General features: G+C 44.4%; 1 long non-coding RNA gene across 1 annotated transcript; it reads right to left on the bottom strand.

Moving 5' to 3' along the window:
• Positions 1-36551: 36551 nt before the first annotated feature.
• Positions 36552-71166, bottom strand: LOC137531690 (uncharacterized). Its single transcript, XR_011023709.1, has 3 exons — positions 70747-71166; positions 48950-49022; positions 36552-36860 (listed from the first exon to the last, which is right to left on the bottom strand). It is a non-coding gene; the product is annotated as an uncharacterized lncRNA (long non-coding RNA).
• Positions 71167-72089: the final 923 nt, after the last annotated feature.

Raw genomic sequence — 72089 nt, 5'->3', positions numbered from 1 at the left:
GATTTCATTCTTCGTGTGTCACTAATCTATTTATCTGGCTCTGTTGTCATCCATCTCCTGCTCATTTCATAACAACCTTGCCCTTTCCCATATCTCTTCTATCCTCGGCCCAAACTGTAATGTTTTTACTTGTGCACGTAACAAACAAGAAGGTCATGATCTGGATGTATGTACTCAACTCTCCTAATAAAAAATGTACATTGAGACCATGATCACGTATTACTGTTACAAGATCTACACTTTTCACAGACTTTTGGGATTTTTCTAATAGAGTGTAATGAATCATTAATAGCTAATTGGTTTTAGACGATGGACTGAATGTTAACAGCAAGAGCGTTCTGACTAAATTCTGACAGCATATTCTAATTCGTCTCTATAATCTGTTTGTAGCACCTAACTGCTTTGTAAGATGTATGAGATATGCAAATTATGGTCAGAGAGGGCAAGGGGAGACATTGGAATTGGAAGCTATACCTGCTATTGAATGCTTTGCATAGGAACGGAGTATACGTGAAAGACGAAGCAGGTAATTTGGGTGCTACACCCTACAGCATGCATATATTCATGAGAAATGGCATTGCTTGAAGTAATATTGAGCCTATCAGGAAAAAGAGAGTGCATTGATCATATCAACAATAAGCTTATATGATCAAATAACAATATAACCAATGTTCAAGAATCCAGGAAAAATCCCGCTGCACCAGATGGTGGGATATTGTCAAAAAACCTTTATTAGTAATCCATCATCAAAGTAGCATACAAAAGCTCACGCGTATCGGAGCAACTATCTTAATCATAGCAATATAACCAATGTCTCTGAAACCTGATGTGGCAGCTTCTGAGGTAGAGTGTTATACATGATTGAACTTCCCTTTCACTTACCACTTTGGGACCAGAAGACTCTGGTCCCTTTAAGACCAGAGACATCTGTGCCCTTTCAAAGAGCAACTTTAGCTAAGGATTGAACTCCAATCAGAAGCTTTCCTACAAGAAATCATTACCTTTTTTCTAATAGATCATCAGGGATGTCTGTGTTGCTAATATTGTGGTGAAACCTCTCCCACAGTGTGATGTTATGACCATGGTCCTGACAGTTTGCTATCTGTGAACCTCATTGCATTGTGGGAAATAACTGCTTTTTCCAACTGCCAAGCAAGCAATATCTCCCTCTGTGCATAGAACTTTTAATAACAAACAATCCGTACAGATCACCTGGCAGAACTAAAGATGTCACCACCAGTGAGAAATTTCAGAATGTAAATCAGTGAGAGGAAATAATTAACAATGAGAAGACGCTGACTAAATAATCGATGCATTAATATTAAAAACAATAATCAATTTTATTCAATGGGCCTGATTCACAAAGCGGTGCAAACACTTTGCACGCCTGTGAAAAGCCCTTGATCACGCCTAAACTTAGTTTAGGCGTGATCACAAGTAACTCGCGTGAATCGCGCAGGCACGCGCGAAGGATAGCGCGGTGTGCGCGCAGCGCCCATTAAGCCCTATGAGACTTTGCGCGCGCGCCTGCGCGTTTGCGTGCGCAGACACTTGCGCATGGGAGCTTCACGCGATCAGCAGCACAAAGCGGTGATAACTCTGCTAGTGCAAAGGTTATCATGCCTAATGGGCTTGATTCACAAAGTGGTGCTAACTGTTTAGCACGGGTGTGCTAAACAGTTAGCACGTGAAGTGCCGTTCGCGGACTTTTGCGCACGCAATTTGTCGCGATTTGTGCGGACTTTTGCGCGCACAATTTGCAGGCAAATTTTGCACGCAAAAGTCCGCGATTGCGCGAATCGCGGAAAATTGCGCTCGCAAAAGTCCGCGAACGGCACTTCATGTGCTAACTGTTTAGCACACCCGTGCTAAACAGTTAGCACCGCTTTGTGAATCGAGCCCAAAGTCTTTTAGGCGTGATAACTGAGTTATCACCGCTTTGTGAAACAGGCCCAATATGTTATTTTCAATACAGTTACTCTTTAAAATGTGATTACTGTGATTGGCTCACAGCAATCACAGGGTCAGGAGTCAATAAAATTTGCTCCTGCCAGATATACAGAAGCTCTGCTGTCAGCGGGACAGCAGAGTGAGCGAGTGTAGCCACACGGACATCGGTGAGATCGGCGAGGGGGAGCGGATGGCATAGCGGCGGTGAGGAAACAGCGGCTACAAACAGGGCGTAGATTTCAATCACCGTCATCCGGAAGCGGTAAAAATGCTTTGTGTGACTTTGAAATTAATTTAAAAGGATGATGCTTATTAAATTAAAAACAAATTTGCACCATTGTTATACATCACAAACAGTTGGGGGCAGTGGCTCTATATGACGAAGAAGCATTTGATAGGCTTTCAGGGGGCTTTGTCAAGTGTGGCCTTGGAGAGAGTAGGGAAACACTGCATTAACAGAATCGTTATTTATTATTTGCTAATGTTCCTCAACAGCTTTACAGCATGTACCCCTTTATATAAGATGATGTTTGATGAGTACCACCTATTATGAATAATAAAATCTCAAGTACCCCTTGCCGCCTATGTACTTGTTAAGTGGACTCAATATTTTTGTATACATTATTTTCACTCATGCCCGTATGCTTTCAATTTGACTGAAAATGCTTATTAATGCTTATGTATATACGATTAATTATATTTTAAACCAAAAACTCACTGTAATATTTTGACTATAACAGGTTCAAATACCCCCAACTACTCCTTGAGATACATGTACCCAGGGCAGTATTTAGGGTTCAGGCCGCCTTAGGCACCTCAGACCTATGTTGTACCCCCCCTATTACGTGAGAGGACGTTGGCGACGCACGCCACAGCAAAAATGGGTGTGGCCACACAATGCAGTGGGCGTGCGCATAACATTCGGTGGGCGTGGCCAATGAAAATTCCTAGTACGAGTGCAACCCATAGGCAGTAGATCCGCGTTTCCTCCCCAGATATGAGCAAAGTGACCCCTAAATAAGTAGGAAATATTCCCAAAAATAAAAACACATTAGTCAGTGTTCTCTACCACAAAATGGTGGTAGGCATTAGATTGTGAGCTCCTCTGACGACAGTCAGTGACATGACCATGTACTCTGTAATGTGCTGCAGAAGATGTCAGTGCTATATAAATACATAATCATAATAATAATATGGTTGGACATTAGACTATGACTATGGAAGGATTAGAGTGTGAGCTCCTCTGAGGACAGTCAATGACATTACTATGTACTCTGTAATGTGCTGCAGAAGATGTCAGTGCTATATAAATACATAATAATAATATGGTAGGACATTAGACTATGACTATGATAGGATTAGACTGTGAGCTCCTCTGAGGACAGTCAGTGACATACCTATGTACGCTGTGAAGTGCTGCAGAAGATGTCAGTGCTGTATAAATACATAATAATAATAATGATATGGAAGGACATTAGACCAGGGTTGTGGAGTCGGAGTTGGAGTCTGAGTCGGGGCAATTTTGGGTACCTGGAGTCGGAGTTGGAGTCATTGGTTTCATAAACTGAGGACTCGGATTCGAGAGTCATTTTTGTTTCCTGGAGTTGGAGTCAGTGGTTTCATGAATGGAGGAGTCAGAGTCGGATGGTTTTTGTACCGACTCCACAGCCCTGCATTAGACTATTACTATAGTAGGACTAGATTGTAAGCTCCTATGAGGACAGTCAGTGACATGACTATGTACTCTGCAAAATGCTGCAGAGAATGTCGGGGGTAAGGGGGGGAGGACTAAAGGCGGCCACTAAAGGTCCGATTTCCTGAACAAATGGCCAAAAATCATCAGGAAACATTAATGGGAAATGAAAATCTGTTGGATCCAATACAATCACAGGAATTGATCCCATAGATTGGATTGGGCAAGTTTTCACTTCCCATTAGTGTTCCTGATCAATGATTATTGTTAAGGAAATAGAACCATTAGTGGCCACTTTAAAGTAAATGTTACCAGTTACTTTCCTGGGGCCTCTTCCAGCCTCCTGAAGTCTTTCTGGTCCTCTCCCTTGCTGTCATTCTGCGCTTCTCAATTTAGCCACTCTGCCCCTCTGAAATCTGCCTGCACAGCCCTGTGCATCCTCCCATCGCACTCCCATGGCTGGGACCATTATGTGCATACACAGTAAGCAAATATTGCAACTGCGCAGAACACTTCCAGCCACGCGAGCGTGATCAGAGAGGCGCGGGGCAGGGCATGTGTAGTGTCCTACGACTGGTGGACTTTGACAGCTTTTTAAGGTGGACAGTGGCTGAACGGAGTAGTACGGAATGACAGTGAAGGCACAAAAGGAAGGTGCTGGAAGAAGCCCCAGGTAAGATAAACTAGCCAGATTTATTTCACCTAATGCCTGCTACACACCTTGCAATTTTCTGTCAGATAGACAGTCGAATAGTTAATTTCCAACAGATCCGATCGTTTTTCTGATCGATTTTGTATAGTAGTAATCGGAAAATCGATCAGAAAATGAAATGATCTACAGTATTTAACTGTCTATCTGACCGGAAATTGCATGTTGTGTACCAGGCATAAAAGAGATGGTCAATAAAGAGAAGAGAAGCAGAGAGAGGGGAGAGTGAGATGGGGAGGTGGATGAAAGTGGAATGTGTGGAAAAGCAGAGGGTGGACACAAAGTGGGCAAAAAAAAAAAAAAGTGAGAGAGGGTAAAATAAAAACACAGGAGAGAGAAGGAAAGGGGTAGAAGAACAGGAGGGACAGACTAGCTGGAAATGGAGAAATCTCACCAGGACTGTCTTCACTGGCCAGGACATGGCAGGGATCACACACCACCAACATGCTGCACACTGTGCCTGACAAAGAGGGCAGAGACAGGAGCACATGCTGGGAGGGAGAGGACAGAACAGCAGGAAAGGCAAGATCATCTAAATTGTCTGGAGCTGCTTCGCACATCAGCATAGTCAGCCTTACCACAGCTGTTCTCCTCTCCTGCCTCTGTCTCCTGCAGTTGGGACTCAGAGATGACGATCTTCCATTGCAGCAGGCCAGGTGTTGCTCCTCTCTCTGCTCCTGTATGATGGTGGGAAGGCTGATAGGCAGGAGCTAGCTGTGTGTCAGACACAGATTTGAATACAGCGCGCTCTGCTAGGAGAGGGGGTGGGACAGTACAGCTAGTCATACTGAGGACAATTGCACAAGCTGTATGCGCTTAAAGAGGAACTCCAGTGAAAATAATGTAATTTAAAAAAAGTGCTCCATTTTTACAATAATTATGTATAAATGATTTAGTCAGTGTTTGCCCATTGTAAAATCTTTTAAATCCCTGATTTATATTCTGACATTTATTACATGGTGACATTTTTACTGTTGGCAGGTGATGTAGCTGCTGCATGGCTTTTTGGCAGTTGGAAACAGCTGTAAACAGCTATTTCCCACAATCAGCAAGCTTCCCAGACAGGAAACTGCCAGGAGTATGTACTCAAGAGTTTCTTGTGGGAGGGGTTTCACTACAATATCAGTCATACAGAGCCCCCTGATGGTCTGTTTTTGAAAAGGAATAGATTTCTCATGTAAAAGGGGGTATCAGCTACTGATTGGGATAAAGTTCAATTCTTGGTCAGAGTTTCTCTTTAAGGAAGGAGGGGCGCTCTTTCCTGGTCAGTCGGCCAACTGTAGCCTAGCAACAGAATGCTACAGCTCAGCGGCACATGGTGCTCCCCTCTCACAAGGGCTGAACCATTTACTAAAGGGGGGAGGGGGCAAAACCTTTGCATTAAGCAAACTAAAAGCCTCTGTTCTCTGACTCTACCCCCCCCCCCCCCCCTCCCAGACGCAGACAGCAGCTCCCCCATGCCCAGCCATGGAGGCTGATTAACAACAACAACAAAAATTAAAAAATTAAAATGCTGACAGGCTAGCTGGCCGCCCCCTCTGAAGAGCCGCTAGGTGGCGGTGCCCACAAGTGCCTCTTAATAGATACGGGCCTGCATGTACCTACTATCCACCTATTTAGAGGTCAAGCCATAATCAAACTACCTGTGTTAAAGAGAACCTCCGGACTAAAAATCTACTCAGCAGAACTGAAAAGGCTTGGTGTTTCTTTAACGGTTTCACAGCATCAGAACTTTGTTTTTCTTACTAAAGCATCATTTTTAGCTGCATTTTAAGCTAACCTCCACCCATTAAAGAAAACTGCCCATGCTTTTTTTCCCCTGATGCTGTGCAAAGCATGATGGGATTTCCTATGTTGTTATTCACTTTGCCAAGCAACTGGGAGGAGTGATCAGCACACAGGACAGTTGGAACTGTGTCTTATGCTCCCTGTTACCTCCTTTCAACCAAAAAGATGGCTGCCCCCATGAGATCACAAACATTTGCCTGTGCTGAGGTTCTTAGGGTGAGTAAGAGATTATATTACCTATTTATTTTAATTACCATAACTAATGTAACTTAATGACAGTATGTTTGTTTAGGCTGAAATTCCTCTTTAAAGACACACTTGCAGGCCCGGATAAACATCACAAGAGCCTATAGGCACAGATGATCTGGCACCCTAGACTTTGCCCTCCTGCGAACCCACAAACCACACCAAACCGCACTGCAAGTGTACTGGCGGGCCCAGCTTTCACCTCCCCCCTACTTCCCCTGCCCGACATAGGTAACCAAAAGTGCCTCTTAGAATTAGGTAACAAGAAGCACCTTCAATACTAAGTAGCTTGAGGTGCCCCCAAGTATTAGGTAGGTAGCTAGATATGACCCCGACTGAAGGAAGATCTTGTTAGTGGAATGCAGAGAGCTGGTTCAGCAACCTCTCATTTCGCTCTGCTCGAGACTCTGTATAGGGAGGAAGGGAGGGAGGCACTGAGGGAGAGGAGGGAGTCATCTTTCCCTCATCAGGTAGCTGTAGACATGTACCTACACTTCCTGTACCTATATATTGCTGTCTCCCAGTGATGCTTAGGCTAGACTGTTTATCTGTAAAAAAAATTATCCTAAAATAACCCTACTGGGTTTAGAACTCTCAGTAAATGAACATTCTGCAGAGATCACCTTACATACTTACCTTTCTGCCAGTTGTTGTCAGTTATGTATCAGTTGCTGTCAGTTTTAACTGAAAGGAAGACTGAAGTGCAAGATAATGTCCATGTTTCCCTATGGCTCCAGTGAGCGATATTACAGTTAAACAGTGTGCTGACTCGGATGCTGTAAAATGCTCAGAAGCTGTAAAATGGAAAACTGAGAATTCCATCGATCACAGTGGACACAGGAGAGGAGAAAAGGATTGATGAGTAGGCTACATGGGAGGTAAGTATAACCTGTGTATGTTTATTTTGACTTTTCATTTTCAGTTCAGTTTTGCTTTAAGAGAGACAGAATTGAAGTTGGTGGCATATGTATACTATAGAATGTTGACTCAGAGCCTGAAACTTTAATTAAGAAGGCATTTGATTTAGTTCAAGAGTGTGCGTGTTACTGCTGCTATACATAGTGATAAATCCCCCATTCTCAATTGAGGCATTAGGACAGATACAATTACCAGAATTAATGTCTTTTCAGATTTTAAATGGTGAAACACAGACCGTATATGTTTAGGAATCAAGATCTGTAGCAAATCCAAAAATCCGAAAGGAATTATATTAGGACATTAGATGTGTGTAAAACATTGCTTAAGCCTTGGTTCTGCCTTTAGTTCCACAGTATAAAGGTGGCCACACAGCATACTATTTTTTAAATATCTGTTCAGTTTAAAGAGGAACTCCAGTGAAAATAATGTAGTAAAAAAAGTGCTTCATTTTTTACCATAATTATGTATAAATGATTTAGTCAGTGTTTGCTCATTGTAAAATCTTTCCTCTCCCAGATTCACATTCTGACATGTATTACATGGTGACATTGTTACTGTGGGCATGTTATGTAGCTGTTTGTAGCTGTTCTGGCTGTTAGACAGCTCTAAACAGCCATTTCCTGTCTGTGAACATTGTTACATTGTGGCAGTTTGCCAGGAGTACCGCGGTATTCAGAGCCTCTAGTGGGAGTGGTTTCAGCACAAAATCAGTCATACAGCGCCCCCTGATGGTCTGTTTGTGAAAATCATTCTATTTCTCATGTAAAAGGGAGTATCAGCTACTGATTGGGATAAAGTTCAATTCTTGGTTGGAGTTTCTCTTTAAGAATTGCAATAAATTTTTCTGACTGATTGTAACATTTCAAAAATATGACCAATGTACCACACACCTATGTTCAATTTTTCCCCAATTATGATAAAAATGATTGGAAACTCTGAGAAAATTGCATGGGTGTGTATATTAATAAATTAACAATCTAACACACACCATACAATCTTTAGAGAAATTGAAGAAAAATATCTGGCATTCCGGATAGATAAAAATCGAAAAAACGGAAAATCCGATCGGATTTTTCAGTCGAATGAAAAAAGAGCTTTCGATTTTTTCGGGAGATCCGATCGTTTTTATTAGGGGGGGGACGACGAATCCTGCGAATCCACAAATCCCTCGAATATAGGGAAATATTCGAGATTCGTGGATTCGAATACCGACGCCATTTTCCACTACACGAATCCGCCGAATCCCGACGCTGCATCGCCGCGCATCCGCCGCTCGCACTCGTCCTCCTCCGACCCCCCCGCGCCTCCTCCGCCCGCATACTGTAACAACTCACCTATCCATAGCGGAGTGCAGAGCGGCAGACCTCTCGCTGACTTCCTGGTTCCCCCTAGTGACCGGCTCTTACAATGACGTCATCAGTAAGAGCCGGTCCGGCCACTAGAGGGAACAGGGAAGTAACAAAGAGGTCTGCTGCTCTGCGCTCCACGGGAAAGGTGAGTAGATTCTTATGCAGGGGTGAGCGGAGGAGGCACGGGGGACGGAGGGGGCCGTGGGGGGTTGGCGGTAAGCGGAAGAGGCACGGGGGGGGTTCTACCTACCAGACACTATCCTTACCTACCTACCTACAGGCCGCTATACCTACCTACCTACAGGCCGCTATACCTACCTACCTACAGGCCCCTATACCTACCTAAAGGCCCCCTATACTTACCTAAAGGCCCCCTATACGTACCTACCTACCTACCTAAAGGCCCCTATACCTACCTACCTACCTAAAGGCCCCTATACCTACCTACCTAAAAGCCCCTATACATACCTACCTACCTACCTACAGGCCACTATACCTACCTACAGGCCTCAATACCTACCTACAGGCCCCCTATACGTACCTACCTACCTAAAGGCACCTATACCTACCGGACACTATACCTACCTACCTACAGGCAACTATCCTTACCTACCTACCTACAGGCCGCTATACCTACCTACCTACAGGCCCCTATACCTACCTAAAGGCCCCTATACCTACCTAAAGGCCCCCTATACGTACCTACCTACCTACCTAAAGGCCTCTATACCTACCTAAAGGCCCCTATACCTACCTACCTAAAGGCCCCTATACCTACCTACAGGCCACTATACCTACCTACAGGCCTCAATACCTACCTACCTACCCACCTACCTACAGGCCCCCTATACATACCTACCTACCTAAAGGCACCTATACCTGCCTACCTACATACCTACCTATACTTAAGGCCCTATACCCTGCTACCTATACTGAATGTCCCTTTACCTACCTACCTAAAGGCCCCTATACCTACCTACATACCTACCTATAATTAAGGCCCTATACCCTGCTACCTATACTGAAGGTCCCTTTACCTACCTACCTACATAAAGGCCCCTATACCTACCACCTACCTATACTTAAAGCCCTATACCCTGCTACCTATACTGAAGGTCCCTTTACCTACCTACCTACCTATACTGAAGGCACATGTACCTTACTACCTATACTGAAGGCCCCTATACCTAGCTACCTACCTATACTGAAGGCACATATACCCTGCTACCTATACTGAAGGCACATATACCCTGCTACCTATACTGAAGGCCCCTATACCTAGTTACCTACCAATACTGAAAGCACATGTACTGTGCTACCTATACTGAAGGCCCCTATACCTTGCTACAGATACTGAAGGCACATGTACCTTGCTACCGATACTGAAGGCCTCTATACCCTGCTACCTACCTATACTGAAGGCACATATACCCTGCTACCTATACTGAAGGCCCATATACCCTGCTACCTATACTAAAGGCCAATATACCTTGCTACCTATACTGAAGGCCCATATACCCTGCTACCTATACTGCAGGCCCCTATACCTTGCTACCTATACTGAAAGCTACCAATATTGAAGGCACCCATACCTAGCTAGCTATACTGAAGGCACCTTTACCTCGCTACCTATGCCTGGGTACCTATACTGCGGGCAACTATACCACGGATCGCACAATTCTTATGTACAGGATTCGTTAGATTCGGGATTCGAAAGGTTCGAGATATTCGAGAACCTTTTCGGATTCGAAAAAATTGTGGATTCGTCCCATCCCTAGTTTTTATCGAATTGCATTGCAATTGTATCGTGTGTGGCCACCTTTAGTAGGTGAAGAATTATCAAAACAATTCTCTTCCCAAAAATACTGAACAGTATTTTGCACACAATGTTAAGATACCAACAGCATGGTTTATAGAGATGCATTAGGTAACCCAAAGTTTTGTATGAAACAAGCAAGGAAGCCTTAGTAGCTCCAGGTTTAGATTATATACAATGATACCACAAGAGTGCAAGAAGTCTTGGGTAGATTTAACTTAGTTTTCGCTTGGAATAGCCTAAGTGTCAAAAACTCTTGCTAACTTGTTAAACTTTTTGGATACATTAAACAATGATACCTCACCAACTGTAATGAGCAAAAGTGCCAGTATTCTTCTCGCAATCATTTTCATGAAAATACCTTATTTTTTTGGGCTATAAGACGCTCCTGACCATAAGACCCACCTAGGTTTAGACTTTAGAGGACCAAAACCAGGGGAAATATATATATATATATATATATATATATATATATATATATATATATATATATATATATATATATATATATATATATATATATATATATATACTAAACCTGGTGCATCCATGGTGAAGGGGCATCTTGTGCATCCATGGTGAAGGGGCCCCCTTTGTACCTCATGCCCCCTTGTACATCTTGTGTCTCCCTGTGTCCTCCTCTGTCCCCCTTGTGTTCTCCTGTGTCCCCCATGTATCTTCCCCTGTCCTCCTTGTGTCCTCCTCTATGCCCCTTTGGGTCCCCCTGTGTCCTCCATTTGGCCCCCTGTGTCTTCCTCTGCATGGGCACAGTACAGGGAGTCCCCGACATTGCGGCAGGTTGGAGGTTTGTATTGTCAGGTGTTCACCAGTCAGGAACGACCTGCATTTGGACTATAAGATGCAGTGACTTTTTTCTCTCACTTTTGGGGAAGAAAAAGGGAGTCTTATAGTCAAAAAATACAGTAATGCAAAATTCAATTTATGAGTAAAAATGCCATCGAACATCATTTTGTAATACATTTGTGATTTTGCACATTTCACACTAAATTTAAGGATTTTTGCGCTTTTCATGATATAATGACTTATTTTTTGCTAATTTTCACATTGGAAAGAAGAATTTGTTTCCCTTGACTTTATTGCACATATACAATGTATTTTCACAAATATTATCTCAAAATATTCAAAAATGTGTAAGCAACACTGTTCACCAAGAATCACTCTGAGGGAAAATCAAGATTTCACCTCAGCTCTAACCTCTCTCCATACAAGAACTTTTTTTTATGTTGTTGCTCTCCTGATACTTAACCCTGTTCACCCCTAATTGGAAATCCCTTCATAATAGCTAACATTAACCCCCCTACTAACATTCAGTGCTTTCTAAACACCTAACCTCCTTACTCTAAGGGCCATATTCTATTGCTGAACTCGCCAGCGCTAAGCACTCAGGCGGGGAGGAGCATCCTATTTAATGTTACACCCCTCTGGGCGGCAAAGAACTTGCTTGGGCAATATAATCGCCCAACACATTCTTTACATGCTATTCAGTTGCTGTTTTCATGCCTCTGGGAAGCGATGCTTCCTGGCAGACACGAGCGTTAGCTTAGACCTGAAAAAAGCAGGTCTAAACCAGCTAATGCACGTCGTCACTGCTGCATCTGGGGATCTACTTTAAACCTCCTGGTGGTAACCCTCAGCGTAAGCCGCGCAGGAGGATTTCTCAGGCCCTGCTGGGCCGATTTGCATATATTTTTTTTTGGTACACGCAGCTAGCACTTTGCTAGCTGCGTGTGCACACTGATCGCCGCCGCTCCGTGCCGATTCGCCGCTTCCCGACGTGCCACCCCCCCAGACCCCATGCGCTGCCTGGCCAACGGTGACGTCATCCCGCCAGTCGCCATGGCGATGGGGGAAGCCCTAATGGAAATCCCGTTCAGAACGGGATTTCTGGACGGGCTTGATTGCCGGAGGAGATTGAAGAGGGTGAGGGGCTGTCATGTAGCTAGCGCTAGGCTAGCTACATGATTTGAAAAAAAACCAAACTGCTGCGCTGCCCCCTGGTGGTTTTTAATAGACCGCCAGGAGGGTTAATAAGCATGGCAAGGTGATAAGTAGCTCGCATCTGCAAACTACTTATCCCCTAGAATAGAATATGGCCCTAAGTGTTAAATCTAGCTTCCCTTTCTCTGTCCTCTAAGAGTAACCTTCCTAAAATAATGCTTAACCCTAGCCAATACTGTTATTTTTATTCTCTAGTGTGTGATTTGTATACTCAGCTTTTTGTTTTTAGAGATTGGATTGGGTGCCTAACTCAATCAGTAAATCCCATACATGATGTTATACAATAGTCAAGCTCAGGTGCCCAACCCAGCACCCAAGACCACCGAGTCTCCGTTTTAATTTGTGTGATGCCTAGTTTAAACTGAAGAGTGCGTACCAAAATCACCTGTTTTGTCCCTAGTGCCCTCTATTCAGATCAGAGCATATGTTGGAAGCATTCAGTGGTGCATAGTGTCCATAGGAAGAAAGTAATTAGTGTATACTTTCTTCTTAGGTTGTTGGAACCAGTCCTTGCATCTGCACTGCACTGTGTGATTCCTCTTGGGAGCATTGTGGAATCTAAACTTATTGCTTGGGAGCTTTTGTTTGCAAGACCAGGAGAGGTAGATATAAATTGTAGAACACGCTTTAAAGCTTTAACCGCCTTCCCCCTCCACACACCTGCATTTACATGCTTCCAATGTATGCTCTGTACGGTAGGCCGAGAGAAACAGTGGAGTAACTAGAAATCATGGGAGCCCACAGTAAACATTTGAAAGGGCCCACAGACCCTGCAAAACATGAGTAAGGGGAACTACCTTCCCACCTGAATATGCAGGCACGTGCAGAGGGGGGTGCTCTGGGTGCCCAGGCACCCCCCCCTTTTAAAACCTTCAAAAAAAGGCCCCTCTCGGCACGCAAAATAAGCCACGCCCCCGACCGCGATAAGCCCCGCCCACCCGCGGGAAGCTCCGCCCCCGCCTGGGACACTTTGCAGTGAAGAGGCCCAAACAGGAATCCTAGTGTGGCATACTGACCTCTCCCTCCACCTAGGACCCATACTGACCTCTACCTCCCCCAGCACCCATAGTGACCTCTCCCTCCACCTAGTACCCACAGTGACCACTCCCTCCCCTAGCACCCACAGTGACCTCTCCATCCACCTAGCACCCACAGTGACTTCTCCCTCCACCTATGACCCATACTGACCTCTCCCTCCCCAGTACCCACAGGGATATCTCCCATCACCTAGCATCCACAGTGACCTCTCCCTTACTCAGCACCCACAGTGACCTTTCCCTCCATCTAGGACCCACAGTGACCTCTCCCTCCACCAAGCACCCACAGTAACCTCTCCCTCCCCCAGCACCCACAGTGACCTCTCCATCCACCTAGCACCCACGGTGACTTCTCCCTCCCCCTAGGACCCATACTGACCTCTCCCTCCCCAGTACCCACAGTGATATCTCCCATCACCTAGCACCCAAAGTGACCTCTCCCTCCACCTAGCATCCAGTGACCTCTCCCTCCACCTAGCACCCACAGTGACCTTTCCCTCCACCTAGCACCCACAGTGACCTCTCGCTCCACCTAGCATCCACAGTGACCTCTCCCTCCCTCAGCACCCACAGTGACCTTTCCCTCCACCTAGTACCCACAGTGACCTCTCCCTCCACCTAGCACCCACAGTTACCTCTCCCTCCACCTAGCACCCACAGTTACCTCTCCCTCCACCTAGCACCCACAGTGACCTCTCCCTCCCCAGCTCTAGCAGTGATCCTGCCTACCCCAGCACCCACACTGACCTATCTCTCCCACAGCACTCACAGTGATCTTTCCCTCCCCCAGTGGCTACCTTCCTGTCTCCTGCAGCACCCACAGGGACCTCCCAACCCAAAAACAGCACCTCTCCCATTGCCAGCACCCACAGCGACCTCTCCCAACACCCAGCATCCACTCCCTCCTCCAGTAACTACACTGACTATCCCAGCACCCACAGTCACCTCCCCTTCCTCCAGCACCCATACTGATCTCTTCCTTCCACAGAACCCACAGTGAATTACCCTTCCCCCAGCACCCATACTGACCTCTACCTCCCTTAGCAGCAACTATGCCATTCACAGCAGCACCCATAGTGACCTCCCCTTCCTCCAGCACCCACAATGACCTCTACCTCTCCCAAGACACACAGTGACCTCCCCCAAAGGACCCACGGTGACCTCCCTTTCCTCCAGCACTCATATTGACCTCTACCTTCCACAGCACCCACAGTTACTTCCCCCCAGCACCCACAGTGACCTACCCTTCCCCCAGCACCCACACTGAGCTCTACCTCCCCCAGCAACCATACTAACCTCTACCTCCCCTAGCAGCAACTATGCCATTCATAGCAGTACCCACAGTGATCTCCCACCCCCTGCACCCACAACAATCCCACCAATATTCAGCACCCACATTACACTCAACCAGTAACTCCCACTATAGCAAGCACCCAGTATTTGCACCCTGCACCCAATACTCACATCCGGCCACAATATGGCACTTAGTACTTGCATCAAATAGCCACATGACACCCAGTACCTGCACCCTTTCACCCTATAACGGACACCCAGTACTCACACCCACACCACATGGCACAGTACTTGCACCCAGTCCCAACATGGCACTCACTACTCACACCTGCACACCGCCTTCACATGGCACCCACTATCTGCACTCACATGACACCCAGTACCTGCACCCTTTCACCCTATAGCGGACACCCAGTACTCACACCCACACCACATGGCACAGTACTTGCACCCAGTCCCAACATGGCACTCACTACTCACACCTGCACACCGCCTTCACATGGCACCCACTATCTGCACTCACATAACTAGTACTAGCACCCAAAGTACCTGCACACAGAACCCACATAACACACAATGCCCACCCATAGCTAGCACCCAGTGCAGGCATGGCACCAAGTATTCGCACCTATGTGATACCCAGTACCTGCACACAACACCCACATGCTTCATCTGCAGTAGTTTCAGTTGCACTAAGTGCCCAGTACAAACACCAAGCACTCACCTATCACATCCAGTACTTGCACCCAGAACTCACAAGGGACTGAGTACCTGCAATCAACACCTTCATGATAGTTGATACACACCCATAAAGCCAGAATCCACATGACACCCTGTGTCAGCACCCAGAATCCACATGGCACCCAGAATCTGCCTTTAGCACCCACATGACAACAAATACCCTACTATCCAGCATCCATCACCCATATGTCACCATGTACTCACTCCCAGTACCCACTTGGCACTCAGTATTTGTATCTAAGACCCAAATACCCCCATAATCAACACCCACATGGCACAGTACTCGCACGTCACCAAGTTCCAAAGCCATTATATGCACCCAGTACCCGTCCATGGCCAGGACCCAAATAGCACCCAGTACCCATCCTTGGTCTGAACCCATATGGGAGAGTACTCTACCATGGCACACATCCAGACCACACATGACACTCCCTACTCACTCATGTCCAACACTCACATGTCTCCCTGTACCAATTAACACTCACATGGCACCCACTATTGTTTATCAACATCTGCTACTCATTCAACACCCAATACTGCATAGCACCCACTGCAAATAAACACACAATACAAACTGGACCTTGGTACCCACAGCAGCTTGACACAGACTGTACTTTGGCATCTCATCACCCACTGCAACTTAGCACAAAGTGAACCTTTGCATCTTACCACCCGCTGCACCTTGGCACTTACTGCAGTTTTGCATCTACTAATGCTTAGCAACCACTGCATATTGGTAACCACTTCTTCTTTGCCTGAAAAGAAGCTTGGGTGCTGATCAAGAGGGACAGAGGTCCCAGTAATGAAAGGTGAGTCTGTGCCTCCACTGTGGGCTCCACTGTGCCCACTCTAACCCACTAACAGTGGGCACCTATCACTGCTGATTTGAGGGTGGTGGCGCCAAAAGAGTTGGTTGGAAGGAGACACAAAGTCTGCTTGATACTGCTATAAAGGTATAAGTATCTGCACCCATGCCTAAAATTGCACCCAGTACTCACACCTGCACAGAGCCTCCACATGGCTCCCACTATCTGCACCAAGCACCCACTTAACCCGTACCCGCACATAAAGTACCAGCACCCATGTCACATCCAGTACCTGCACCCATAGCCAGAACCCACATGAGACTCTGTACTCACACCCAGAACCCACATGGCACCCAGCATCTGCATTCAGCACTGTTGACAACCAATACCCCCTAGCCAGAAACGAGGAGGGGGGCATGCGGGGGAAGATGTTGCCAGGCCCCTTTTTTAAATTTGAGCACCCCCCACTTAAGGACCCTCTGCACGGCCCTGTGAATATGAGTGAATATGGCATACCCTCACATGTAATATACAGTGAATACAGCACATGGACACACTGTAAAGGCAAGTTAAAAGGATAGTGAACATTTTAAAGGGTACCTAAACCAAGATGTAAAAACAAAAAATAATTCAATCCAGGAATAGAGAAGGCTCTGGATCACACAAAGCCTTACTGGTGCTCTCTGTGTCCCCTTGTTCCATTGCCGCACCCCCGTTGAAGTTATTTGCTTGCACATGCGCAGTATGGCTGTGCCCAGCCTTCCAAGGACTACTAAATTTGAACGGGGGATAGCAGTAGAATGAGGAGACACAAAGAGGACTGGAGGGCCTTTATAGAATCCAGAACCTGTCTTCTCCGTAGGTGAGTATCTAAGTCTCTTTTTAATTTCGATTCAGGTTTGCTTCAAAGGATATCCGATATGAGTTGCTAAAACTTTCTTTACTTACCTGGGGTTTCTTCCAGCCCCTTCAAGTCATTTGGGTCCCTCACCTTAGCTCTGCTCCCCTCCTGATCCCGCTAGCTGTTTCAGAAGTATTCTTAACCCCCGATGGTTTGGCATCTGCTGCGCATGCACGGACCCGCATCATTGGGAGTGTACTGCGCATGCGCAGGAGACGCCGATCGATCGGGGGTCGGTGATACTTCAGAGGTGGCCAACAGGATCGGGTGAAGACTGGAGTTGCAGCAAGGGACCCAAATGACTTCTAGGGGCTGGAAGAAGCCCCAAGTAAGTAAAGATAGATTTAAAAACTTGCCTCCGATATTCTTTAACCATTTAAGGACCAGCGGTCTCTGGGCATTTAAAGACCAATCCCGATGGAATCCCGACGAATCGCTGCACATACCCGCCGCAACCGCCGTCATCGCCGCTCGCCGAGACCCCAAGGACATAGACTCTGCCGTCTCTATAACAGCAGAGTCATGTGAGCTGGTCAGAAGCCGCTTTCATTGGCTCCTGACCCTGTTTTTCAATGTAAGGCAATGGGAACGACTTACATTGAAAGTCAGGGCCAGGAGCCAATGAAATCGGCTCCTGACCCGCTCACATGACTCTGCCGTCATAGAGACAGGCAGAGCCTGTGAGATGCGGCGAGAATCGTCGGGTTTGAGCGGCGCGATCAGCGTGGAGCAGCGGAAAAGGCGGATGCGCGCTGTGGACAGTGATTGAGATCTACACCCTGCAAGCCAGGAGCCCACCAATACAGGGCGTAGATCCCAATCACTGCGGTCCTTATCTAGTTAAGGACTATTTATTGTCTGATGAAAAACCTTCAAAAGCTCCCAAAGAAATCTTTTTATTCAGATTTCATTTGGAAACCACAATTAGCCTATTTTTGCATAGAAGTTTCTTGATTAGCTGCTAATCTTTTAACTGCTTTACCAGCCACTTACTGAAGCATAGCCTTCCGGAGCTACAAACTGCAGTTATCCAAGGTCATTCTGTGACCCACAATCTTGTTGTCTGAATATAAAGGTTGTATATTATGGTTTTCATGGTCTGCTGTCAACTTTTTTAGATGGTCTTCTTTAGGTCTTGTGCCCAGAATACATTTGAAGGTGATATAGCCTCATTCGGCACAGAAAGTTTACATCTGGGCATGATGATTACAGAAGATGGAATGATATTGTAAATTTAAATGACATTTGCACTTATCTGAGTAGTTTCTAAATATTCTGGTCTCTCCTGAAACAAATATCAGAAGTGTATAAGAATAAAAATAAACCGCATATGTAGAGAAAACCAGATTCTGTGCTTGATTTCCTCCAGGATTACAGTATCATTGCCTGTTTGCTCTGTATTTCCTAATCCTCTTCTGTATATAAAGTTGACAGTCACAGATTAAAGATAATCTCCAGGCAGATGCATTCTCTGGTTATACAGTTATATTCAGAGTTAAGAAGGTTGAAAAAATTACATCTGTTAAGGTTATCCTCTTATAAACCCTGGCAGCTTTGATTCAGAGGAAGGCAAAAGACAAACCTTCTGTGGCAACAGTGGTGCTCGGATAATTTCTGTGATCACGGAATAGCCGTAATTCACTAGCATTTTTCCACTGTTCAACTGTGAAATCCAAATTCGTGATTGATTCTGGATCACGGAAACTGGCCACGGAAATTCCGTGATTGCAAGAATTCAGAATTTGGTTACTGCTTTGATCGCGGTGGAAATCCGAGATTAGGTCGTGATTGGCGGAAATGGGCAGATTTGACCTCTTTGGGGCAATCAGAGGCCCCCAGCCAGGCCCTAGCAACCAATCATAGGAGGGGAGGCTCTGCCCTCCCCTCCTGTATATAAAGGCCATATTGTACGTCAGCAAGAGCGTTTTCTGTCCTTACATTGCCCTTATACTGTATCAGATACTTGTATTCAGCTAGCTAGTCAGTGAGTGATTACTTAAGTCAGCCCCACGCTTGCTGTGACATCCACCCACCAGGTGCCATTGGGACTCAACTTCACCTCTGTGATTGCTTAAAGTGTATTTCCCTGTTTAAAACCACATATTACCAATTAATAGCCGCATGTAAAGTGTTGATTTAACTTTAAAATCCATTTTTCAAAAACTAAAAGTTATTTTTGAAACATTTTTTAAAGTGGACCCAAATTAAAAATACAAGATTTCAGAAATAAAATCTATTTTCTAAATTATAATAATAAATAGCAGCCTTTTTTGAGCTGCATGATGACAAATATAAAATATTTTACATTTATTGGAGGAACTCCTCCCTTCCTTTCATATTGCCGGGACAGAATCCGGCAAACTGGTGGAGTAGATGGTGTCCGGCAATGGAGGAATTGCTAATGGCTGCCCCCTGTATAACCCTAGTTATGAAAAGAGAAGGTGAAAAGCATGCACTCAAATGCTCATAGGCCTGAAGGAGTGTTTATTTATCTTTGTATGTGTAAGAGTGGTGCAACTAAATATTTTGAATTAAAAAAAAATCTTTGGTTTGGGTCCGCTTTAAGTTGTAGCCCCTTATCACTTTTATAATCCACTAGTAGACCCAAGGCCATTTAAAAACGGACTCTAGACCTATTTTTTTTAACTTTGCACGCCGCAACCGTGGAGGTGCACCCGCTGCTCGTGCGCGCACACACTTGTCCGCCCGGCTCACTGGCCCCATCCTCAAGTCCCAACTGCTGTCTGGGTCCATACTGCGCACAAGCGCAGTAGCAAAAAGCACGGACCCAGTTACACAGGGACAGCGTGACGCAGGGACACAGGGGTTTTACTATAGAGGATGCAATTTGGGGGATTGTAGCATGTATGGGGGCTTTAATAATAAGTTAAACGCTTTTCCGTGATCACCGCTGTGAATTTCCGTGATTGCCTCATTCACTGAAAAAATTTGAGTCGAATTCATAAGTCCGTTTCAAATCATCAAATCAATGAATCACGGAATTTCCGGATCTTTTTTTCAATCAGGGCCGAATAGTCAAATCCGTGATTGGGGGGTATACGAGCAACACTGTGTGCCAACTCTGGGCAGTTTTGCAACACAAAGAGGAAAAAAAATATTTCTCTGCCTAATGAGACTCAGATTAGTTCTCTGTGACAGAGAGCCTGATTCACATATCTCCAGTAAGACCGCCGTGTGCAGCCAGCAAATGGCAATATTACTGGTATTAAAGAGGAATTTTAGTGAAAAGGGTAAAAAAAATAATCAAAGTGAGAAGTTAAAAAATAGAAGCGAGATCAAGAAATTATAGATATTCACCATGTCAGGAAAATAACTAGACCGCACCAACTGTCATTATCTTCGATCACACCCGCTAACAATGCAATAGGCTAAAAGGTTTTACAATTTTTTTTTATAGATATACATATGCTCAGAGGGAGATACTAGTTGCTGGCAGTTGGAAACAGCTGTTATTTCCCACAATGCAAAACTGTTAACAGACAGGAAACTGTCAGGACCTAGGTCCTGACATCACACTGTGGGAGGGGTTTCACCACAAAATCATCCATACAGACCCCACTGATGATCTATACAAGAAAAGGTCATGATTTCTCATGGGAAAAGGGCTATCTGCTACTGATTGGAATTAATTCAATCCTTGGTTACAGTTCCTCTTAAGGCCAGGAATGTATCATGCTTTGTGAACTTAGCATGACCAGCGGTACATCGCATTTATAATAGTATAGTGCATTACACAAGTAATGCAACGAGGGTTACCATAGCAATCCATGTATCGCAGGTCATGCAAACTGCTCGATGCGCAGTAATCTGCTGGCAGTTTTACTGGAGATATGGGAATCAGGCCCACTGTATCAGTGTGGCTATGTTCTTAGTAAGAAATCCTGTTTTATTCAGGGATGAGCAGAAACATACGCCAGTGCGAATTTACGAATCGTAGTTCGTATCTACGCATCGTATTTCGTAGGTGAAGTTTCAAAACACGTTTACGAATTTACACGTAGCGAAGTATCGATACGCATAGCTTACGCCCACTATGCGTAGTTAACAAGTGTATTGCGTAGGGAACTACGAATGCGTTACTAGCGTCTAACTTTCCACGTGTGATTGTAAGTTTACAAATGTACGCATTGGAAAGGGAAATGTACGCATAGAAGAGAAATTTTTTGCATGCGGGCATACGCATCCACATACACTACGCTTCGCACTACGCGTAATTGCGTATTTTAACACGTAGTCTACGAAATGCATAAGAAACGAATATTTGATTTCGCAGCCGTAGTTTGGCGAAGCGTAATTGCGTAAAACTACGCATAGTTCCAGTGTAGCGAAGTTGGCTGACTACGATCATCCCTGGTTTTATTCAATTTTTAAACAAGTCTATAGCCGTAAAAACATTTTGGCCAGTTAACAATGTAAACAACATACCTAGTATGCCCTTGGTCCAGGAGAATAATGAGGAGCACATATTTCGTGCACGGCTCAGTATTTCCTTCAGTAAGACTAGCATATGTGAGCAAACACATTTTCTCCTATGCAAAATTCTATTTGACAGGAAGCAGATATTTGCTTGTGCTAATCAGAATTGGAACCTTCTCATCAATTAACCAGCACCTGATAAATTTACACAACTCCCAATTACTCCATCATCAGTTCATGATTCTAATTTGGTGACACGCTTACATTTCTGATTCCCGTCAAATGGAAATATTCACATGAGTCATTTTTCTTTTTGTATCGAAGAGTTAATGTGCTATTAATTACACGTTTGAATATACCATTCAATGTAAGGAAATCATCTAATTCTTTCAGAAATTCTGTTCAAGATTTTACAATTCATATGTCCTGTGGTAAGACATTACCTGGGCCTGATTCAATTACGCAAATTACTAGTGTTAAGGACTAGCGGGAGTTTAATGCATGTGAATATATATTTGCATGATCCAGCTAAGCAAATCGCGTTTGTGAAGAATTAACTCATTTAGCCTTTTGGGAAAGTAAAAAACTTCTAATGAAAAAGGAACTTTTTTATCATTCCGATGATCTTTTCTCCTGAGTCAATTACTGATTTTAGATGTGTGACTAGTTCTTTACTGTCAAATTTAGGGCAGATGACTGCTAAACATTTTATATAGTCTATCTATCCTAGGTCTTAACAGGTATTGCTCATCTCAAAATGGAGCTTTTTTATAGAAAAGTGTTGTAAATCTTTATTATTAACAATTATTTTTAAAAAGTCAACGTAGCCCCCCTTCCTAGCCTTATTAATATATTACCCTCCATGCAGGCAGCCAGAACAGATGAGTCAGCCAGCATTGAGCTCCATCACTTAAACAATACCAGCTCACATGAGATCTTTGATATGAGGAAGATCTGCAAGAGGGAGGCAGAAATGCCCATCCCCCACACACCTTGCCCATGTCAAGGACAAGGAGCTTATACCTACCTTTAGTCCCCAGGAGGAGGTAGAGATGATTAACCCCAAACCTGTGCCAAAACCATGGGAGGGGGATTATGTTGGAATTTGGACTCCCCCTCGAATAAGCTTTCAGACAGTTGGCCTTCCCCTGTACAAGAAGCCCTGGAAAAAAGCATCTTTAATTCTCCCAATGAAGCTCCTCGTTAAGCAGTTGAATTAACACGGAACACGGTCTGGATGGTGGTGGTAATGGGTGGGCATGGGCATTGAAGACACTGCAGCTGACTTGTGAGCAGATAGCGACTGAACTGAGGAGACCTCGTGGCTGGAGCAAGAAGCAGTAGTTTATCTGTGTGCAATGCATAGCCTGCATTACTGGAGACCAATAGCAGCAACACTGGTGGAGATTTGTACACTGACAATGGGACTGGCGTGTTCTGTTGTGCACTATGCAACCTGTCCTGACCTAAATGTTAACTGAATTTTGGCGTTAAATGGCATTGTGAGTCTACAAAAATCCTGCTTTATATCGGAGTATGTACAGTATGTTCGTTGGTGGGACCACCCTTTGCCTTTGACGCATCAGCAACTTGCTTAGGCACATTTGCATGAAGTTTCTGTAGGCACTTATCTGGTTGTTTCCAGGCACTCTGGAGAACATGCCACAGTTAAGCTGGCCATACACTGGCCCGATTTGCCGCCGTTTCGACAGCAGATTCGATCACTGGGATCGAATCTGCTGCCAATTGTTCGCGCTACACACCGAATTTCGATCCATTCCATCCGATCCCGTCGATCGCGCCGTGCGGAAAATAACCGTCGATCGCCTGCGGGTAAAGAGCGCATCGCTAGCGGCGTTCGAGTGCCCGACGACCGACGCAATGGAGCTGCAATACATTACCTGCTCCACCGGCGCGAGTCCCGGGTCTCCGCTCTTCTTCTCCTCTCTGGTCTCCGGCATGCTTCCCTTCTTCCTGTTCTGGCAGGAAGTTTAAACAGTAGAGGGCGCTCTACTGTTTAAACTTCCCCCAGACAGGAAGAAGGGAAGCATGCCGGAGACCAGACCAGAGCGGAGAAGAAGAGCGGAGACCCGGGACTCTCGCCAGCGGAGCAGGTAATGTATGTGGGATGGGGGGAAGCGGCGGCAGCACCACCACCACCACAGATTGTGAACGGTTTCAGGCTGAAATCGGTTCACAATCTGTTTGCAGTAAAGGTAGCCATACGATTCCTCTCTGATCAGATTCGATCAGATAGGGATCTGTCTGTTGGTCGAATCTGATGGCAAATCGACCAGTGTATGGCTACCTTTACTGTCTTACCTGATTCTTTCTCTCCAAGTCATCCTAGATTGGCTGGATGACATAGAGATAAGGGTCTGTTGAGCATCTAATACAATTCTGTGTTCATTTTACTACATACAGCTATATATGATTTTGACTCTGTCTACATTGTATGAACTTGTCTGGATTTCTTAGCAGTGTGCTCACTGTTAGTTTTTACCAAACTATCTGATCCCATTGAAGACGTCTGTTAACATTATCGTACATACATTACAGTATGTTTTATTTTTCAAGTACAATTTTGTAGCCTGTTCTTAAAATGGATCTTTCCCCATTTATAAGCACTATTCTCCTAGTCCTTGCTTCTGCAGCTTGCACAGCAGGATATTGGGAAGAGCATTATGAAAGGATTTTGCAAATCCACATTTATCACATAAATGACACTCTTAAAATCCAGATTTAAACTTATCTTCACATAGAACTGATCATGTTAGTCAAACTAAATCTTTTCCAGAATACATACTGATTTTCCATTCTAAGATTGTTCTTCATAAAACATTTTCTACCCCTTAGTTTGCCTTGAGAACTGCAGAAGTCAAGCATTTTTAGGTTCCAGATTAGTGTTTTCTCTACCCTGCCTAAGTAATACAACATCAACTGTATGCCAGGCCTGAGGAACTGACTGACTTAATAGAGGACCTTAGCAAATAAGATAGAGTGGCAAACCAATAACTGAAATTCAAGTCTTTAGCAGTTGGTGTTGGATACCATCTGGTCTACACGATGTATCTATCTTAAAGTAAATCAAAAGATTCTAAGGTTGCCAGTTTTTTTAGCGCTTTGCAATGGAATAAGTACCAAACGTAGGATGAAAAAGTACTCTCAAAATTATTTTGAGTATTTGTTTGCTTGCTGGGGGTGTAAAAGGCATTTTATTTACAAGTTGTAAAAATATAACTTAGGAGAAAACTCAGGAGAAAAAATGAATTGCATATGGGCCCATGGCTCTTATTCAATTATATTTTTCTCCTAAGTTTTCTCCTAGGTGATATTTTCACACATTATCAATAAAATGCCTTTAAACACTACCCACCCACGCGCCGTTCCCTGTTAATGGACCACAGGACATTTTAAAACGTTCTCCCCGCGCCGCTGCTGTTCGCGATTGAGCTCCCTCAGCGCTTACCGTCAGAACCTGCAGAGTCACGATTGGGAAAAGGAAAGAAGTCTTCCCTGAACTAATCATAGTGCCCGTAAGCAAAGATCATGGCTTCATTGAGAAGTCAATGAGCTTTGCTCTAACAACACCTTGGCCTCGATTCACAAAGCCGTGCTAACATAGTTAACACGCCTAACAGCTTTGGACGTGCAAACTAAGGTGTAGTTTGCACATCTAAAGCTGTTAGTGATTGTGCGCAAAGTTTAGCGCTGCACAGCGAAAGGTCGCACTGGTGCGCGCGAAATGTCACACTGGTGCGCATGAAACTTTGCACTGTTCGTGTGCTAAGTATGCTTAGCACGCGAACGGCGTGATGTGTCGCGTGCACCTCGCAGTGCTAAACTTTGTGTGCGCAGAGTGCCTTTAGATGTGCTAAGGGGCTTTTCACAGGAGTGCTAACACTTAGCACCCTTTTGTGAATCAAGCCCCTTGTCTGTCTCACAGAGACAGTGAGTGTGAGGACATCTAGTGGTAAAAAAACCATACAAAAATAAGAAAAACACATTTCACACTACATGTTACACTTATTAAATTAATTTATACCTCCTTCCCCCTCCCTGAGCACCCCCATAGTTACTAAAATAAAAACACTTGTAAAAAAAAATGACAGCATTTAAAAAAAATACATAAATAGTTACATTAGGGTCTCCATTTTTTTTTTTTTTTACTATGTATGGCATGAGGGTGTATTACTATTATATTTGCATATATGGGCTTGTAATTACTGACTGATGCAAAACTGAAAAAACACACCTTTATTTACAATTAAAAAAATGTCGCCATACATTGTACTAGGGACATAATAAATTATGTGGGTTTTATTCACAGTAGCACATTTTATTTTAAAACTTTAATGGCCAAAAAACGGAGAAACAATGATTTTTGTTTCCATTTTTTTCTTATTATTCCTGCTACAATGCATTTAGAATAAAATAGTTCTTAGCATAATGTACTACCTAAAGAAATCCTAATTGGTGGCAAAAAAAAAAACAAGGTAAAGGTCATTTTGTTGTGACAAGTAGTGATAAAGTTATTGGCGAATGAAAGGGAGGAGCGCTAACAGGTGAAAATTGCTCTGGTCCGTTAGGGAAAAACCCTTGGGGGTGAAGTGGTTAAAGCGGAATGAAACGCAGCATTTCTTCTTTGCTCTAATAGATTATTTACAGCATAATATATGCAACCACCTTTTTTTTTTTTTTTTTTACTAGAACAACATTCACAGGGTTACACACAGGACTTGAAAGTTCAGTGCACAGAAATCTGGACACATCCAAAGTTGTAGATAATGTTTTCTTTTGTTTAATTGTATCAAGTGAGGAATGTAAATAAACACTTCTCCTACACCTTCCGAGTCCCCTGAACAAAGTCAGACAATTTAGAAAGCATTTCTGCTTGTTAGAACATGAATAAAGCAGTTATAAATAAAACGTAAAGTCATCTTTCAGAGCAAAAAAAGTGTACTTTGTGAACGTATAATTTCTAAATGAATACTAATACTTATGCACAAAAGCAAATATGATAACCGTATGGCATATAACAAGTAGGAAAACAAGTTTTTATTGCATATTATGTCAGGGTTTTATATTGCTTTAAGCCACTAGCAAGCAAGAAAAAAATTTAATAATTAGATAATTTTTACAGTACTTTTTCACCTACCTTTTGGTACTTTTTTATTGGCAGAGTCCTGAAAACTTATTTTAAACAGATGAAAAAATATTTCCTAGCAAAATCCTTAGGTGAATTGAATTAGTGCCCAGATGTTCTGTTGTCCACTAGTCCCTATGGCCATGCTGCTCAGGCTGCTGGGGATCTGGGACTGGAAGGGAAGGGGCAAACGTGCAAACTAAATATAGTTTATGATTTCACTTATCTTTCATGTATTCACCAACAATGGGGAAGGGCTTAGGTCTAACCTAAGCTGGGGTTACTTTGGACCAGACTTTAGTGACTAACAACATCTGATTTCTTCAATCCCAAAATAGTAGCCATAGAGAAGGATCTGTAAAAAACTTAAAGAGACACTGAAGCGAAAAAAAAAATTATGATATGAATTGGTTGTGTAGTAGGGGTAATTACTAGAACATTGGTAGCAAAAAAAAATTTGTTTTACAACATTTGCATCATTCTCTAATGTTTGCAGTTTACACATTGCTCAGCATTCTAAAAGTTTTTGCAGAACAGGCAGTGAACTTTTCACCTGTCCTGAACTGTTTTCTGCAAAAGAAAAATACAATACAGCTGAGATAACCTAATCAGAAGTCAGAGCTCTCGACTTTCAAAGTCTCAAAGTCGCAGAGCTCAATGGCTATTTGCATAGATAACAACTGGAGTGTTTTAACTCTACTGTACTGGAAACAAATATTAGACTAATGTCTCTGCTCCTAATGCTTTATTTCTTATGCTGGATACACCCCATGCATTTCCACGTCGAATGTGTCCGTCGATACGCGTCGATTCGATTATCTCCGAGTATTTCCGAACGCATTTCGATGATTTTTAGGTCGATTGCCATGTAAAGTATGGCAAATCGACCTAACGATCCATCGAAACGTGAATCGGACATGTCGGAAATAATCGAATCGATACGTATCGACGGACGCAACGAACGTGGAAACGCATGGTGTGTATCCAGCATTAGCTGTACTATACAGCCAATTCATTATATCATAATTTTTTTTCGCTTCAGTGCCTCTTTAAAAATGGAGGAAGGTTATTAACTACTTATTGCTAATGAGGCAGTATATCTACGCCCTGCAAGACCCTATTTAATGTCTCAGGGTTGTAGATATGCGTCTACTGCCTTCTGTGAGCTACGCACATGTGTGTGCGCTCCCTCTTCCCCAGCACCGGCCGTTAGATCTTACCCTGCAGCCATATTTATAACATTAAAAAAAGTGTGAAGAATGTTTTTGAAAAGAGAATACATAAATTGTTATGTTAAAGAGACACTGAAGCGAAAAAAAAATTATGATATTATGATTTGTATGTGTAGTACAGCTAAGAAATAAAACATTAAGATCAGATACATCAGTCTAATTGTTTCCAGTACAGGAAGAGTTGAGAAACTCCAGTTGTTATCTCTATGCAAACAAGCCATTAAGCTCTCCGACTAAGTTAGTCCTGGAGAGGGCTGTTATCTGACTTTTATTATCTCAACTGTAAGTGAACTGTTTACTTTTTCTCTGCTAGAGGAGAGGTCATTACTTCATAGACTGCTCTGAAAGACTCATTTTGAATGCTGAGTGTTGTGTAATCTGCACATATTATAGAATGATGCAATGTTAGAAAAAACACTATATACCTGAAAATAAAAGTATGAGAATATTTTCTTTGCTGCTAATCTTCTAGTAATTATTCATAGTACACAACCAATTCACTATATCATTTTTTTTTCGCTTCAGGACTTTTTGTGTATGTATGCCACGAGCAAATATTATTGCTATTTTATTAGAAATAAAGGCTTAGAGTACAATGTGAAAATCAAAAACCTATATTTTCAAATAAAATATTGTTGTGATACATTGTACTACATCATTTCAACAATATAATAGCCAGGACAAATAAAATGTGTGGGCTTTGTGGACAGTCGCAAATTTTATTTCAAAACAATTTTGACTAAAAGAATGAGAAATAATAGTTTTTTTTTTTCTCTTTTTTTTTTCTTTTTTCTTTTCTTATTTAACTGGATATAAAATAAAATAATTCTTAGCAAAAAGTGCCACCCAAGGAAAACCCAATTTGTGGCAAAAAAAAGCAAAGTGCCACCCAAACAGAGCCCAATTTGTGGCAAAAAAAACTATGTATAGATCATTTAGGTGTGATAAGTAGTGAGAAGTCATTGGCGAATGAACGGGAGAAGCGCTGAAATGTGAAAATTGCTCTGGTCCATAAGGAGAAAAACCCCTAAGGGTCCTTTTACACTTAATCAGTTGCTCTCAGTTAAAACGGAAAGAAAAAATGATTTTCAAAGTTATGCCCATGTTTTCCTATGGCACCTTTCACACTTAATGCGTTTTAACTGAAATCTTCTTCCCAATGCACTGCTATGGAAAAAACGCGTACCAACGCGCACTAACGCGTACCAACGCGCACTAACGCATACCAACTGATTAAGTGTAAAAGGGGCCTAAGTGGTGAACTGTTTAATACTGTTGAGCGATAAATCATCATAAAGAGAATTTGTGATAATATATACAAATATGCATCTATTGGAGTAATAGAAGAAGCATGCTTAATATGCTTAATATAGGAATGTAATAACTTTCTTTAAATGCTGTTTATGCTAATATTATATTTGTTCTTACAGCTTTTAATTTGAAAGCTATTATTAACCAGAAGGACTAGTGAAATGTGATATGTGAAAATATTAGAAATGGAAAAAGAATTTGTATAAAGGTTATGATTTATGTTATCCTTAAATTTTTCAATGGCTGCCATTTGATAAAATCCTTAAAAGAGAGTGAAAGTAAAGTTTTAGCTTTTAGGACAGTATTTTGTTGATATCTGCATAGACAAGACGTGTGTGTCGAATCGGGAATAAAACAAAAGGAGAAGAGCACACTCAGAGTAATGAATGAGAGAACTGACACTCTGCCAGGGAATGATCTCACCTTTGGTGGTACTGACTAGCCCGTGTGGATTTTGTCAGATCAAGGCTTGTGTCCCTCCTTAACCTGGGGACTCTGGCTGAAGGCTCTTCTGCGGGTGGTCCCATCGGGGGTTGGTCCGATGCTGCAACGCAGCCACCCGCTGTGAAGACAGTGCTAATCCCTGCGAATGTCAGGGTCTCGTAGGGGCTCATTGAGCTGTGGCAATTGCGGCTACTGCTGGAATAGCTAGTGTGGTGTCTGTGGATTGCAAGCCACTACGCTCTGTGAACGTCCACGGTGACACGGAGACTCAATTGTGTCAATTAAGGATCTAAAACTTTTATTAAAACAATAACGCATTTCGGGAGACCTTCTCCCTTCATCAGTAAAACAATTGCAAAATGAAATTGAAACATTTAAATACAATAAAGTACATCATGGTTGGTTAACATGGAACTTGAATGGACCAATCAAACTTGAATATGTAAATGAGGTTCCAGCATTCTCTGTATATCATGTAGAGAGACAGTGGCAGGCAGTACAGTGGCATGCTATATAAGGTTGCCCAGTACTTGGTTCCAGGGGTTCGGGTATTGTGTACACTGTAATGGGATAATAAAGGAAATAAGGTTTGTAGAGTCAGAAAATAGATATCGATGATAGAAGGTGGGATGATTAGGAACAATGTATTGCATTTGCTAGATTGGTGATTTTATGCTACCGGAATTGGTATTTGTATCATTGATCACCATACATTTAGAGTTATAGGATTGGTCGAGGTATATATACTATATTTAATGGAAATTGCTTGGACCGAAGGTATGGCACCATGATGCTGGAGGGTAAAAGGTTCAATTGAGGAGGGCTTTCTGTGTTTTTGAGGGACTCTGTACACACAGATAGGCACCCAGTATAACAAGTTAGAACTCTTTACTGAAAAACAAACATGCAGACATAAATCATACACCACCATCAGGAAATGCAGCTTACTTAGAACAAAAATAATACAGAGTGAATACAGTAAATGAGGTGGTTGTTTTAGTATACTGCAGTTTAACCACTCTGCGACCGCCTCCTGCAGGATGGCGGTCACAGAGTGGCTCTCTTGTTCCTCGGTTCCTTTCTGGCATGATCTCAGGAGGAGCGAGATTTACAGGGAATGAGCATTTGCTCAGGCGCGCGTTCCCTGCAGTAAACAGAGCGCAATCAGCTTGCCATTGCCAACTGCGATCAGAGCTGGCAGGCTGTAATTAACTAAAGAAAAAAGGCAGAAATATATGTGAAACAGCTCACAATCTAATCCATATCATGGACTGATGCCTATACATGGGTAGTGTACGTATCACAGTTTAGGGCCAATTGGGGGAGGGGGGGGAGTAAAAGAAATAGGGTTGTTTAAAAAAAAAGGATCTTATTAATAATAAAAAAAAAAAATAAACATTGCAACAGCGATCAGAGACCACCAAAGGAATGCTATATTAGTGGGAAGAAAGGGAGGTAAAATTCATTTGGGTGCTAAGTTGTATGGTCGAGCAATAACCCATTAAAGTTGTGAAGTGCTGAATTGTAAAAAATGGCATGGTCACTAGGAGGTATAAACCTGTTGTCCTCAAGAGGTTAAAGTGAACCTCCAGACTAAAACATCTACTCAGCAGCACTGAAAAGGCTTGGTGTTTCTTTAACAGTTTCACAGCATCAGAACTTTGTTTTTCTTACCCATGCCTCATTTTTAGCTGCACAGAAGCTAAGCTCCACCCCATCAAAGAAAACTGCTCTGGTATTTTTCCCCTAATGCTGTGCAAGGCATGATGGGATTTCTGATGTTGTTGTTCGCCTTCTACTGTTTTAGCGCAAATTTGTTTTTTTTTTTTATTTTGAATTTGAGATTTGAAGCCTGGCGCACGCAGCTGGGAGGGGTGATCAAGACACAGGGCAGTTGAAACTGTGTCTCATGCTCCCTGTCACCTCCTTTCAACCAAAAAGATGGCTGTCCCCATGAATTCACAAATGTTTGCCTGTTCTTTTAAAACAGGGTGGGTAAGAGATTATATTACTGTAACAGCCAGCGGGGATACCGCCGCGGCGGAGAGCGGCTTGAACGCCGTCTCCGCATGTCAGCCGGCGGCGGTCCCCGCCTCACTGTCCCACATAGGTCCTTACGCATTACGCGTGCGCGCGCCCGGCGGCAGGACCTTTATGCAGCTAGACGAAGAGTTAGCTGACTTGCCGGTCAGCTGACTCCAGCTAGCTCTCGGATTGGCTGGGCGGCTGGGTGGAGCTGCAGAAGCGCTCCCAGCATATAAGGAGCTATGTGTCAGTTGCTCCTTGTCTGCTTTCGTGAATACTTAGGTGTAAACGCTCAGACCTTAGTTCAGTTCCTAGGTGTTGATATCAAGGACATCACACCTCAGTTTAGGATTGTATTGTATATTTACCTGTGTCTTGACTCTGGCTATCCCTGACTACTCCCTTCTCTTATCGATCTTGTACCTCTGCCTATCTGATTCAAAGTTGCCGACCCAGCCTGTTTACCGACTCTGAATCAGCCTTCCGTTCCTGTACTGCTGTCGTCTCTCTGTTGCCGAACCTCTGCTTGTCTGACCTTTCTTCCTCCAGTGGAACGTCTCCCACTGGTGGGCTTTCTCTGAGGCTTGCCTCTTTGAGACGCTTGCCCTAGCAGATTGTTACTGCTAGAGGCTGAGACTCCTCTTCCAGCCTTTTAGAGGATCTCACATACGGTGTTCCCATTCAGAGGTAACCACACCTCTGAGGAATCGCTGTGTGGTGGACATTTCCACGATCTTGTGTTTTAGCATTGTCATTATTGTTATCACTGTTTTAGGTGTCCAGAGGTTAGTCATACTTGTATTATTGGTGATTCTGCAGATCATCAATAATCAGGTATATATCTGTATTCTTGGTGATACTGAAGATCACCAATAATCAGATTCTCTCTGTGTGTTGACACCGATCGTTACAATTACCTATTTTAATTAACATAACTAATCAAACTTAATGACAGTATGTTTGTTTAGGCTGAATTTCTTCTTTATTGTACTTATGGTGGTGTTTTATAAATATAATAAATAATAACAATAACTTCCCAGACTCCCCTGATCCTCTCTGGTTTCTAATTGGCAAACCAATTATCTGTTATTTGGCCTCATTTTCAGGAACATTGGGGGTTACAATCCAGAGTTATTTTGATTACAGCTCCTTTTTGCACAGTGTGTATTTTAACCACCAACCAGTTCCACTTCCTCTTTCAATCTTTGGTTTCTATGGTCTATGGGTTTGTCATTTGCAACAATTCTTGCTTTTTCTTTTTTTTTCTTTTTTTTTTTACTATAATTACGGTTTCCTTTCCCACAACATTTAAGTCCCTCTTTTGAAGGAGATTAAGCACCTGCTATATACAACACTATGCACTGTATCAGAGTCTTGCATCGCCACAAGCCCTCTTCTCTTGACCTCTTGGATGTGTCGTTTTATTCCTCTCTCTAGAAAACATTTCAGAACACCGCCTGTTTTTTCTGCCGCCGGCAGTTGGTCTGGTAGTCTCTTCCTGAAAGTGTAGCTAGACGTACCTAAAAGGATTTCCTATTGATTGGAAAGTGAGGTTTACAGCGGGGTGCTGAGTGCCTTAAAAACGGAGTTAACAGAAATTTGAAGGTGCCATTCCTTTACTGAATCAGAAAGTCCAGCAATTCCGTTACCTTGCAATAAAACATTGCATCTGTGCTCCAGAGATACATGTAATACCTTCTTGTAGCTAATAGCCATGGAAAACAGCTTGAAATAAATACTCTATATATAGCTGCTGAAAGCAAAATAGCAGATCTGTAATTTAATCAGGCTACAGGTTGTTTCCAAGGTAAAAAAACAAAACAAAAAGGTCTTGGGCTGATTCTAAAGGCATGTAAGCGAGCAGTAACTTAGAGCAGTAGCTTAAACTTTACCCGAGGCAGCACAGGAGGGGCAGAAGGGATACAGAGGCATGTTCCCTGCTGCATGACAAGCCTCTTGGTTCCCCCCTTCCCATGCCGCTCTCTGCCCCCTAGCGCCACGCTATCAACCCCCCTGAAATTGCCATGCATCATATCAACAATCTCGAGAGTAAAGGAGGAGAGGTGTTCCCTGCCGAACACCCACTGGGGGCGTTCCTGAAGCCCTTCCCCAGCTGCCATTGGGCAGCTCTGCCTCTCCACAGCCACTCCCCGTCAATCCCCCGCCTTCCTGCACTCTGCTCTGTGTGAGACACACAGAGCGGAGCTTCCAGCGTCATGACCCCAGGGGTCAAAAAAGAGAAACAAAGCAATTACACACCACAGGAGCGGCGTAGATTGCGGATACCTGATCCGGCCAGCCCCCTCTGGATCAGGTAGCATGGTTTTTTTTAGCTTTAATCCCCACCTCGGGTTCATTTTATAGGACAATTGTTGCAAAACATTCTAAAATTTAAAATACATATATAAATAAATGTTCATTTTTAAATGCGCTTCAAATTAAATGTCTTCTGTCACTATCACAACCGGTAGTGATATAAAATGAAATAGTGTATAAATGGGTAGGGAAGTTAACTAACATCTTTATATAGATCCTTTTCTGTGCTTTTGCTTTTGTAAAGAATAAAGGTAATACTGAGAACCCCCCATGAGGAGATGCACTAGTCCAAAATCTCTCAGATATATCAGCATTTCACTACCTACAGTATGTGAAAGCAACATGAGAAAATGTTATTTATAGTGCATTTTACTGTGGGAGTCGGGAGAAATGTACATTTTATATTTCTGTATTTCAAAATTTTCAATTTTTCATGATAGTTGTCCTTTAAAAGAAACCTGCTCAGAGAGAAACTCCTGCCAATATTGACCACTTACTATAAAATGCAAGTGACTGGTTCTCATGCTGATCCTCTTCCTTAAATGCTAAGCAGGTGTGTCGCTAGCCCCATAGATCCGTAGCACGTGCCACTGAAATATTCTGGGGTGCTGCAAGCCCTCACCCCTTCCCATTCCCAGCAGAATCACAAGAAGGCGGCACAGTACTCACCTCTCACTGCTTGCTCTCTGGAGCATGCAGGCATCTTCACCTCTGGGTTTCTCGTCCTAGTGTCTGATAATAAATCAGACACAAGTGAATGAATCAGACTCTCAGATGCTAGAGGGAGATGCCCAGAAGTGAAGAGCGGACAGGGGATGTGAATACACAGCATTGGTGATCAAGGGGACATCCAAGGTCGGAGGCCAACTTTGTGTGTGTCCCCCCCTCCTTTGCCAAGAAATGCACTCTTTCTCTATCCTCTTTATTCCAGCCATTCAGCATCATGGCCAGCCTCCTCAGTGTCACTGCCAGCCAACTCAGCACACATCACTGCCAGGCCAGACAGCATAGCATCACCACCAGGCCAGCCGAGCACAGCACCTAGGCCAACACAGAAGCCAGGTGAGGGGAATTTCTGCCTATTATTGTGAAATGCTGCCTATTTATGATATTTATATGTGGGAACGCACCTTTCGCATTGTGCTATAGGTGATGCATTGCAGTGCGGCATAGCCGAGTTACAAAATGGCCGCTATGTCACACCGCAATGCACCAGTGTGAATGTAGTCAGGGCCGGTTCTAGACTTTTTGCCACCAGAGGCAAACTTGTGAGTGGAGGGGAAAAGTAGAAGGCATTGGTGGGTAAAAATGCTACAATTAGATTGCTAGCCTACAGATTGTCAGTATTGGCAATCTGTAGGTAGATTGCCAATATAGGTAGTCTTGCAAGTTCCTCTCTCTCCCCCTTGCAAGTTCCTCTCTCTGTGGAGACAGACCAGGACAAGTGGCAGGCAGGCAATAAGTGGCAGGCAAATCAGATGCATACCACCTGGCCAGTGGTCAACATCAAAGTACCACCGGTGGTACTTTGCCCTGGTCTGGAGTGGGCCAAACATAATGAAACCACCTGCAGGCCAAATTTGATGGCTCTCTGGGTTTGACATGTATTATATCTGCAGTGCTGTACAGAGTATATTGTCTTGTCACTTAACTGTCCCTCAGAGGGGCTCACACTCAAATCCCTACCATAGTCTTATGTGTATGTATGTATCATGTAGTGTATGTATTGTAGTCTAGGGCCAATTTAGGGTTAAGCCAATTAACTTATCTGTATGTTTTGGGGATTCGGGAGGAAACCAGAGTACGCGGAGAAAACCCACGCCGACACGGGAAGAACATACAAACTCCCTGCAGATGTTGACCTGGCTGGGATTCGTACCAGTGACCCAGCATTGCAAGGCGATAAGCGGTAACCACTATGCCACCGTGCCGCCCTACGCACTTTGGCACAGGGCTTAATGCTAATCTGAAATGCCATGTAATGCTTCTGATAACTTATTTAGAAACTTTTTTTTCTGGTGCAAGGTGTACTTTAAAGTGCCATGTTCAACAATCAGTTTAACCCATCTTTTTATCTGCAGCATTCAAGATTTACAACCTCACTGGGACCACCAAGGTTTTTCATCAGAACTTCAAGCTCCAGTAACCATTATTCAAAACTAAGTTCCAGGCAAAATATTAGTTTACATTTTTTTTTTAACCAGGGTTGTCATCTGCATTATAATAGGAACAATCTGTCCTACCAGGATGACTGTGACAGCTGTGGTTTTTTTTTATCACACGGAGAATGTTATTTTTGGAACTTTACTGAATATAATTTAAAAGACACATGAAGTGAGAGGGACATAGAGGCTGCCATAGTTATTTCCTTTTAAACAATGCAACTTGCCTGGCTGTCCTGCTGGTCCTCTGCCTGTTCTAGCCATAGTAGAATGTAACATATTATTCGGGATTTCCAATTTTATGTTAATTATCCTACTTTTAGCATCGGAAACACTTGCTATATCTATACACTTCTGTATATTGGTATGTAACTCCACCCCCGGTGATGTTTAGCCTAGGCAATCTTCTCCTCCTAGTACATTCTGAGAAATTAGGTGTTGTTTCTGCTCACTTCCGAACATACATCAAAAAAACATTCAGCAGTGAAGCTCCTTGCCAATAGTTAAGATCATGTTGCTACCTGTGATAAATGTAAGAATATAAATCAGGTAAAGGAAAGCTTTTACAATGGGAAAACATTGACTAAATAGTGTATAAGGGCCTATTTCCACTAGAATTTTGCATTCTGCATCTGTTTTTCTGAATGGTAACGCGGAAATCCGGATTCGGCTATCAACCATTGTGTGGGAAACTGATGCGTTCAGCAGAAATCTGCAGCATGCAATCCATATTTTTTTGCATTGCACTGCAATGGCAAATTCGCATTCAATGGAAATGACTCCATTGATATGCACTGGTTACAGAATATTTGCATTGTGAATTTGCACTTAGAGAAAATAGACCCTGAATGAATATTGAAAAATATAAGCAATTTTAACTTAATTTTGAAGTATTTTGATAGTACAATACTGTCACCATGTTTACTTAACTTTCCCCATGAGGTTGATTCACATTCTCATTAATTATTTTTCAATTAATTAATTTTTTACATTCATTTTAGTTAATTAATAAAAAGCTTTTAAGCACCCCAAAAAAAGTATTAAAATTAATCAACAGCCTCGATTAGCTAAAGTCAAATAAAAGTAAAGAGCAAATCAAAGTAGAGGAAGACCAACAAATGCAGCTGACATAATCTATCATTAATTATCTACCCATTCTTCCTGCAATTGACACAGCGGTGCAATCACGGAAATATACAATGACAAAAAAATAACCAAAAGCTATATTGCATTGCAAACAAAATAGTAAACAGCTTTATTGATCAATAATACAATAAAGCTTTTTTATATTAGCAATGCCTTATACCTTTTGGTTATACCATATTTGTTAGATGATAAGACCCTCCGGACCATAAGTCACAACTAGGTTTAGAGGACAAAAACCAGGGGAAAAATATATATACTAAACCTGGTGCATCCATGGTGAAGGGGCTTCTTGTGGATTATGCCCCCTTTGTACCTTATGCCCCTTTGTATCTCGTGTCTCCCTGTGTCCTCCTCTGTCCCCCTTGCATCCTCCATGTGTCCTCCTCTGTCCACCTTGTGTCCTCCTCTATGCCCCTTTGTGTCTCCCTGTGTCCTCTGTCTGTCCCCTTGTGTCCTCCTCTGCATGGGCACAGTACAGGGAGTTCCCGATTATAAAAATAGTTGTCCAATTGGATTTTTGTCAAATCAAAATCTGGATTTTCTTGTTGGTTGTGATAGATAGGAAGAAAAGATTGGTTCTTGATGGTTTAGTGAACCATTTTTCTTCCGATCAGAATTTTCTGATCGCTCGAACGATTTTTCGCTAGAAATTGGATCGTTAGTGGCCACCTTTAGACGCAGTGACTTTTCCCCCCACTTTTGGGGGAGAAAACGTGAGTCTTATGGTCCAAAAAATACAGTATTTTGTCACTGGGCATTTTTTAGTTTCAAAGACTTTTTTTTATTATTAGGACTATTGATTGGCATTATATTCAAGTTAACCACTTAACGACCAGCTAACGCCCATAGGCGTCGGCAGGTCTTAAGTGGTTTCCCATGGAAACTTTCCATGTCAGTTCACGGAGGGTGTCTCCGTGAACAGCCGGAGAGCCGCCGATCGCGGCTCGCCGGCAAAATGTAAACTCGCGGGGAAGAAATCCCCGCTGTTTACATCATACGGCGCTGCTGCGCAGCAGTGCCGTAAGGCAGATCGGCGATCCCCGGCCTCTGATTGGCGGGGGATCGCCGGCATATGATAGGCTGAAGCCTATCCTTCAATGCGCAGGATGGATATCTGTCCTGCGCAGCCCATGGAGGGAGAGGGAGGGACGGGAAGGCAGGGAGCGCCGAAAACGCTGCGCAGGGGGGCTTTGAAGACTCCCCCCCGCAAAGCGCAGCAAGCCAGCGGCGATCAGACCCCCCCAAGCAGGACATCCCCCTAGTGGGGAAAAAGGGGGGAAGTCTGATCGCCCTGGCTAAATCCTGATCTGTGCTGCGGGCTTGAGAGCCAATGCAGCACAGATCCTGCAAAACACCCCTGGTCCTTAAGTTAAATACACACCATAGCAAGATAATACTCTAAAGTTTTTACAACATAAAACAAAATTGCTGACAAGTTACATCATGCAGTTGGATTGATGTGAATTAGGGCTTGTTCACATCTAGGCGATTAGCGGGTGATTACCGCTAATCGCCAAAGTGCTAGTGATTTTTAAAGCGCTAGCACAATATTAACTATATGGCAGTGATCTCATTGCCGCGATTGCCGCCGATCACTGGCGTTTCACGATTAGCTGCAATCGCCAACGCATTGCATGCAGCATTTTTTGGCGATTCCGGAGCAATCGCTATTAGCATGTCATAGAAGCTTTATTTGTAATCGCTCTCAAACTTGTACAGTCATTTTATTGCAATAATTGGCCTTTTTCAAGTGTGAATGGGCCCTTACAGCAAAGGATGTAAAGTAAGTGGCAAAAAGAAAAACAAAAAAACAAAAAAACAAATAGAAGGTAACATATCAAAAGAAAGCAAACAGGAAGCATAAGGAAGAATTTCTGGTGTGCAGTTAAAACCCATAGGCAATACAAATAATTCTGATACATTAAATAGTATAATGCTGTAAAGCTTAAGGCAGGGAACACACTTGACTGTTTTCGAACGCGTTTTCTGCACAGAAAAACTGAGAACTCATGTTAATCAATGTGCTAGTTCACACTTAACCACTTGCCGACCGCCTTAAGCCGATGGGCGGCAGCAAGGGCTGGGCCCAAATGACCGCAATACGGCCTTCGGCGGTGTGGTTATGCGGCGATCGCGTCATTCGTGACGCGATCAGCCGCCGGCGACAGGCTCCGCCCCCTCGCGCTGTAACCCGCCGGCCGTTCGGAAGCGCCGGCGGGTTACTAGCACCCGGATCACCGCATATAATATGTATAATAGGCTTTGTAATGTATACAAAGCCTATTATACAGGCTGCCTCCTGCCCTGGTGGTCCCAGTGCCGAGGGACCACCAGGGCAGGCTGCAGCCACCCTAGTCTGCACCCAAGCACACTGATCTCCCCCCCCCAGCCCCCTGATCGCCCACAGCACCCCTCAGACCCCCCCCCCGCCCACCCCCCAGACCACTGTTTGCACCCAATCATCCCCCTAATCACCAATCACTCCCTGTCACTATCTGTCAATGCTATTTTTTTAACCCTAAACTTCCCCCTGCTCCCTCCTGATCACCCCCACCTCTCAGATTCTCCCCAGACCCCCCCTCCCAGATCCCCCCCCCCTGTGTACTGTATGCCTCTATCCCCCCTGTAATAACCCACTGATCACCTGTCAATCACCTGTCAATCAGCTGTCAATCACCCATCAATCACCCCCTGTCACTGCCACCCATCAATCAGCCCCTAACCTGCCCCTTGCGGGCAATCTGATCACCCACCCACACCAATAGATCGCCCACAGATCCAACATCAGATCACCTTCCAAGTGCAGTGTGTACATCTGTTCTCTCCTATAAAACACCCACTAATTGCCCATCAATCACCCCCTGTCACCACCTGTCACTGCTACCCATCAGATTAGACCCCTATCTGCCCCTAGGGCACCCAATCACCCACCCACACCCTCAGAACGACCTCAAACCCCCCCCCCCCAGACCTCTCCCCCCTATGTACTGTATACATCTATTCTCCCCTGTAATCACCTGTCAATCACCTGTCATTCATCCATCATTCACCCGTCATTCACCCGTCAATCACCCGTCAATCACCACCTGTCATTGCCACTTATCAGATCAGACCCTAACCTGCCTCTTATGGGCATCGGATCACCCTCTTACACCATCAGATGGCCCCAGACCTACCCTCAGGTCACCTCCAAAGTGCATTGTTTACATCTGTTCTGCCATCTAATTACCCACTGATCACCCATCAATCAGCCCCTGTCACTGCTACCCATCAGATTAGACCCCTATCTGCCCCTAGGGCACCCAATCACCCGCCCACACCCTCAGAACGCCCTCAGACACCAGCCCTGATCACCTCGCCATTGCATTGCTTGCATCTATTTCCCCCCTCTAATCACACCTTGAGACACCCATCAATCACCTCCTGTCACCACCTGTCACCCCCTAGCACACCTACCAATCAGATCAGGCCCTAATTTGCCCCGTGTGGGCTCCTGATCACTCGGCCAAACCCTCAGATCCCCCTCAGACCCCCTTCCGATCACCTCCCCAGTGCAATGATTGCATCTATTCCCCCTCTAACCACCCCCGGTTCCACAAAATTCGCCCCCTCATAGACCACCTGTCATCAAAATTTGCAGATGCTTATAACAGTCATTTTGAGACATTTGGTTTCCAGACTACTCACGGTTTTGGGCCTGTAAAAATGCCAGGGCAGTATAGGAACCCCACAAGTGACCCCATTTTAGAACAAAGACACCCTAAGGTATTCTGTTAGGTGTATGACGAGTTCATAGAAGATTTTATTATTTGTTACAAGTTAGCGGAAATTTATTTTTATTGTTTTTTTTCACAAAGTGTCATTTTTCACTAACTTGTGACAAAAAATAAAATCTTCTATAAACTCACCATACACCTAACGGAATACCTTGGGGTGTCTTCTTTCTAAAATGGGGTCACTTGTGGGGCCCCTTAGCGCACCTATGCTGCAAAAAAGTGTCACACATGTGGTATTGCCGTACTCAGGAGAAGTAGTATAATGTGTTTTGGGGTGTATTTTTACACATACCCATGCTGGGTGGGAGAAATCTCTCTGTAAATGGACAATTGTGTGTAAAACAAAAATCAAAAATTTGTCATTTACAGAGATATTTCTCCCACCCAGCATGGATATATGTAAAAATACACCACAAAACACATTATACTACTTCTTCTGAGCACGGCAGTACCACATGTGTGGCACTTTTTTGCACCCTAACTGTGCTAAGGGGCCCAAAGTCCAATGAGTACCTTTAGGATTTCACAGGTCATTTTGAGACATTTGGGTTCAAGACTACACCTCACGGTTTAGGGCCCCTAAAATGCCAGGGCAGTATAGGAACCCCACAAGTGACCCCATTTTAGAAAGAAGACACCCCAAGGTATTCTGTTAGGTGTATGACGAGTTCATAGAAGATTTTATTTTTTGTCACAAGTTAGCGGAAATTGATTTGTATTGGTTTTGTCAATTTCCGCTAACTTGTGACAAAAAAAATCTTCTATGAACTCACCATACTCCTAACAGAATACCTTGGGGTGTCTTCTTTCTAAAATGGGGTCACTTGTGGGGTTCCTATACTGCCCTGGCATTTTAGGGGCCCTAAACCGTGAGGAGTAGTCTAGAATCCAAATGCCTCAAAATGACCTGTGAATAGGACGTTAGGCCCCTTAGCGCACCTAAGTTGCAAAAAAGCGTCACACATGTGGTATCATCGTACTCAGAAGAAGTAGTATAATGTGTTTTGGGGTGTATTTTTATACATACCCATGCTGGGTGGAGAAATCTCTCTGTAAATGGACAATTGTGTGTAAAAAAAAATCAAAAAATTGTCATTTACAGAGATATTCCTCCCACCCAGCATGGGTATGTGTAAAAATACACCACAAAACACATTATACTACTTCTCCTGAGTACGGCGGTACCACATGTGTGGCACTTTTTTGCACCCTAAGTGCGCTAAGTGGCCCAAAGTCCAATGAGTACCTTTAGGATTTCACAGGTCATTTTGCGACATTTGGTTTCAAGACTACTCCTCACGGTCTAGGGCCCCTAAAATGCCAGGGCAGTATAGGAACCCCACAAATGACCCCATTTTAGAAAGAAGACATCCAAAGGTATTCAGTTAGGAGTATGGTGAGTTCATAGAAGATTTTATTTTTTGTCACAAGTTAGCGGAAAATGACACCTTGTAAAAAAAAACAATTAAAATCAATTTCCGCTAACTTGTGACAAAAAAAAAAATCTTCTATGAACTCACCATACTCCTAACAGAATACCTTGGGGTGTCTTCTTTCTAAAATGGGGTCATTTGTGGGGTTCCTGTACTGCCCTGGCATTTTAGGGGCCCTAAACCAGTGCTGGGCCGAAATTACGCATTAGCGTAATTACGCATCGTAATTCACTACAAATGCACCGTAAGCGTTACGTGTAAGGTTACGGTATTACACGTAATTAATTACGCGTAGACCGTAGGTTACGTTATTACGCGTAACAAATTACGCGTAAGACAGTAAACTCCAATTGAAATTACAAAGTCTGCCGTAATCGCGTAATATTACGCTCCCTTATAATATAAAAAAGCCGCCAACTTTAAGGGTTAATAGCAAAGCCCCCTTAAGTGCTAAGAGCCTCAAATTTGGAGAATATATTAAGGAGATCAGAAGGAATAAGAGGAAATTTTTTTTTTCAAAAAGACCTTATAGTTTTTGAGAAAATCGATGTTAAAGTTTCAAAGGAAAAATATATACATTTAAAAACCCGCCGACTTTAACGGTTAATAGCAAAGCCTGCTTAAAATTTAGGAACACCAAATTCCCAGGGTATATTAAGGGGATCAGTGGGAATAAGAGGAAAATTTTTTTTTTCAAAAACACCTTATAGTTTTTGAGAAAATCGATTTTTAAGTTTCAAGGGCAAAAATGTCTTTTAAATGCGGAAAATGACAGTTTTTTTTGCACAGGTAACAATAGTGTTTTATTTTCATAGATTCCCCCAAGTGGGAAGAGTTTTACTTACTTCGTTCTGAGTGTGGGAAATATAAAAAAAAACGACGTGGGGTCCCCCTTCCCAGACCTCTTTAACCCCTTGTCCCCCATGCAGGCTGGGATAGCCAGAATGCGGAGCACCGGCCGCGTGGGGCTCCGGACCCTGACTATACCAGCCCGCATGATCCATGGATTGGGGGGTCTCGGAAGGGGAGGGGCAGCCAAGCTTTCCCCTCCCCCTCCGAGCTCTTGTCCAATCCAAGGACAAGGGGCTCTTCTCCACCTCCGATGGGCGGTGGAGGTGGAGGCCGCGATTTCCTGGGGGGGTTCATGGTGGCATCTGGGAGTCCCCTTTAAAAAGGGGTCCCCCAGATGCCCACCCCTCCTCCCAGGAGAAATAAATATAGGGGTACTTGTACCCCTTACCCATTTCCTTTAAAAATTAAAAGTAAATAAACACACAAACACTTAGAAAAAGTATTTTAATTGAACAAAAAACATAACCACGAAAAAAGGAGGGGGAGGGGAAAGCTTGGCTGCCCCTCCCCTTCCGAGACCCCCCAATCCATGGACCATGCGGGCTGGTATAGTCAGGGTGCGGAGCCCCACGCGGCCGGTGCTCCGCATTCTGGCTATCCCAGCCTGCATGGGGGACAAGGGGTTAAAGAGGTCTGGGAAGGGGGACCCCACGTCGTTTTTTTTAAATATTTCCCACACTCAGAACGAAGTAAGTAAAACTCTTCCCACTTGGGGGAATCTATGAAAATAAAACACTATTGTTACCTGTGCAAAAAAAACTGACATTTTCCGCATTTAAAAGACATTTTTGCCCTTGAAACTTAAAAATCGATTTTCTCAAAAACTATAAGGTCTTTTTGAAAAAAAATGTTTTCCTCTTATTCCCACTGATCTCCTTAATATACCCTGGGAATTTGGTGTTCCTAAATTTTAAGCAGGCTTTGCTATTAACCGTTAAAGTCGGCGGGTTTTTAAATGTATATATTTTTCCTTTGAAACTTTAACATCGATTTTCTCAAAAACTATAAGGCCTTTTTGAAAAAAAAATTTTTCCTCGTATTCCTTCTGATCTCCTTAATATATTCTCCAAATTTGAGGCTCTAAGCAATTAAGGGGGCTTTGCTATTAACCCTTAAAGTCGGCAGCTACCTAACATTGATCCATGCGTCAACTTTTCCGCTTGGGAGCATGGCCTTACGCATTAATTGCTAGTAGGAAATTACGCGTAAGGCAATAACGTAACAACCTGCATTACGGTATTCTTACGCGTAATTGCATAAGGGCTATGCGTAATTACAGACATGAACCGTAAATAAATGTCTACGCCGTAAGCGTAATTCCGTAATGCGTAATAGCGTAAAATTACGCGTAATGATCCGTAAGCGTAGTTTGTTCCATTACGCCCAGCACTGCCCTAAACCGTGAGGAGTAGTCTTGAAACCAAATGTCGCAAAATGACCTGTGAATTTCTAAAGGTACTCATTGGACTTTGGGCCCCTTAAAGAGACACTGAAGCGAAATAAATACATGATATAATGAATTGGTTGTGTACTATGAATAATTACTAGAAGATTAGCAGCAAAGAAAATATTCTCATATTTTTATTTTCAGGTATATGGTGTTTTTTCTAACATTGCATCATTCTCTAATATCTGCAGATTACACAACACTCAGCATTAAAAATGATTCTTTCAGAGCAGTCTGTGAACTAATGACATCTCCTCTGCCAGAGGAAAAGTAAAAAGTTGAGATAATAAATGTCAGATAACAGCCCTCTCCACGACTTTTGAAAGTCGTAGAAATGAATGGCTTTTTTGCATAGAGATAACAACTGGAGTTTCTTAACTCTTCCTGTACTGGAAACAATTAGACTGATGTATATGATCTTAATGTTTTATTTCTTAGCTGTACTACACATACAAATCATAATATCATAATTTTTTTTTCGCTTCAGAGTCTCTTTAACGCAGTTAGGGTGCAAAAAAGTGCCACACATGTGGTATCACCGTACTCAGGAGAAGTAGTGTACAATGTGTTTTGGGGTGTATTTTTACACATACCCAAGCTGAGTGGGAGAAATATCTCTGTACATGGACAATTGTGTAAAAAAAAAATCAAACAAATCTCATTTACAGAGATATTTCTCCCACCCAGCGGAAGCAGGAGATTTGGGCGCATGAGACAAGTGGACAAAAAGGGCGCCCCATTCACTCCCATTATAAATATCGTTTAATGGGCGCCGAACAGGGAAAAAAAGGCGCCGGAGATTATTAACGTTTTACAAACGGCGCCCAGAGATTTTTAAGGTTTTATAACTGTGCTTGTGATGATTTAACTTTACAAAATGAGCCCGTGATGAATAACGTTTATAAAGATACTAAATCACTATTTCTAAAACATTATTATCCACCCAAAAAATTATTTACATTTTTTATTTAAATTTTTTATTTATTAATGTTTGTAAAACATTATTATCCATAGGGGGTCTTAGGTTTAGGCACCACCAGGGGGGTCTTAGGTTTAGGCACCACCAGGGGGGTCTTAGGTTTAGGCACCAACAGGGGGGTCTTAGGTTTAGGCACCACCAGGGGGTTTTAGGTTTAGGCACCACAAGGGGGGTCTTAGGTTTAGGCACCAACAGGGGGGTCTTAGGTTTAGGCACCACCAGGGGGGTCTTAGGTTTAGGCACCAACAGGGGGGGTCTTAGGTTTAGGCACCAACAGGGGGTCTAGGGGTTAGGGATAGGTACAGGGAGGGTTTTTAACAAACGTAAATATAAGTTTCAGTTTAGAAACAGGGAAGATTAACGTTTTAAGAATTGCCGATCTCATACACATTATTTAATGATTTATAAATTCTTAAAACACTATTTGTAAACGAAATTCTACACAATATTTTTATAAACGATAATACTGCTTATCATTTACACCACGCACCCTTTTTTCCCGACGCCCTTTTTTGATGTACGCCACCCAGCATGGGTATGTGTAAAAATACACCCCAAAACACATTATACTACTTCTCCTGAGTACGGAAATACCACATGTGTGGCACTTTTTTGCAGCCTAACTGCGCTAAGGGGCCCAAAGTCCAATGAGCACCTTTAGGCTTTACAGGGGTGCTTACAATTAGGCACCCCCCAAAATGCCAGGACAGTGAACACACCCCACAAATGACCCCATTTTGGAAAGTAGACACTTCAAGGTATTCAGAGAGGAGCATAGTGAGTCCGTGGCAGATTTCATTTTTTTTTGTCGAAAGTTAGAAGAAATGGAAACTTTTTTTTTTTGTCACAAAGTGTCATTTTCCGCTAACTTGTGACAAAAAATAAAATCTTCTATGAACTCACTATGCCTCTTAGTGAATACTTTGGGATGTCTTCTTTCCAAAATTGGGTCATTTGAGGGGTATTTATACTATCCTGGAATTTTAGCACCTCATGAAACATGACAGGTGGTCAGAAAAGTCAGAGATGCTTCAAAATGGGAAAATTCACTTTTGCCACGATAGTTTGTAAACGCTATAACTTTTACCCAAACCAATAAATATACACTGAACGGATATTTTTTTATTAAAGACATGTAGCACAATACATTTGGACAAAAATGTATACAGAAATGTTACTTTATTTGAAAAATGTCAGCATAAAAATTTAAAAAAATCATTTTTTGACAAAATTCATGTCTTTTTTGATGAATATAATAAAAACGAAAACTCGCAGTAGCAATCAAATAGCACCAACAGAAAGCTGTATTAGTGGCAAGAAAAGGAGGTAAAATTCATTTAGGTGGTAGGTTGTATGAGCGAGCAATAAACCGTGAAAGCTGCAGTGGTCTGAATGGAGAAAAAGGCTCTGGTCCTTAAGGGGCGAAAAGACTGTGGTCCTCAAGTGGTTAATATGTTGTTCGTGCACAGAAAACAAAATTACATTCTGCATGATTACTCACATGATGACGGACATTTTGTCAGTTTTCTCTATCAATTGCATTGGCTGCTGTGAAAAAAACGCCCGCGTTTTTCAGCATTGAAATACACTTGGTGTACAAAAAAGTATGCAGAAAAACGCGCGCAGAAAACTGAAAGACAAGTGTGTTCCCTGCCTCAGTTATCTAGAACTCAATCAACCACCCGGAAGTCTCAACTAACTGGACCTCGGGTGGGGGGGGGGGGAGCTATGGGGGGTGTTCTTCTATCATTTTTGCAGGGCAGTCTGCAGTGGAAACCACATACAAAACCTGTGGGTTCTGGCCTTTTGCAGCTGTCTGCTGCTCTGCTGCATCCTCGTACAGCTCCTGCTGTGTCACATGTCCTGCATTGGGTCATGCATGCATCAGGAACCGTACAAAGGGGATGCATCAAAGCAGCTGGCAGCTACAGGAAGTTAAGAGAAGACAACCAGCTCAAGGGAGCTTTTGGTTTCCACTGCACGCTGCTCTGCATTTGCTCTGTGGGGGAAGGTCAGTGTTACATTATCTCCCGTTGTTTAAATACTCAAGCAACCAGAAATTACACATATTAGGCATCAGGCAACCACTGCTTGTGCCGGATAACCGAGACACTACTGTACTGATACATAAGTACTCCACAGTTATGCCACAAGGAGACACTGATTTCATTTTTGTTAGGGAATGCATTTATACTATAGGCTACAGAGAGATATATAGCAATCACCATGTTTTTCACTCCATAAGACGCAGCTGACCATAAGGCACACCTAGGTTCAGAGGACGAAAATCCTTAAAGAGAACCAGAGGTGTGTTTGTGAAATCTTATTAGGACACAGAAGGAAGTTCTGTATACAATGACCTGCCTCTGTGTCCTTCCATTGTACCTCCACCTCCCCCCCGGGCTCTGCTGTCCACCCCACAAAAACGCCAGGCTAGCGACACGCAGATTTTCGCTAGCCTGCTATTTTCCTCAGCCTGTCATTCACCCGCCACTTCCCTGCCTCCTGTATAACAGGGCTCCCCCACCTGTGTCCCTTCCCTCCCTGCCTCCGTAAGCTTCCTCCAATCGGCTTACAGAGGTGGGGAGGGAAGGCACATAGGTGGCGGAGCCATGTAATACAGGAGGTGGGGGAGCGGCGGTGAGTGACAGGCTGAGGTAAATGGCAGGCTAGTGACAATCTGTGTGTTGTTAGCCTGGCACTTTTTTTTTAATGGGGGACAGCAGAGCCCGGGGGGGGGGGGGGGGGGCTGGAGGCACAATAGAAGGACACAGAGTATACAGAACATGCCTCTGTGCCCTAATATGTTTTGGCAAACCCACCTTGGGTTCTCTTTAAACACTATTCTAAACCAGGTGTGTCTTCAGGGAGCAGGGACAGCTTCTGAAGCATCTTCCCCCAAGCTCTCTACTACCTCCCCAAGCAAATAGTGCTCCTGGTGGACCCTTGCAGAATAGCGGCAGTGGAACACTCTCACCTGTCCAGTCAGTGTGCTCCTTCCTGTCTGTGTCCTTCTCTCTTCATCCTCGCTGGCACCCCCTCTCTGTGACCTGGTGGCATGTACATGAGTAATTACATTGTCCCAGATCACACTGATTAAGCAAGCTAGATGGAATTTTCTACTGAAGCAGGTGGTTTTGGTGCTTATCTCTGAGCACCGAAACTGGGCACCGCTATTGCACTAATGCTGTAGTGCACAGGGTGCGTAAAGGTAATACAGGGTTCTGGGCAATCGCCAGACCCCAAATTACCTCTCCCTCTAGGTTGCGATGACTCAGAGGGGAATAGTATTTAAAGCTAATGTAACCCCACGTAAAATAAAAAAGAGGGATGGCTCTGAGTCCTAATGAGTCTACCCTCTCCTCTCCCAGTGCCCGGTGGATCCTTCGTTCAAATCCGCAGCCGCGGGGACTTCGGAAGTATTCGGGAGCACTCGGGCGGCTTCGTACTGCGCACGCATGAGTGCGACATAGAGGACACTCGCGCATGCGCAGTATGCAGCGGCCCATCTTCGGGAGCCCGAGTGCTCCCGAAGACTTCCGAAACCTCTCTTCGGCGGCGGAAGTGACAGTATTTGACCGAAATGGTCGAATACTGCTACGGGGGATCCTGAGCGGGACCGGGCACCGGGAGAGGAGAGGGAAGTCTCATTAGGACAGAGCCTTCCCTCTCCTTAGGTAAGTATCTGACTTTTTATTTTTTTACGTCGGTTCCCATTAGCTTGAATTTGAGCTGCAGCAGTGTGAGTGTAACGATTGGTGTAGCACACAGACGTCTGATTATTGTGTGATCTGCAGAATCACCAATAATACAGACTCTATACCCGATTATGTGGTGATCTGCAGTATCACCAATAATGCAAGTATAGAAGGCTGAGAAACAGACGTGTAAAGTGTTTGGTGCGACAGTAGAACAAATGGATAGATCTCACCAGAGAAGCTGGTGAGTACTATCTGAAACAATAGTGTTAGACCTCACCAGGGGAGCTGGTGGGTACTAGCTGCAACAACAGTGCTAGCCAGAGGAGCTGGTGAGTATCAGTCAAAGAGCACCTCACCAGTGGCAAGGGCCCACTGGTGAGTAGAGAGGTCTGACAGGCAAGGTTCGGCAACTGAGAGGCAGATACAGTACAGAAACGTGAGGCAGAAGAATAGTGAGTTATCAGGCAGAGGTTCAGCAACTAAGTCAGATAGGCAGAAGTACAGAATCGATGAGCAATAGCAAGGTCAGAGTATAGCCAGAATCATACACAGGTTATCAGTGATACAATATAACAATAGTCCTAGTCTTGTGTGAAATCCCTGGTTTCCTCCAAGATCAAAGCACACCGGATACTAGTCTAAGGTCTGAGCGCTAACACGAGTGTATTCGCAACAGCAGACAAGTTGCAAATGACCAGTGAAGGCTTAAGAAGCCGAGGAGAGCTCACAGCTGCACCCCTTACCAATCAGCCAATCCGAGCGGCGTGAGTCACCTCTGACATCAGCTGACCGGCAGGTCAGCTCACGCGCCTTCTTCCAGCATAAAGGTCCCGTCTCAGCGCGCGCCTGCGCGATACAGCGACCCTATGAGACCGAGACAGTACCAAAGGCGGCTGCGGGTATACCCTGCGTGTCCGCAGCCGCCATAGTTGCAGATGTTCCAGTCAGTCATCATTCGGCTCAACCTGCACCCAACTCACCGGTGGCGTACTAATACGTATACATTTTCATCAGTATCTGAAAATGGGCTTGACTATGTTCTACTCCCTTTCTCCACTCTTTTTTTTTCCTGGAGTTGGGCTTTCATCTTATGACAGGTACACTTTTAGCAGTTAAGAATGCTGCTGTAAGCAGGCAGCAGAGCTATATTTGCAGTAAGGTCAGTGTAATTTGTAACACAAATCCATAGCTGCATCCTAGGAATAATGAAGTTATTGTAGATTAGTGACAGTATCTGCCAACACGTTTATATCACAGCACAAATAAGGGTATCTCGTCTTGTCCATACTCAGTAAGCATTAAAAAAATATATACACAGAAAAATGATGCCCCCTCCTTGCAGTCTCACTCTAGCAGCCATTTCATTCTGATCTTACGAAGGACCTTCGGGGCAATCCCATTTTTCACCAATTTCTTTAGTGCCGGGAAGCTGGAGATGTGGAGATAAAGGGTGGGAGAAGCGTGTGACGGATAAAACAGCAGCATGCAGGCAGTCATTAGGCTAGTGTGGCGCAGTGTACATTTCCTCACAGCGGAGCAGCCAGCAGGACCTCAGCCCTTCAGTCCATACAGAGCTCTGGAAGGACGCTCCCCTGTGATAGAAATCAATATGTCACACACTGCCAGTTCCTCACAATGATGTGCTGTTTTCTCAGTGTAAAGAAGCATGGATTGTGCTTTTCGGCCTCCTTTAAAAGTCAGAATGACCCTCATGTATGAAAATGTGCTGCCTGGTGACCCTGTACTGAAGCAGTTCACAGGGGGCACTTAGGACCAGCGGGGTTCCCGAGACAGACAGCGCTTCACAGCAACTACCTGAACACTTTCATAGAACAAGATGTTCAAGTCTGGAATATAAATGAGGATATCGCCAGCAGAGATGATTAAATTAACCTACATGATATTGCCTGTAGGTGAAATAATACTGTAATAATTATTATTGATTCATTTAGCACTATCATCTTCTGTGGGAAAGTGAGAAACAAATATGGGTACAATAAACAGACACAGGTAATACACAGACACTGGTACATAAGGTAATTAATTTCCCTAGCAGCGTGATTATTTACTGATTTTTTTTGTCTAAAAGCGGTGCAATATTTTCATGAGCTTTTAGACCCTAAATGCAGGGAAAAATCATACCGCAGTGAGATCTGAGGTAGCCCCTGCAGAGACTCACCCCCTCGGGATGCACCTCTAGAATTCTCCCTCCGTCCATTAGGTGGCGCAGTAACCTTATAGTGAGATCGCTGCCTGTTATCATTGATGACAAATGATCTCCCCTGAGGGTTAGAGAGCCTCCGAGGACTGGGAAAAGAATGGCTGCCAGCATCTGGATGGCTCCCAGCATCTGGGGAGGTGAGTTAGAAACCCTGCCATGTTTACTGTGTCTGCATCACTCCCGGGGGCTACCCCAACTCAGGCTCGGGATTACCACTCCTGCGTTTTTCTTCACCTGGAGCCTGACTCGGGGTTATTGCCAAGGAGGTTAAAGGCTATGTTCAGAGTGGCGTTTGTGTTCCCTATGACAGCAGGAATGCAATGCATTGGATCGGGACAGCAGCGCTGCACGTTATGATTGTATTGCGTTGGGTATGCATCACTCTTACTGTGCGCATTTAGCGGTAACACACTCCATGCAGTGCATTACGATGCACCTTGTGAGATGGGCCCACAGGCTGTGAGGGTCATCAAGAAGAGGCAAAGGAATAGAACATTTGCCTTCTTAAAAAAATAAGTTATTTGTGATTATTCAGATTGGAGTAAGCATATGATGTCTCCCACGATGCATCACTGCTGAATATGCAAAGCATCCTTTGTTGTCCCTGTAAGCTAGCCACACCTCCAGAACCGCTGGAATACAATGATGTGTCAGCTTGTTAATTGTACAGAGCCTTAATAATCCAACATGCATACAGACTGTTTCCTATTGGTTGAAACCCATCAGTGCATGGCATGGATTAATGTGGCTCTATTTATTTATTTATTGTATTTTTAAAGCGCCAACAAATTACGCAGCGCTGATGGGGTAGGACTTGAAACCCCCAGAGTAACAGACTATTGAGCAAGCTCATGGTGAACCAGAACTCAGTGGTTCTGGAGGTGTGGTTAGTTTATAGGGACTGCACAGCATGTTTTTTATTATTCAGTAGTGATGCATCGTGGGAGACATCATATGCTCATTACATTCTGAATAATAGCAAAAACCTTCTCTTTTAAAGGATACTAGGGGCTTGAATCACTAACCGGCACTAAGTGTTAGCGTCGGTGTGAAAATCCCTTTTTTGCCACTAGTGCGCACAAAGCTACTTTGCGCGCAGCCCCGCTCACTGCGGATGCGCCTATATTAAAGAGAATCTGTATTGTTAAAATCACACAAAAGTAAACATACCAGTGTGTTAGGGGACATCTCCTATTACCCTCTGTCACAATTTAGCCGCTCCCCGCCACATTAAAAGTAGTCAAAAACAGTTTTAAAAAGTTTGTTTGTAAACAAACAAAATGGCCACCAAAACAGGAAGTAGGTTGATGTACAGTATGTCCACACATAGAAAAGACATCCATACACAAGCAGGCTGTATACAGCCTTCCTTTTAAATCTCAAGAGATCATTTGTGTGTTTCTTTCCCCCTGCAGCTCACTGAAGAGTTACAAGCTGATTGTTTGTTTACTCTTGCAGATAGCTCTGCCCGGTTGTCTGTAATTCTGCAGTATGTGACTCATCAGTATGTGAACAGAGGATTTAACCAGCTTGTAAAAGATAAGAGAGCAGAGAAAAGCTGGCTAATGTAAATAACACACACATACAGGGTAGTGTGCATAGAGGCAGGCCCGGCCCTAGACTTTTTGCTGCCTGAGGCAAGCTTTCAGCAACCCCCCCCCCCCCACAGCCGTGGGTGTGAGGTGAGGGGCCGCCGGAGCTGGAGGGGATAGCGGGCAGGAATGGGGGTATTGGGCCTAGCGGCGGGGAGGGGGTCGGACCCCCCCTCCCTTGCCTGGGTCCCCCGTCCTCCGCTCCCCTCCAGCTTTAAAAAGTTGCGTGGCTGACTGGCTGGCTGCAGCTGTAAGAGGCAACGGGCGGTGATCACTCACCTCTTCCTCGTACCAGCCTAGCTTGCGCTCCACTGACGTCACTTCCTGCTACGCCGCAGGAAGTGACGTCAGTGGAGCGCACGTTGGAACGAGGAAGAGGTGAGTGATCCCCGCCCATTGCCTCTTACAGCTGCAGCCAGCCAGCCACGCAACTTTTTAAAGCTGGAGGGGAGCGGAGGACGGGGGACCCAGGCGAGGGAGGGGGGGGTCCGGCCCCCCTCCCCGCCGCTAGGCCCAATACCCCCTTCCTGCCCGCTATCCCCTCCAGCTCGGGCGGCCCCTCACACCCACGAACGGGCGGGTGCCCCCCCCAGAAGTGCCGCCTGAGGCAAAAGTTTCACCCTGCCTCATGGGCGAGCCGGCCCTGCATAGAGGGGGCATGCATAGCAGATCACACTGAAGAGTTGGCAGCCTTCCAGACACAGGATGACAAGTCCGACAGGGGAAAGATAAGCTGATTTATTACAGAGATGGTGATAGTATAAAGTGCTGCAGTAAGCCAGAGCACATTATAATAGGTTTAGGAACTTGTAGGATGGTAGAAAACACAATGACATTTTTGTTACCAAGTCCCTTTAATGCATGGTGCGACAATAACGTCGCACCCGCTGCCTCTTAAACGTTGCATCTGATGCGACAATAACGGTGCATCGGGTGCCCCTGAAAGGCGCATCGTCGCATCAGATGCGACGTTTATTGGTTCACCGCGCACTAATATAGGCGCACCCACGCTGCGCGCGCAGTGAGCGGGACTTAGACTTAGACTGATGTGTGGGCGCAAACTACTTAGTGCCGTAGTTTGCGCCCACTAAGTGATCGGGCACACTAACCGGCTTAGCGCCGGTTAGTGAATCAAGCCCTAGATGTGAAATAACCTAGAGAAACGGGTGGAGCAGGCATATATTGTTACCTGTCCAGATGCCTACCGCTCCTCGCGTTCTCCTCTCTGCCTCCACAGTCTAATTTACTGCCCCTCCGGCAGCCTCTTCCGAGGTCACCAGAGTCGGGCACTACTGTGCAGGTGCTGGCCGGCTGAGCGCATCCTACAGCGCACGACCGTGGCCGCCTGGCCGGTAGTGATTTCACACACATGCTCAGAGTGCTCCCGGCCAGCACCTGCACAGTAGTGCCCAACTCTGGCAACCTGGAAGAGGCTACCGGAGGAGCATTTAGGTAGACTGCGGGGGCAGAGAGGAGAACGGGGGAAGCGGTTGGCATCAGGACAGGTAACAGTATATGTCTGCTCCCCCAGCTTCTCTAGGTTATTTCACATCTGGTCTCCTTTAAGAAGGCAAACTTTTGTGTTGCTTTAAAATATAGAAAAGAAATCTCGAGGGAAGCCTGTAGATTCTGTAAAGCAGGGGTGCCCACACTTTGTCGCCATCTGAGCTATGGTACTTTGAAAATTGCCAAATCAAAATGATCTACAAGATAGTCTCTACCTACAATTGCAAGCCACAATTAAAGAGAATCTGTAAAAAAGAAAAACAGCCCAGAGGGAGTACTTACCTCAGGAGGGGGAAGCTTCTGGATCCTAATGAGGCCTCCCCGACCTCTTCACCCTCCTGGATCCAGCACAGACAGACAGCCCTTGAACAGCGGCCCTGTAAATATTTACCTTCTTTGCTCCTGTGCAAGCGCAGTAGTGGCTTTCCAATGGGCTCTGACAGAAATAGCCCGATTGGGTCCACTCTATCTTGACTCAGGTTCTCTTTAACCTCCTGACATTTACGCCGCTCAGGAGGTTTTGTTAGTTTGTGCCCCCAGGATGAATGAATTTGATCACATGACTGCAAAACCTTTAGCTAGCACTAGGCTAGCTAGTACAAGTTTCTGGCACCCTCCGATCTCCCCGATCCCCCGTTTATACATTACTCAGCCTGGATCCAGCGATCGGAGCAGCCTCGCCGCACAGCTCCGGTCTTCACTATGGGCAGAATCGCACATGACGTCGCCGACGCTATGACGTCATGCGCAAACCCGATCCTTCCCATAGAGAGACCGAAGCTGTGCAGGGAGACTGCGCCGATCGCTGGATCCAGGCTGGGTAAAGTATAAACGGGGGGATCGCAGGCAAATGGGGGGTGATGGACACCTGTACTAGCTAGCCTAGTGCTAGCTAAAGGTTTTTCAGCCATGTGATTAAATTAATTCATCCTGGGGGACTCCTGAGGCCATTGAGCGGTATGCCCGACACAGTGTCGGGCATACCGCTAAGGAGGTTAAGTATCTAGAAAATAATTGTTTGTTTCTAGAAGTTGGTATGGTGTGGCTAATCTATTGGAGCAGAAGGGATATTTTTGACTATAGTTCCACTTTAAAGGGATACTGTAGGGGGGTCGGGGGAAAATGAGTTGAACTTACCCGGGGCTTCTAATGGTCCCCTGCAGACATCCTGTGCCCGCACAGCCACTCACCGATGCTCCGGCTCTGCCTCCAGTTCACTTCTAGAGTTTCTGACTTTAAAGTCAGAAAACCACTGCGCTTGTGTTGCTGTGTCCTCGATCCCGCTGATGTCACCAGGAGCGTACTGCGCAGGCACAGACCATACTGGGCTTCTGCTATACACTCCTGGTGACATCGGCGGGAGCGAGGACACGGCAACGCAAGCGCAGTGGTTTTCTGACTTTAAAGTCAGAAATTCCAGAAGAGAACTGGAGGCGGGGCCGGAGCATCGGTGAGTGGCTGCGCCAACACAGGATGTCTGCGGGGGACCATTAGAAGTCCCGGGTAAGTTCAGCTCATTTTCCCCCGACCCCTACAGTATCCCTAAGTTATGAGGAAAGGCTAGCTGCACTAAACTTACTTACCCTTGAAATGGGATTAAGAAGCATATGATCATTAGTATAAATACAGTATATAAATGTCCCTTACAGACAATTTAGCGAAATATTTTTTTACCTTAGGGTCACTTCAAAAAACTCCAGGGTAGCGTTTGATGTTGGAGGAAAAAAGGTTTAATCTGCAGCTGTGGAAAGTGTTCTTCACTGTGAGGCTGTGGAAATCTAAAACACTGAGGCTTTAATAAGATAAGCTTCAACGGCTTGAAAAGTGGATGTATAAGCTGAACCAAATAAACAGAAACACACTTTGAACAACAAAGGAATGAGTCTGTCTCAGTCTGTAGAGAAATACCTGCAGTTTCTTCACAAAATATTTCTGCACTCCAAACAGTGTATTCAAAGGGCTATAACAATTTTCTAGCCAGTAGGTTTTATAGCGGAATAATATCAGGGGCTTATTGCAGCATGCTGTGAGCTCATACAGCACCTTCTGGTGATCTGTTACTTCAAGCACCAGTCTGGCTCAGCTCTAAAATAACAACTTCCAGTCTGATAGATGAGTCAAATATACTTCCTGTTTTGTCCTCACTAAACAGGTTCACTCTCCATGCATCACATTTCTAGAAACCCTCACTAGAAACACATCTTTGTCTTTAACATGTTTGGCACCGACAGGCTCTGGCCCCTTAAAGAGCGATTGACAGCCATAAAATCAAATTCCTATTACCCACTGCTCTGTGTTTATTATTTAGTCTACATCCTGACCCTGCATTGCCTTCCGCCTTCGTCAGTGTTTTGTGAGCACTGGGTGATTGCAGGCACCACAGAGAAGAGGTTTACACAGCTCATATACATATTCTAAGCATCCCAATATACTTATACCAAGACGAGCACTGATATAAGATACAAAAATAATTTAATCAAAACAACGCATTTTCCGTGCGTCCACTCACTTCCTCAGGTCAATAAAGTTGAATTGGGGTAAGTTTTTCTTGCCTTTTAAACAGTTTTTAATTATTTTACACATGCTTTGGGTTGCCTTTCTCCCAGTGTTACACCTCCGAACCACCATGGGGTTGGTACAGGCCTTAATAGGTCCAGCAACTTCCTTCTGGTTCTCTCTCATACAGCATACATTAGTAAGTGAAGCAATTTGGCCTGTTTCTGCATTCTGTTTCTGCTATTTCTTCTACTACACCTTCCCAGTCTACACTGAAAAGTCTTATAGGCCTAACAAATACCTTCAGGACTACTATAATTAGCATGTATATTTTTGGAATGGAAGCAGCACTAGCTGTTTCTCTAAACTCTCCCCTGCCTAACCCTAGAATTCCTGACAACTACCGCGTGTCTTATCATACCGTGTGCAGTTTCTGGAAGAGGACTGCTTCTGTCTTCTGTATCTACTGCTGCAGACAGTTCTTCCCTGCTGTTACACACAGAGAGACCATGGAACTGGAAGCTCATTCAGTCTGTATAAAATTCATTTACAATCCGAATGTGATGAAGAAAAGCAAGTAAAACATTCTGTCAGAAGCTGAAGAAGGGTTTTGGGTATAAGGAGTCTGTAAACTGTTTTCCTGTATACGTTTGTTACCAGTTAGAGAATGGCGTGCAGCCTCTTTGCCATAATCAAAGCTGTGTATAATACTAATCTGCATTGATAGATTGTAAGCTCTTGGGTCTATAGGTTTTATTTTTTTTAGCATATTTACCAGTAGATTGCTGTCTCTTGTGCACCATGTATAGGTTTAACCGAGAGCAGAAGATTTTTTTTTTTAATTCAGTCATCACACAGGAATTTTACCAAAAAATAGTAGTAGGGGGGAAAATAAATCAATGCAAAGTGAGAAGTTAAAAAATAGAAAAATTATTGAATCTCGTTGTGTAATTTGTTCATGTTGTTTGATCCACAGTGAGCCAGCAATCATCTTTACTACTGGCAGACATGAAAAAACAAAATGGACAGCACCAACTTCCATTATCTATAAACACACCCATTATACATTATACATTTTATACACATATATGAAAGATACTGCTTTCTTGGCAGTTGGAAACAACTGTTATTTCCCACAATGCCACGAGGTTCACAGACAGGAATCTGTCAAGGCCAGACCTCCCTGATGTTCTTTTCGATAAAAGGTAAAGATTTCTTGTGGGAAAAGAAGGTTTCGGCTACTGACTGGGATTAAGTTCAATCGAGGTCCTGCATGTGGCAGCGTGGATCTGTCAGAGCGTAGATTTCAATTCCCGCCATGCAGTCCCGCCGCTCCCACCGATCGAGCTGTTTTCTTCCCGCCGCAATACACTCGCCCTGCCGTCTCTATGACGGCAGAGCTCTGTGAGCCAATCAGGAGCCATTTTCATTGGCTCCTGGCCCTGTCATCACTGTAAGCCAATCTCATTGGCTTACATTGATTGACAGGGTCAGGAGCCAATGAAGTGGCTCCTGACCGGCACACAGTGCTTTGCTGGCATAGGGACGGCAGAGAGATGGACCTGCGATGGGAACAGAACAGCGTGGCCGGCGGATTACTGCAGTGATTCGTTGGGAGACGGCATTTTACCATACCAGCAGTCTCTGGTCCTTATTATGGCGGCCTACATGGTACAATAAAAACGTTTGATCATCCCATTTATTCGATCTAAATGATCGAATCGAATGAAAGTTGAAAATATTTTTTTTTTTCAATCAAGAAATTCGAACGGTTATCCTGTTTTTTTGAGAAAAATTAGATCGGACATGCTGGAAAAATCTTTATATTTGATCTAATGGAATAATCGAACAAAATTATCTAATCGAAAAAAATGAAAAATTGTACCATGTATGGCCACCATTAGAGATGTCCCGAATGGTTCACACGCGAACAATGCGGGTTCACGTTCGCATCAGATCTCAAACTTTATGCGAGTTCGACCCACCGCCTATACTACAGTTCCTGGAAGGATCGGCACCACACAAAAGGTTGTATTCATAAGCTCTTTAGATCTTTATTGCATTAAAAATGACAAGGCAGCGACAGCCCGCTGTTTCGGCCTGGTGTGGCCAGGCCGAAACAGCGGGCTGTCGCTGCCTTGTCATTTTTAATGCAATAAAGATCTAAAGAGCTTATGAATACAACCTTTTGTGTGGTGCCGATCCTTCCAGGAACTGTTGCATTTTTGCCCCTTGTGGTATAGGGGCTAGGATCTTGGCACACACTTTATCTTTTGAGCCTGGAGGGTGCTCCCAAGAGTTTGTTTTACACCGCCTATACTACATCATTGGGCTAAACTTTGACCCTCTACATCACAGTCAGCAGACACATGGCAGCCAATCAGGCACTCGCTCCTGGAGCCCACCTCCCATATAAGGCAGCAGTGTTGGCCATTTTCTCACTCTGTGTGCTGCTGTTTTAGTGAGAGAAGGGAGAGAGGTTGCTGCAGAGATAGGGAAAGCTTAGTTTGGCTCTTGTTAGCTTGCTCATTGCTGATATTTGTTGCTGAAAAGCACCACCAAAACAGCTCTTTTGAGAGCTAATCTTCTTGTGATGTGTTTGTTTTTTGTTTTTTTGTGTGGCCCACTGACACTGCATATACAGCCCTTGCTATACTGTGCCAGGCCCAGCACATTCAGTGCATCCATTTTCACTGCACCTGTGTGACCGCACGCTGTTCTATATAGCAGTCACTGCATACATTTCACTGCACCTGTGTGCCCGCACACTGTTTTATATAGCAGTCACTGCATCTGTGTGAACGCATGCTGTTTTATATAGCAGTCACTGCATACATTTCACGGCACATGTGTGACCGCATGCGGTTTTATATAGCAGTCACTGCATCTGTGTGACCACACGTTGTTTTATATACAAGTCACTGCATACATTTCACTGCACCAACGTGACTCCACACTGTTTTATATACCAGCAGTTAGTGCATCCATTTTCAGTGCACCTGTGTGACTGCACATTGTTATACCAGCAGTCACTGCCACCTTTTCACTGCACCTGTGTGACTGCACATTGTTATACCAGCAGTCACTGCAACCTTTTCACTGCACCTGTGTGACTGCACATTGTTCTACCAGCAGTCAGTGCATTCATTTTCACTGCACTTGTGTGACTGCACATTATATTAGTCAAGTCAGTGCATAGCTTTCACTTCATCCCCCCCAATATGGACAAAACAACAGGCAGAGGCAGAGCCAGAGGCAGGCCACCTGGCTGGTCTGTTCGAGGTCTTGCTGTTGTGATTTCGTGCGGCCCTCGACTAAAGTACAGTGTTCAGAAGAATGCACGTGCCATCAACCCCCAATATTGTCGGGACGTAGTTGACTATTTAACACAGAACACCTCATCTTTCTCAGCTTCCGCACGGAAGCGTGACATATCTTCCTCCTCCTGCTCTGATTCTGGTACCCCACTTAACACTCAGTCGGCAGCCGTCACCAAAGTGCCATCATCCCAGGGCTCAGCGGTGTGGAAATGTCTTTGTATGTCTGCCTCAGATGAGAGCGATGCCATCTGTACTCTCTGCCACCGAAAATTGAGCCGTGGAAAGACCAAGGCCCGCGTAGGGACAACTTCCTTACGAAGGCACATGATGAAAAAGCACAAATTGCAATTGGATGACCACCTGAGGAAAAGCAGCACACAAAAGCAAAGCCACACACTGCAGTGGAAGATACCAGGCCGCAATTATTTCTCAAAAAAGGCGATACCCAAACTGTACCGTGATGTTGAAAGGCAAGTGGTGTCATCTCTGGCACACAGCGTTGGGTCAAGGGTCCATCTGACTATGGATGCCTGGTCTGCAAAGCATGGTCAGGCCTGCCTGAAGACTAAATCAGTCCCCACACATAGCATCTCTGCCTGCCCGCTGTGTGACTGCCTGCCCCAAGACTAAGTCTGTCCCCAAACAGCATCTCTGCCTGCAGGCTGCTTGACTGCCTTCTCCGCCACCACCAACAGGGTCCAGGACTCCAGGCAGATTCCTAAATGTTTAAGGCCGCTGCTAGCGGCCGCTATAATAATTTTTCTGGTGCGTGTACATGCCTGCCTAATTTTTCTGGCTGCACTGTGGCTGCAACAACAAAACAAAAGGCATGTACATGTGTCAATTCCCCTTCGTGATTATTACCTTGCCACCGTGAAGGGGCTTGCGTATCACAATGAAGCAATGACCGGCTATATGAGTGTGTTGGGCGGCACACTTGAACCAAGATAATAAGTTCGTTGCTTCATTGTGGACAGACCAAATTAGATCAGCTGGACACACAGTCACTGTTGTTCTGTCATTGAGCTACCTCAGCCTGACCATATGGGCTTGAAAACCGCCATTGCCTGCACTCGCCATGGTGCACACCAGTCCAGCACGGCCATCACTACACAAACAGCTGTTTGCGATGCATTACACAGTGTGTTTGGTGTGTCAGTGTGAAGCAGTACACTAATTACACTACCTGATTGATGTATACACACGCAAGATGTTTTAAAGCACTTTATGCCTCCAATTTAGCATGCATTGTGATTTCTGCCCTTAAAACCCTGCTGTGCGTCAAATTCTGATTTTTCCCTGAGACTTTTGCCGTGTATCCCACTCCGCCATGCCCCCCTCCAGGTGTTAGACCCCTTGAAACATCTTTTCCATCACTTTTGTGGCCAGAATTAGTGTTTGTAGTTTTGAAAGTTCGCCTGCCTATTGAAGTCTATTATGCTTTGCATGGTTCTCGCGAACGCAAACTTTTTCGGAAGTTTGCGTTTGATGTTTGTGAACCTAAAATCGGAGGTTCGAGCCATCTCTAGTCCTTATGGGGCGGAGACTGCTGCTACGGAAATGGTTAATACCCCACTGACTGATGGTGCCTCTCTACTGGTGCTGTTGGCATGTTTTGGTAAAGTGTTTCCCATGAACTGCTTAGTTACAGCTTCTAGAGGATTTCCAAACTGTTTTGCACAATTATACATCAATTTCCTGTATCATTATTAGCAACAAATAAGGACATTCTTGGTCTGGTATAGCTTCAGGAAAGTGAGCGGTACTATCTCCTCGTTGCCGTAGGCTAATGCAATTTGATTCTTGCATTGTTTATTGAAAGTTGAAAATAACATATCTCTTAGCACAGTAGAAGTACAACTGTAAAGTGGATGCCTAGGACCTGGTGGTGGGCTAGAGTGCTGGCTGACCTAGGTCGGGTCACGTGACACCTCGGGAGCTGTGCATGGGCACCAGAAAGCTGCTAGGAGCAACAGAAAGGGTAGAAGATACCGTCCGGAGGCTCGATAAGTATTTAATGCCCTGCAACCCCCCCCAAACCACGCATTGTTTTCTGTTTTTTGTAGTACTATGCTATGTTTACATTCGACCTTGCAAGTATCACTACACTATTAACTCGAGGGATCACATTTAATAGCCCTTCCGGTTACTTAGTCCCTTCTCACAGTGTCTTACTGTATTTTTTTTCTTATTTGTAGCATTTATTCAGCAAGAAATGCTGTCCTTTAGATACACACAGCCTCAATAGGGTTCCCTTAAATATCAGTTGGATGAATCTAGATATGGCAATAAGGTACAACAAGCAAGCAATAGCGCAGATCTTGCCACGGATGACTTTCCATCTAAGCTTCCAGTAATGATGCAGAATGAGTCCTGGAGGAAAAGACGTGTCCATTTAAATATTAACTTTTAGATTTCAACAATTTACTGTCAAGAGAGCAGACTGACAATCTGCAGCAGGTGCCAGCAGCTTGCGCAAAGGTTTAAAAGCTTATCGAACGGGCTTTCCAATTATATAATTGCTGTGATAACCGCTTGCCAGCTCATCTTCTGAAATTACTTGCTTCCACTGAAAAAAAAATGGATAGGGGACCCTCCTAACAACAGAAAGACAGATCTGTGAGCCTGCTCTTAGATGTTCAGCCCTGCATATGTTAAAGACAGTCCCAGAAGTGAGTCAGTATGTACATCTTCATCAGTCAGCAACCAGACTGCCTGACCCCTTCTTCCCATTCGCTATGATTCAGGCAGTCCCGACCTTTTACCTTCCCTTTGGCGAGCTTCAGGGTATACTGCAATTCTTGTCTCTGCGTTCACTGGCCTTTCATCTCCTTCTAGTTCAGTTACTCAGTGATGAAGGCACACGGATCTTTATCCGCTGTACAAAAGGCAGAGATGCATTCCACAGAATTCAGCTTCAGCAACAATAAGCTGTCTCTCTCACATAGTAAAGTGGGTAGATGAGGAAGAATTATATGCAATTGTCAGTTAAAGAAATGCACTTTAGCTTGCTTGTATCCAAGCCTAGACTGTCATCTGTGGGAGAAGAGGAAGCCACAGTGACAATCGCTGCACACTATGTCACAGCATGCCACAGATTGAGAGGTGCATATCGGAACTGTAAATCTAAAAATTGTCCATAAACTGATTATCCAGTATACCTGTATCCCATCCCAACCCCCAGAACTCACCCCCTTTCATGTCCTCCATTCCTTATTGCTTTGGCAATGTCTTCATGTATCTTGGTCATGTCATTAAAGTTATTTTCTATTTGAATTGATCCTGTAAGCAGAGGCTCGGAAATGAGGCTTGTGTGGGATGTAGGGAACAGAGAGGCTTTCTGCTTTGTGTGTACTTTGGAGTAAGCAGTGAGAGAGAGAGAGAGAGAGAGAGAGAGAGAGAGAGAGAGAGAGAGAGAGAGAGAAAGAGAGAGAGAGAGAGAGAGAGAGAGGCGGGCATTTAAAGTAGCATGCTTTTGTTCTTGCTTTGTTGTTTGGACATGTTTTAATGGTCTAATTGTAGAATGAAATATTGCTTTTGCTATTTAATTAAAAAGTCATTCATTAAAAAAAAAATGATGATCAAAAAAGACAATGTTTTCCCTCACATTTGACTAGTTGAGTATGTGTATATGGACATGTGTGCAAAGCGCTATTTTTATTGCTGACCCTTACACTGTATGTTGCCTTCTGAAAATTATCAGAGCCCGATTTCTAATTAGGCCTCACAGGCCTGGGCCTTGGGCGGCTGATTCCCAAGGGGGTGGTGAGACATTAAAAAGAGGTTACAGCAGGGCTGGATTTACCATGAGGCACTGTAGGCTTGTGCCTACAGGCGTCTGATGATGAAAAGGCGGCTCATTCCCCTCCCTGATTCCCTCTCTCCCTCCTTCCCTATGCAGAGTCCCGAGCAGAGCGTAAATGAGAAGTTACTCATTCAGTTTTTGGCATTCCACTGATGAGATCTCCCTTCAGTGGGGGGCACCTCTAGCTACAGTACTTAATACTGAGGGTACCTTTAGCTACCTAATGCTAAGGGAAACCTGTGGCTACCTATGACTGGCAAGGAAAGTAAGGGAGAAGTGAAGGCTGGGACAGCCAGTACACTTGCGGTGCAGTTTGGTGGGAGTTTGTAGGTTCATGTAGGGCGAGGTCTAGGGTGCCAGGACATCTGTGCCTATATAGACTCCTGTGAAGAAAATCCGGGCCTGGGTTACAGCATAGGGAAAAGAAGTCTGCATATGAGAACCAGCACATGGAAGAGGGGAGCTTTACATGGGAAAAGTGGCTGTTGTGTGTTAAACATGGATGAGGGGGCTACACTTGGAATGGGAGGATTCCTGCTAGACATGGAAGGGGAGCAAGAGAAAAAGTTGACTAGACACGCAAAATTATTGAGAATTATTGATCGCTACCAATAAATAGCGAAACGTCTAGAAGAAGCATTCCTGCTATCAGTATATTAACTGTAGTGTGTCTATTATGGTCCATTCACACTTTTACACTTTTTGCACGCTTACTGCATGAAAAGCACATCAATTGTTTTGTTTTCATAAACACAAGTGAAGTGTTTTAAGTATGTTACCAAATATGTGCTTTTATTTATTTTAATTTGAGCATGGTCATGTGACTCACATTGCAATACTGCTGGGTGAGTGGGTTTATTACATCATTTCAGTGCACAGCATAGCCACGTGGAAGGATCATTTCCCTAGCTCCGCCCCCACTTACCGCTGGATAGGAAGTACATCACTGAATTTTTGATGATCGGCACATATGCCGTGCACCACTACTCAAATTCAATCGTGCACGGAGCAGTGCTGCTCTTACCGCTCGGCAACGTACTGCAGAGTCTGCGTTGCCTCTACATAGCTTGAAGAACTCCCATTGTGTTGCACTGCACTACGGGTACTGTAGCCAGTCTCAAATAGACTAATGGCCACTGGGATGCGGCACAGGAGCAGTGGGGAGAGAACTGCGTTGCAACGTGATAGCGTGGTAGGGGCCTTAGAGTTCAGAGTGGGAAAATAAGTAAAACGCTATTCTGGTAGAGAACCTTACGTTTCAAATTAACTTGATCAATACCCAACAGGTTGTCACTGGTAGGAGTTTGTCATAGCACCCCAGCTATATGCATGCATGATTTCTATGGGGGTTCCCTTATTTTAAAGATTCTATCAAGCAGCAAACAAAAAAACTAGAATGACCATTGTATCTGTCACATTTTACAGAATAGGCTTCTCTCCAGCGATGCACAGTGTGTAAGCCCACGTCCTATTCAGGATGCAGAGATAAATGGTTACCATTTTCATTTTAGATGCTGGCACATTACAGTTTTACATGCAGCATGTGGGTTATGATGATTAGCCATTTCATAATAAAACAAGCCAAATACTTAGGCAAAGTTCAGGTCTTGCTTTGTGCCAAACGAAATGTGTGCTCATAGCGATAGCTGAAAAAAAGGCGCATAGAAGGTGGAGAGAGGTAGTGGATGGACCAGAATCATAATGCCTTGTATTTAAAAGGGTGTCCTGTGCACCAGAGAAGGCCAGTAGACCACAATGTTACCCATATACAGGATCTTCTCAAAAAAATTAGCATATTGTGATAAAGTTCATTATTTTCTGTAATGTACTGATAAACATTAGACTTTCATATATTTTAGATTCAAATACACACAACTGAAGTAGTTCAAGCCTTTTATTGTTTTAATATTGATGATTTTGGCATACAGCTCATAAATACCCCAAATTCCTATCTCAAAAAATTAGCATATTTCATCCGACCAATAAATGAAAAGTGTTTTTAAAACAAAAAAAGTCAACCTTCAAATAATTATGTTCAGTTATGCACTCAATACTTGGTCGGGAATCCTTTTGCAGAAATGACTGCTTCAATGCGGCGTGGCATGGAGGCACTCAGCCTGTGGCACTGCTCAGGTGTTATGGAGGCCCAGGATGATTCGATAGCGGCCTTAAGCTCATCCAGAGTGTTGGGTCTTGCGTCTCTCAACTTTCTCTTCACAATATCCCACAGATTCTCTATGGGGTTCAGGTCAGGAGAGTTGGCAGGCCAATTGAGCACAGTAATACCATGGTCAGTAAACCATTTACCAGTGGTTTTGGCACTGTGAGCAGGTGCCAGGTCGTGCTGAAAAATGAAATCTTCATCTCCATAAAGCTTTTCAGCAGATGGAAGCATGAACCAACTTTTGAACCATAAACAGCGGCAGAAGCGCCTGACCTAGGCTACAGAGAAGCAGCACTGGACTGTTGCTCAGTGGTCCAAAGTACTTTTTTCGAATGAAAGCAATTTGCGGGATCAGGGACCCCCGGTAAGCCGCACTATAGCGGCGGTTTAGCAGGGGCACACGTGCACCTGCTATTTAGGAGGTCTGAAGCGAGATTTATTCTCGCTTCAGACTCTCTTTAAGGCCGCTATCGAAGCATCCTGGACCTCCATAACACCTGAGCAGTGCCTCAGGCTGATTGCCTCCATGCCACGCCGCATTGAAGCAGTCATTTATGCAAAAGGATTCCCGACCAAGTATTGAGTGCATAACTGAGCATAATTATTTGAAGGTTGACCTTTTTTGTTTTAAAAACACTTTTCTTTTATTGGTCAGATGAAATATGCTAATTTTTTGAGATAGGAATTTGGGGTTTTCATGAGCTGTATGCCAAAATCACCAATATTAAAACAATAAAAGGCTTGAACTACTTCAGTTGTGTGTATTTGAGTCTAAAATATATGAAAGTCTAATGTTTATCAGTACATTACAAAAAATAATGAACTTTATCACAATATGCTAATTTTTTGAGAAGATCCTGTACACTCGAATATAAGTTGACCCAAATATTTGACCTTCTTAAGGGGAACCTGAACACAAGTAAAAATCACTATACTGAACTTACCTGGGGCTTCCCCCAGCCCCGCGGAGTCTGTGAGGTCTCTCAGCATCCTCTGGGCTCCCTCCGTTCTCCCACTGGTAGCTACGTTAACTGCTCGACTTGGCTTGGAATTGTGCGCAACTGTGGATGCATGGCCCGTACATGCCCCCATTCTGCTAGCATGCCAGTCGGAGTGAGCATTTTATTCATTTGCGGTTCTCAAAAGAATAAACTGCGCTTGTGCAGGATGCTTACAGCCATGGGTGCATGAGCAAGATGGGCGTGCGAAGGGGATGCTCACTAAGTCTTGCAACTACCGGAGCCACCAGCGCGAGAACGGAGGAAGCCCAGAGGACGCAGAGGGACCTCATGGATTACGAGGGGCTGGAGAAAGCCCAAGGTAAGTTCAGTATGGCATTTTTCACTAGTGTTCAGGTTTCCTTTAAGATTACATTTTTGGATGACTCAAGTATAAGTTGGCTCAGGGAAGTGGGCCATTAAAGAGAGTCTGAAGCGAGAATAAATCTCGCTTCAGACCTCATAGATAGCAGGGGCATGTGTGCCCCTGCTAAAACGCCGCTATCCCGCGGCTAAATGCGGGTCCCTTCACCCCCAAATCCCCCTCCGTGCAGCGGGGGAGCGCTTCCGCATTGGAGCAGGGCTAACCGCCGCAGCCCTGCCTCCTGCGCGTCTATCAGACGCGTACCTCCGCCTCTCCCCCGCTCCTCTCAGTCTTCCTTCACTGAGAGGGGCGGGGGAGAGGCAGCGATGTGCGTCTGATAGACGCGACTAGAGGCAGGGCTGCAGCCGTTAGCCCTGCCTCTAGGAAGAGAAAATATACGACCAACTTTGCGACCAAGTCTTGCGGGGGTGGGTTTGGGGGTGAAGGGACCCCCGTTTAGCCGCGGGATAGCGGCGTTTTAGCAGGGGCACACATGCCCCTGCTAACTATGAGCTCTGAAGCGAGATTTATTCTCGCTTCAGAGTCTCTTTAAGGGCTTAAGTCCTCCAAAGCAGCCATTGCACCCTGTGGCTCCCAAGTGCAGCCATTAACACAGCCAGTTACAGTGCCTCATAATACTGCATGTGTATAAAGGGAGAAGTGGCTTTACAACCGCGAGTCAAATAAAATATGAGATCTGCTCAACCAGCATTATTAACCACTTAAAGAGGAACTCCAGTGAAAATTATGTAATAAAAAAGTGCTTAATTTTTACAATAATTATTTATCAACGATTTAGTCAGTGTTTACCCATTGAAAAAGCTTTCTTTTCCCTGATCTACATTCTGACATTTATTACATGGTGACTTTTTTACAGATGGCAGGGGATGTCACTGGAAGTAGCTGCTGCTTGCTTTTGTGGCAGTTGGAAACAGCTGTAAACAGCTAATTCCCACAATGCAACATGGTCCTCACAGTTTCCTGTGGGAGGGGTTTCACCACAATATTAGCCATACAGGGCCCCCTGATGATCCGTTTGTGAAAAGGAATAGATTTCTCATGGGAAAGGGGTATCAGCTACTGATTGGTATGAAGTTCAATTCTTGGTCACAGTTTCTCTTTAAGTACCAGCGGTCTCTGCCCCCTTGAGGACCAAAGACCGCTGGTACAGAAGTGGCGGAATCCCAACAAATCGCAGCACATACCCGCCGCAACTGCTGCCACCACCGCACATCGGGAACATGGGCCACCCACTCTGCCATCTCTATGACAGCAGAGTTCCTGTGAGCCGATCAGTAGCCGTTTTCATTGGCTCTTGGCCCTGTCTTTCAATGTAAGCCAATGGGAGTTGCTTACATTGAAAGACAGGGCCAGGAGCTAATGAAATCGGCTCCTGACCCGCTCACAGGGCTCAGCCGTCATAGAGACAGACAGAGCCAGTGAGCTGCAATGGGAGACTGCACGGATTCAGTGGCGAGATCGAGTGACGAAAACGGCGGATGCGCGTAGCAGCAGTGTGTTGAAATCTACGCCCTGGCAGCCAGATAGCCATCAAAACAGGGCGTAGATTTCAACTACGACGGTCCGTAAGTAGTTAACGTTTTACCGTATTATATAGTATTCAAAGTAGCTATTAAATGTGCCAAAAGTGCAGGGTAAATGCAGAGATACGCAGGCAATAACAACATGCGTAAAAACCTGAACACAGCCGTGACATAGAAAGGTGCACCTGTAGACTAAGGCGCCCCCTGCCTTTACCCTGCATTTTTGGCGCATTTTACATTAGCACTTTGAAAATGTAATAAAACTGTTAGGAACCTAAACTCAGTAAATTCCCGACATACATGCACTCGTATTATATACCCCTGTTATGTTCTACGGCTACGCCAAGCTGTCAGACTGAGGTCTAGGAATAGTGTTGCTGCTGTCACCAAGTGACAGCTTTAGGCATTACAGTAACCATAAAGAGAAACTCCGACCAAGAATTTAACTTTATCCCAATCAGTAGCTGATACACCCTTTTACATGACAAATCTATTGCATTTCACAAACAGACCATCAGGGGGCGCTGTATGACTGATATTGTGGTGAAACCCCTCCCAAAAGAAGCTCTGGGACAGGGCAAACTGCCACAATGTAACAATGTTCACAGACAGGAAATAGCTGCTTACAGCTGTCTGTAACGGCCAGAACAGCTAGAAGCAGCTACATAACCTGCCCACAGTAACAATGTCACCATGTAATACATGTCAGAATGTGAATCGGGGAGAGGAAAGATTTTACAATGAGCAAACACTGACTAAATCATTTATACATAATTATTGTAAAAATGAAGCAATTTTTTTTATTACATTATTTTCACTGGAGTTCCTCTTTAATTACTTTCACTTGGCTAATTATTTACCAGGTGAGTCTGGTTAGCCTGGCAGCTGGCTTGCAGCCAAGTTTACCTAGCACACTCTGGATTGAATAATTGATGGTCTGGTGAGTCTGGTTTGAATCTGCTCTCTGATTGGCTCCCTGTGCTATAAAAGTCTTTCAGGCTCTATGCCTGTTATGTTGTTCAGCTAAGGCTGTGTTGTTGGAGTGCGCTGTGTGTTAACTTACCTCTGCTATGGTTTGACTATGCTTCTGTTTCATCCCCTGATTCATCTATCTGTCTTAGCTGGTTATTTGGGTGTTTCAATGGTTACCTCAGCTTCAGATCCAATACTTTGCATGAATAAATCCTGGGTGCAACCGAAGTCGGGTAGACGTAGTCAGTCTCCTACTCAGGCGGGGGGCTTGGCTTTAGGTGAAGATCGTGGTAGAGATTGGGGTATTGGGTTTGAAAGGTAACTGGCTGATCACCTGGATATCTCACAAACACTTTACGTGCACTAAAGCTGTACAATACTGTTTGAACAGACCCATATACAGCTGCACATGGAGGGACCTGCTAGGCTGCTCTGTGTGCACTGATGCTGTCAGACGCAAGGGCAAGCTGTGGGTACCAGCTGTGTTGACAGGAAGATACACTAGGCCTGTCTCCACTCGTCAGTTTTTCTGTGCATCAGTTTTTTTTGCAGGAGTTGTTTGACAGTTTTGCATTGCTGCCAATTGTTTTTATGCACGTGAAAAACGAATTCAAGTGTGAACTAGCCCACTGAATTAACATTGGTTGCAGTTTTCTATTTCTAGATAGTGTCTGCTACTCTTGCAAGGATTCTGAGTGTGCTAGGGTCAAAAATTGCATAATAATGGTTGCAGTTTTCCTGTGCAGAAAATGCACAGAAAAACTGATGAGTGGAGACAGGCCCAAGGGCTCTTTTCCACTAGCAACCTCCGAATGCAAATGCAAGCAATTGTGATTTTTCATCGATTGCGAATATGCATTTATCTTTAACTACTTGCTGACCGCTCCACGCTTGGCGTGAACGCGGCGGTAGCCCCAGGACTGCTCCATGTCGATTGGCGTGAATGGCTCTCTACTGGGGCTAGCAGGAGATCGTGCCCATCTCCTGCTTGGAGGGCCGGAGCTCCACTCCGCCTTCAATCTTCCAGCTGCGATCGCCGCTCGGAGACTGTTAGACGGCAAAACTGCCATCTAATTATGCTGTACAGCGCTGCGATCTGCAGCAGCGCTGTATTGGGGACAGCCGTGACATGGCGGTTCCCTCTGGTGATGCGGAAGTGATCCGCTGTCATAGGCTGAAGCCTATGACAGCCGATCATGCTAATTGGCTGGCGGGGGGAAGGAGGGAGGGACTGAGTTGTGCGGCTCTGGAAGGTAGGCCTTAAAGCTGCAGTGGCCAATTGAACAAAAAATGGCCTGGTCTTTAGGGGGGGTTTAACACTGCGGTCCTCAAGTGGTTGAACATTGATGTGCAATCGCACGCAAAATTGCTCCAAAAAGCAATTGCACTTTAAAAAAAAATAACAAAAATTTAAAATACTTTTATTCCTATTTT

This window comes from Hyperolius riggenbachi, chromosome 9 (assembly GCF_040937935.1).
Source record: "Hyperolius riggenbachi isolate aHypRig1 chromosome 9, aHypRig1.pri, whole genome shotgun sequence".
NCBI lineage: Eukaryota > Metazoa > Chordata > Amphibia > Anura > Hyperoliidae > Hyperolius > Hyperolius riggenbachi.
The sequence above is the reverse complement of the archived record's forward strand: the minus strand, read 5'-3'. Positions and strand labels throughout refer to the sequence as shown.